Genomic DNA, 71,219 nt, shown 5'->3' with positions numbered 1-71,219 from the left:
AGAGTAAAATACACCAGGTCCCATCGGATGTGACTGCGTCTCTCCAGAATGAACTGTATTAGATATTTCAATATTTTTGAAATTATGTTTTTGATGCAGACTCTTCACAGAATCCATTTGTTGTCCAACCAGCATATGACAATTGGGCACCATGGATTGGGAGGGAGACGAGGAAAAGCAGCAAAGTACTCAACACGGAGTATGAAAAGGTCCCATTGCAGACATCGAACTAGAATAGGTCTAATTGGCTTTTCAGATTTCATCTTTTCAAGGTACGGCAAGGTTTTTGCCCACTGGACAGAGCAGTCCAAAGCTCTACTGAGAGGTGACCTGCCTTCCGTCTTCAGGCTCCCAAGACTCCGGAAACGGACATTTTCGGAAGTCGTCCAGGTCAGATTGAAATTCAATTTAACTACCGGTATAATCAGAACCATTAATAACTAATACACTCAGGTGCTTCAAACACTTTATTAACTAATGTTGAAAAGTGCATTGTTAAATCAATATACTTTTTAGTCATCATCTGTCTTGTTGCTCTCTTACATTACAGGAACATAATGAGGGCTTAGAACCAGAGGGGGGTAAGTGACATTTGACAAACTTTACAGGACAGCCACAACAAAAAATGACCATACATTGTCATTGCGTGTTGTGTTTTTATGATATTTGATGAATTACTCTGGGTTGGTTTAGAATTCACAAGTTGTCCTTTGCCACACATCCCTAGAGGTTCCTTTACATTACTTGATGACCACTACACCCACTACAGCAAAGATGGCAAAACGTGCAAGAGAAGCCCGCAGGTCGGCCAGTGAAAGATGGGTGGACTTCATCACGAAGCTGAAGGGGTCGGACAAACGGCTACTGGTATGATACCAATAATAATAATGCTTATACATAAAAACATTTCTTTTTTCTCTTTTTTTTTATAATCAGTAGTTTTTATTTTCCTTTAACACAAATACAGGCCATGACATCACACATGGATTACAGAGACGGAAGGAACAATTTAACAGGGCCTACTAGACAATATCAAGAGACAGACACATTTGGATTAAGGGTGATCATAAGACGAGTCTTATAGAAAGTAAAAAAAATAATAAAATAAAATAAAAACATAGTTGGCAGATAGAGAGTAGTCTATACATAGATGTTAAGATATAGATTAGTTGTCACAGATTACACGGGGCCTTTAATGAAGGAAATATAGTGCGTCCACTTGGCCTTGTATTTCTCCACCTGGTTGATGAGTCTAAAGGAGAGTCACTCATGTGCTGCCACAATTCCCAGATGGGAGAACCATACATTAATGTGTGAGGTAGGGTGGCCGACCTCCACTCTGTTACCATGAGCTTTCTACCCAACATCAGGGCTGTCTGGACCCACTCTGCCCGTGCTCGTGGAAGAGCTTTTAAAGGAGTAGGGTCTCCCAGAACAAAGAGGCTTGGAGAAAATGGGATGTCTGTTATGATAAGTTTGATATTCTCATATATAGCTGTCCAGAATTCTTGTGCAACACGGCAAGACCACAGCATGTGGATAAGCGTACCCGGGCCCTCCCCACACCTTCAGCAGTCAGGGCTGTCTCTTAGTCTCCCCCTGTATAACCTTGAGGGGGTCCAGTATACCCTGTTAATTATTTTGAACTGTACTAATCTTGTCCTGAGTTCCCGTGATGTTTTCTTATAATTCCTTAAAATGTTTTTCCACTCCTTACTGGTAAAGGTAAGATTAAGATCGATCTCCCAGATTAACTTTAAATTGGATCCCAAACCATCAGAGTGTTTAAGTCAACAACAAGTAATATTTTGAAGCTTCATGGCCTGTGCCAAACACCTTAACTATATCCAACAGTACATCTGAACTAGGCGGGGTTGTGGAGATAGACCCAAAAGTTTGAGACAAGAGGTGTCTTAGTTGAAGATATATCTCCAGAACTGCTGTTGGGGGAGGCCATACTGTTGCACAAGTACCGTGAATGATTTCATCGTACCACCTTCATCATATAAATCTCCTATAACCAATATTCCTTTTCATGCCCATTGTGTCCAAATAAATGGTTTTTTGTCAATCTTCAACTTGGGATTCAACCAGATACTGGCTGCTAAATTGAGGTGGGGATTGAATTCGAGTCTAATTGGGATTTGTTTCCAAATCCATTGAGTGTTGACAACTATCGGATGGGTCATAGCTTCTGTAGGCAGAGCAGCGGTTATAAGATGGAGGGGAGGGAGAGCATCACAAAGTGTACTTTCGATGCCAAGCCGGGGGGGGGGGGCGCTCGGGAGGTAAAGTCCAGTGGGCAAGATGCCTGAGACCAAATGCTTGGTAGTATAACAGTAAGTTTGGGATACCTAGCCCACCCTGGTCCACTGGCCTTTGTAGTTTTTTCAAATTAAGTCGGGGGCGTTTACCATCCCAGAGGAATCTGCTACATAGCTTGTCAAATTGTTTGAAATATTTAAGCGGGATTCTCACGGAGTGCTTGGAGAATGTAATTGAATTTCGGTGTACAGGTCATTTTCAAAACATTAGCTTTCTCCCATAGTGACAAGTAAAGAGGAGTCCATCTTTCAATGTCTGCACTAAATTGACTCAGTAGAGGTTCGATGTTGACCTTCACTAGATCATCTAATTTAGGGGGGAAAGTCACACCCAGGTATTTAATGCCATTGCTGGGCCAGGATTATTCATCTCCCTGGAACAAGGTCCTGAGGCGAGGTTAAGGGGGGGGCTTCTGATTTTTGCCAATTAACTTTGTAACCTGATAAATGAGAGAATCTGTCTATAATTGTAAACAGTGCAGGAAGGGAGCGCTCAGGGTCTGAGACTAGAACTAGGATGTCATCCGCGAAAGGAACAGCTTGTGTATTGATTGACCAATTTGTATCCCTGGGAATGCTGATTCTAATCGAATGGCCGCCGCCATTGATTCCAGAGCAAGTGCAAATAGGCCCGGAGAGATGCCGTCGCCCTGCCTGGTCCCCCTACCTAGCTCAAACCAGGGTGAGATCAGGCCATTAGTTTGCACAGCGGCTTTGGGATGTGTGTACAGGAGTTGTATCCAGGTGATGAATGTATTGCTAAAACCAAATAACTCCAGGGTGAGGAATAGCTAAAGCCACTCAACCCTGTCGAACGCCTTTTCTGCATCCAGAGATATGGCCGCTGAGGGGGAGTTCGCATCACGAGTGGCCCACATAATGTCTATCAGGCGTCTGATGTTGTCAGCATAGCTACGTTTGGGGATAAAGCCCACCTGATCAGGGTGGATCAGGGTAGTGATGACTTTGTTGAGTCTGTTGACTAGCAGTTTCGATAGCACCTTTTCATCATAGCCAAGCAATGAGATGGGCCTGTAGCTTTTACAATCTACTGGATCTTTACCACTTTTTTAAATTACAGTAGTAACTACTTCCATCAGGGAGGGGGGAAGGGAGCCATTTTGAAACGCCTCTGTGTACATATCTAATAGCATGGGGGCTAACTCCAGTGCATAGCACTTTTAGAATTCAGCTGTGAAGCCGTCAAGGCCAGGGGCTTTACCTGATGATAGGCTTCTAGTGACCTCTATCTCCTCAACAGTGATGGGCTCATCTAATAACTCACGCTGCTCATCAGACAGAGTGGGGAGTTTCATACTACCAAGGAAAGTTCGGATTTCCTCACTGTTCGCCTGCAATTCAGAAGTATACAGGCTGGTGTAAAATTGTCTAAACTCTGCATTGATATCTGAGGAGTCTGATAATAGGGTCCCCCCCTGATCTCTAATTGCTGGTATGGCGCTCATTGTCTCCTTCTGCTTTATGTATCTGGCCAGCATTCTCCCTGCTTTGTCTCCCTCTTCAAATTGTTTTTGCCTGGCTCTGAATAGGGCAAACTCTGCTTTCTCAGTGAGAATGGAGTTAAATTGATATTTAAGACGCGTAAGTGAGGTTAAATTAGTAGGCGTCATGTTTTGTATATAGGCGGTCTCAGCTGTCTCAATTTGTTTTTCTAATTCAATTTGTTTAGCCATATTCCGTTTTTTCTTAAAAGAGGCATGTTGAATGACATGTCCTCTTAGGAAGGCTTTCATGGCTTCCCATGCTGTTCCCATTGATGGGGATGTTAGTAGATTAGTTTCCTTATAGAGGTTTATTTGGGCTTTTAAGGATTCTCTGAAGCCAGCATCCAGAAGAAGGCTTGAATTCATCCTCCATCTTGGAGTCCTATTCAACTTGTTAAAGGGGAGAATGGTGACCATTACATGAGCGTGGTCTGAAATGTGAATACTACCAATACTAGAGGATATTGCAGAGGATACAATGGAGTCTGAGATAAAGAGGTAATCAACCCTAGAGAGTGTGCCAATAGCCTAATACAGCTTTAGCCTAAGTGAAGAAATTAATACTAAAGTATAGGCTAATAAAATAAACCCTGATTTAGTCAGATAAACACAGGCCAGCTCATTGTAAAGTAGAACAGACGTTTCAAATGAGCTTGGACGTTACCTGTACGTTATGTCTTTGAGAGATTGGCAATCCTGCCCAAGGCTTGATTTAGGGGGGAAAAGTTATGTTCTAACGTTATGGGCAGTGATGAACGATGCTCAGAAGTCTATGGCCCATATGGATCAGTGGTCAAGTGTGTGGGCTCAAGTTAAGTCAGTCACAGGGTCTTGATGTACTCTAGGGCTTTTCTCGGGTCCTCGAATTCATGTTGCTGTCCTCCCTGACCCTTAGGGTTGATGACCAACACTGCCGGAAAACACAGGGAAAATGCAACTCGGCGTTCATGGAGCATCTCCTTGCATTGCTTGAATTGTCTGCGTTCATCATTCACTGCCTTTGCATAGTCAGGGAAGATCATGATGCGATGCCCTCTCCATTCCAGTTTACCCTTGTTTCGGCTTGTTTGCATGATCCAGTCACAGTCATGAAAGCGCAGGAACCCTAGCCACAATGGCCGTCGGTGGTTGGTCATCTGTTCTCCGTGGGGCTAGTGCGCGATGGGCTCTGTCTAGTTCCAAACCTTTGGGAAAGTCCAGACCCAAGATATCCGGGATCACCTCGGTTAGAAATGAGAGAGCCCCTTTATCCTCACAGGACTCGGAAAAGCCTATGAACACAAGGTTGTTGCGGCGGCCTCGGGAGTCTAGATCATCCACCCGCAGCCAGAGTTGCTCGAGTTCGGCCCGGCTGGCAGGCGGGTCCTTTTTCAGGGCCTTTTTGCTATCCTCCAGGAAGCCTAGCCGACCTTCGACGTCGGACATGCGTGTGTTAATGGCAGTCAGTTTGGACTCCATGGAGGTGATGGTTCGTTGGATTTCATCAAGCTTGTTGTTGTGCCCAGTGGACATGTTTGTCAGGAGGTTGAATATATTCTTGATATCAGTGGCCACATTGCTAGCAGTAGGCTCGTTGTCTGTGATGCTAGCAGTAGCGTCAGCCAACCCACCACGCTTGTCGCTGCTAGGTCGATCAGGAGAGTCTGCTCTTTTTGACGTTGCGTTCTTTCCTTGGTGTTTTTCTTTTCCCGACATTTCTTTGGTTGTAACTTTGTTTTAGCTCAGCAAATATTAACTATGACGTCGTTCAACTATAATTTAAAACTTATTTTAAAAGCCACGCTGGTCGGAGACGGTCTTCAAGCAGCCATTCTCAAACTCCCACATAAAAACATTTCTAATAGCAAAAAATATGATCAAAGCCTGATCTTCTGCAGTGCATTTATTTGACATGGTCTTTGTTTCTATAGAAAATAATCACAGGTGAAGGCAGCTCCAAGTGGCTGGTGAATTGCAGGTCTGCGAAACCAGACAGTGTCTTCACCTACCTGGAAGAAGACGACCAAATTGATGAAGTTTTTAAGCACATCAACTTGGTCCTCAAAGGAGCCACAAAATGTGCACCTTATGTCCCAACGACAGAGTTCCAGAGAGTCAGCTTCATGTTGGATGTGAGGATGCCTGAGGTGAGGTTTAACGCAACCATCTAATCTTAGTTACATTGATTTCAATAATTGTCTGTTTATCCAGGCATCAAAGCCTGTATTATAACTGTTAAAAGGGCATTCCGCGATTTAGTGAATGGGTTATGCTCGCTCCACCACTAATTTGTATTGTGTTGTAAATATGGGACCCCTTTTAACTGGAGGTTATCTATCTCTACCAGGCCATTGTCCACGCTCTTGTGGCAGTGGACAATCTCTCTAGCTGAGGCAAAGAGAAGATTTAACGCGGGACCATTGTATGATGAAAGGTACAAATGTGTGAAATCAGTCTACCACTTTGTGCCCAACATCCCCTGTGTTAATATTCATGATATACCATGAGTTCTCATGTCCGATCGATTGTATTTCTTATCTCTCCTTTTCTCTGTCTCTTTTCTTTTCCAAATGTATTCTTTAGTGAAGTGCAAGAATTTAATGATATTATCAAGATGCAGAAGAGGCAGTAGATCGAGGCCGAGCATTAATATTTTTATTTCTATTTTATTTTATTTTTACTTTATTTTATTTATGCTTTGATGTTTTTGTTTATTATTATTATGTAAAACCTCAACCACATTCTGTAAAATGCTGAACCCCGATGATAACACTGAAAAATAATAAAATAAATTACTTTAAAAAAAGAAAAAGAAATGTGCGTCTGCCTTGGGGGCCCTCCACCCCGGGGACCCCCACCAAGCCCCTGGTCACAGATGTTTACCATGTGAAGATGTCAAATGTTGCACACAATGTCACATTAATAAAGATTATTGTTATATTTAACCATATTATCAAGATGCAGAAGAGGCAGTGGATCGAGGCCGAGCATAAAGGCAGGGGTGACTTACATGTGTAAATGTATTGTTTAGTGTGTTAATTTTATTCTTTGACATTAACTAGTTTAACAAGCCTGTTCATTGACCGTTGTTCGCATCACGTAAGCATACGTGAACGTGCTCTTTCACACAGTAGCCTTGGTTAAGTTTAGTCTCTTTACACAATACTGAGGTGCTTTGATAACAACATGTACAAATATGTGTACTGGTTTATTTACATGGATAGACAACATGAATGTAATGGTTAGAAATGTGCGTCTGCCTCGGGGGCCCTCCATCCAGCCCTCCACCCCGGGGACCCCCACCAAGGCCCTGGTCACAGATGTTAACCATGTGAAGATGTCAAATGTTGCGCACAATGTCACATTAATAAAGATTATTATTATATTTAACCCAATTTATTCTGTTTGTACATGCAAATTAACCCTTAATAGAGTGGGATATCCCACTGTTATTATGGCTAAAACAAATAGTCTCATTGTCATATGTATCTTAGACTGTGTGCACAACTGCACTGGTAATTGTAAGATTTGACTGTATGAGCGGAAATGCCAAATTTCTCAACTGAGTACACATCACATTAGGGATCGGCTTGATAGGTTTTGAAGATATTTTACTTTTAGACATTGAATACTAAAAGCCTATGTTGACTTAACTACTATTTCACCTGGGCCCTATACTGCAAAGCGAGTTTGTGTGCGTTTGTAAGTTACCGGTCGCAGATACAGTTCAAAGGTGTTGAGGGTTTCAACCCTTCCCCATAGACTTCCATTGTTTTGAAAAAGTAGAAAAAGCTTAATATGTCTAAAAGTATAAAAGATTTCAAAAAACCGAAATGAGCCTTAATGGGCTTAAAGAGATGAACGTTTTGATATCTGAATGGTTTCAGTGGCTAAAAGTATGAAGGAGTAAAAGAGGTGGAAAGGTTGCAAAAGTCCCCCATTGACTCCCATTCAAAAAATGGCTGAAAAAAGTTGAATATTTAAAAAACTTCAAAAGGTATGAAAAATCTGAAAGGGGAGCACTAATGTCCTTAATGAGTTGAACATTTTGATAGTTGAATGGTTTCAGTAGCTAAAAGTATGAAGGAGCTACAAAGTGTCAAAAAATGGGCGGAAGAAAAATAAATAAATAAAGAACTGCAAAGCAATAGTGTGAATGCCCAGCATTCACACTAAATATATTGAACCTGCCTCCACCTCCTTTTCACATACAGATCCTCTTTCACAAACAGTCCAGGTGGTACAGCAGGTTTGCCTTTCATGAAGAGAATATGATTCGGCGTAAGAGGTTCAAGATCATTCGGACCCTCAGACAGAGCAGTGATGGGCCGATCGTTCAATATGGCCTCAACCTCACAGAGAACTGTATGAAGTCCGTCATCGTCCAGTGTCTGCTGATGTAAGATAGAGCTAAGCACCTTCCTGATCATCCGAATGACACGTTCCCAAACACCACCATGATGTGATGCTGATGGTGGATTAAAACTCCACCTGACTCCATGTTGAAGCAGGGCTCCTTGCATTTTGTTATGCTCTAATCCTGCAAGAGCTTCCCTTAATTCCCTTTCTGCGCCAACAAAATTGGTCCCATTGTCGGATCGCATATGAGAAACTGGGCCTCTTCTGCTCATAAATCTCCGCAAAGCATTAATGCATGCATCGGTGTCCAATGAGTTCGCCATCTCTAAGTGAACAGCTCTGCTTGCCAAACAGGTGAAAACCACTCCATAATGTTTACAGAAGCTTCTCCCTCTCTTGACCTTGATTGGTCCAAAATAGTTGACTCCGACAATCGTAAACGGAGGGAGGTCATGCAAAACCCTTTCCACTGGCAGGTCCGCCATTTTTTGTTCACCTGCTCTTCCAGTGTAGCGTCTACATGTACAGCAGTCAGATATGATTTTCCTTATAGCTGAATTAGCATTTGTAATCCAGTACTCCCTCCTTACCTTGGATAGTGTGTGGTTTCTTCCACTGTGACCCAGTTGTTGGTGAATATGCCGAAGGATGAGTGTTGAAATATGCTGATCTTTTGAGAGAATGAGTGGGCGCTTGATTTCATCTGACAACGCTGCCCTACTCAGTCGTCTTCCAACTCTAAGCAGACCATCCTCCAGGCATGGATTCAGTTTGTAAATAAAACTTTCCTTTCTGACTGCAGACTTTCCAGATGAAAGTGCATCAATTTCCTCCTTGAACCGCTGCTGCTGAGCATAACGAATGATGCACATTTCTGCCTCAAGAAGGTCGTCTGATGAGACGCTCTGGCCCCCACATGCACTTCTGACCTTCATCTCCAACTGCATATGACTTGATGGCTTATTTGCATCAGAAGCCTGCAACTCCTTTCTCCTTTGGCTCAACATCAACAGCGTCCTCTTTACCTTGAGGAACCAGGCAGCAGCAACCTTAAGCCTCCTCCAGTCAGAGAAGTAAGCAATAAGTTGGTCAGTAGCATCAGGTGAGTCCTTGGCAATTACAGCATTCACAGTGAAGTCTTTCTTGACTTCTGGGTCATCCAATAAAATGGCGTTTTCCACAGTACTTTCTGGCCAACACTTCTCTGGCTTCCAAAGAAAGTCAGGCCCTTTAATCCATCTGCTGCCAATCAGCAGGTCGTCAACTTTCATACCTTTGGACGCGTCGTCTGCCGGATTGTCTTTGGTGTTGACATACCTCCATTGTGACACCTTTGTAGCGTCTCTGATGGTTGAAACCTGGTTTGCCACAAAAGTATGAAAGCGCCTGTCCTCATTCCTTATATTCTTCAGAACAGAGGTGCTGTCTGTCCAAAAGACTGTCCTGCAACTGCAGCCGGAGTTCTGCTCTTAACATCCTGTCCACACGAACGGCAAGGACCGCAGCTGTAAGCTCCAGGCGTGGGATGGTAACCTGCTTTAGCGGTGTAACTCTTGCTTTGCCGAGCAGGAAGGCGACATGAACATCATGCTGGTTATTCTCCAACCGTATGTAACTGACGGTGCCATATCCACCTTCACTCGCATCGGAAAAGTGATGCAGCTGAGCCAGTGTAGGCTGTCCAAGGTCCTTTGGTTTAATGCACCTCCTGATTTTGAACTCTGACATCTTGTTAATCTCTTCCAGCCACTTCGTCCAGAGTTGCTGTATATCATCGGGAAGGTTGTCATCCCAACCACAGCTTCTCCTGCAGAGCTCATGTAACAAGATTTTGCCAGGCAGAGTAATTGGTGCAATAAACCCCAAAGGGTCATACACTGAACTGAGCAGAGACAGCATGCCACGTCGAGTGTAAGGCCGTTCTTTCACCAGCATCTTAAACTGGAAAGCATCACTCTCGATGTACCACTGCAGACCAAGGGCTGTCTCTAAGGGAAGATTATCCCTATCCAGATTCAGTTCATGTAAGTCCTTGGCTCTGTGTTCCTCAGTGACCGTGCGGAGCACTCTATGGCTGTTACTGACCCACTTTGTCAGACGAAAGGCTCCTCTTTGGCAGACAGCTGTTAGATCTTTAATCATTTTAATTGCCTCTTCTTCTGAAGACATGCTCTTTAAACAATCATCCACGTAGAACTTTTGCTTCACTGTCTGAATCACCTCAGCTGGAAAGAGCGCCTGATTGTCATTGGCTGTCTTCCTGAGCGCATAGCAGGCACAACTCGGAGATGAAATGGCCCCAAATAAGTGGACGGTCATCCTGTACTCTGCAATCTCTTGACTCAGGTCACCCTCAGGCCACCACAGGAAACGAAGGAAGTCTTTGTCTGTTTCTGCCACCTTGACCTGATAGAACATCTGGTGTATGTGTCCCATCAAAGCCACAGGCTCCTGCCTGAACCTTGTGAGCATGCCAAGCAAACTGCTAGTAAGGTTGGGAACCTGCAAAAGTTGGCTGTTGACTGATGTTCCCTTAAAGGTTGCCCCACAGTCAAATACCACCCGCAAAGTATTCTTCCTCGGGTGGTAGACTCCGTGATGGGGGATATACCAGACCTTTTCTTCTTCATAGTCCAACTGGTGCTGAGGTATTTTTTCTGCGTAACCTTTGCTGATGACGTCAGTGACGAAGCTTGCATATTCCAGATGAAACTGCTCATTCTCTCAAAATCTTCTTTTTAGCCCAAGTATCCTTTGCTTGGCTACAGAGAGATTATTGGGGAGCGTGGGCTGCTCTTTCCTGAAAGGCATTTTTAGGCTGTAGTGCCCATCCAACAGCTTTGCAGAATAGTTTACAACTTCCAAGAACATCATGTCTTCTCTTGACATTTCCTTGTCCTCATATGTCCATTCATTGAAATCATGCATGTACTGGTTGTTTAGCAGTTCCTTCAGCTGGCAGACTGAGATCCTATTCACAGCAGCGACAGCCAGTCCAGCATCCGGGTTAGCGGTGTTGCTGCCTTGCACTGGACATTAATGGCCCAACCAAGCACTGTCTTTATGGCGTATGGGCCTCCTCCACAGCTGTTGACGATATCCGAGGGTTCCAGTAACTTGGGAGCGTTGCTACCAATCAACAAGTCAACACTGGCTTTGATGCAAGGAATTTGGATGGTTGACAGGTATGGCCACCGTGCCAGGTCTTCCTGTGTAATGATATTGTCAGATGTTACAGGCATTTTCCTTTGAGTGAGCACATCTGGTAGCTGGTAATAGCACTCGTTGTTAAGACCAGAGGGTCGGTAGGTCAGTAAGTGTGTATTTTGGGACGACCTTCTCCTGGCCCATGGTGCGTAGGAGAAAGTTTGCATGTCTTCCTTCAATATTCAACTCTTGCATGAGACTCTCCGAATAGAATGTGGCTGAACTGCCCGGATCCAAAAAAGCATATGTATGTATCACTTTGCCTCCTTTGGTGGTCTTAACCTTTACAGGCAATATTGACAGGACACAATCATCCTTTCCGGCCCCTGTATGCCCACAAGTTCCTTGAGAAACTGATGCACCACTGCATGATGGTCCCTTGGACTGTTTCAAGTCTGTGCTAGCTCTTTCCTTCTAAACATGAAGAACGGTGGGATATCTTTTGCCACAACTTTTGCAAGTAAGGCGCCTTTCGCAATCCTTGCTCATATGTCCAATACACAGGCAGGCAAAGCAGATTCCTTTCTCCTTTAGAAAGTTGATTTTCTCCCGATGCTTCTTTCTGTTCAGTTGTGGACACTCCTCCAATGAGTGCTCATGAGAGCAGCACATACAAACAGTGGGATTGCGCTTCTCAGTCATACCTTGTTTCCTTGGGGCATTACCATTAGCTCCCGTTTCATCCGCATTATCAGCAAGCTTTATTGTTGTGGCAAAGCTACTTCCGTTTATATCCTTCCTGTGCAGGGGCTTAGTCATATTCCTCAAGCCAGTTTTCACAAATGAAGAGTCCTGAATATCACCAAAAACAGAGTCAGATAATATCTTAACTTCACGTTCAATGAAAGCAACAAGATCTGTGAACCGTGCCCAGCGTTTGTACTTCTCCAATACGTCATGTGCAGTGGTCCTCCATCTTTCTCTCAATTTGAACGGCAGTTTTGACATTACTGTTCTCATGGTAGTTGGTGTGTCCAGCTCAGTCATGTATTCAAGTTCTTCCATCATGTTACAACAGCCTCGCAAGAACAAAGAGTAGGCCTGCAATGCCTTCACATCCTCAGATTTAACTGGAGGCCAAGCCAGAGCTTTTTCGGTATAAGCAGCAGCGATCTTAAATTCGTTTCCAAAATGTTTGTGCAGAAGCTCCTTTGCCAGTGCATAGCCGCGTTCAGGAACCATATGCTGACAGCTGCGCACGAGTTCCCTAGGCTGCCCCCTAGTGAACTGCTCCAGAAAATACAAGCTGTCAGCTTTGCTGGCTCTGTCTTCCAAACCATGCTCAAATGCTCGTATGAAAGCTCTGTATTCAAGAGGATTTCCGTCAAACACTGGGATGTCTCTAGCTGGTAGAGACATTGAGCGCTGCTGTTGAACGAGAGCTGCTGTAATCTCACTTTGTCTCTGCATTATGTTGTAGATGCCTCCAAATGCTTCCTCTTCAGGTTGCAGTTGCATAGGTTGTGTGAAATCTAGTGATGGTTGCACATGAGGAACAGAGAGCACACGTTGTGCTATTTCATGATAGCTTGTATTGACATGAGCCTCTTGAGTTGGTTTAGCTTTAAGCTGTTTACTTGTCTCCTTAGGACGTTTTGCGTTGCTGTTGACTCGTTTTTGTGCCTTAACGAGCTTCCTGAGAGAGCTTCATACTCCTTTGCTATGGGGTTGAGAGATTTGGAAGTTGAATGCTGTTGAGCGTTCCTTTCCAAATAGGAATTCATGCCATCAGATGAAGCTTTGGATACATTCTTGCTGCCTGTAGCTTGAAGGATTTCCAGTTTAGCAGCTATTTCAGCTTCTAGCTTGAGCTGCTCCCTTTTTCTCCGTAATTGCTGTTCCTGCTCCTCCAGCGCATGCTGCCCCTTCAGAGCTGCTGCACGGGCAACAAGTGCAGCTCTCTCAGCCTCTGCTTTAATGCGTGAAGAGGCTGTGGAACTACTGCTTTTCCTGCTGCCAGCGCTGTGTCTGCTCGAATGCTTACTAGCAACATTTGACACACCGTCTTCAGGGTGAATATCATCAATGACCTCATTTTCATCGTTGTCGTTGTTTTCAACTTGTGATGACCCATTTTTATCACCATTTTTGATAGTTTGTGTCAACCATTTTTGCACAACATTAATAAAGTCATTATTTATCATCAATTTTGCCTTAAACCATGTTTGTTGTCTTTCAAGTTCATCACCATTCAATAAACCCATCAATGAATTATGCAATGATTTAGCTTCATCCCACAAAGAAACAAATTTAGCAAAAATGCATTTTACCTCAGGTTCGCAATCATTTTCTGTCATCAACTCTCCCACAATTTTCTTTAGATTACTCGCTTTGTTTAATTTAGCCTTTCTTGTACTTTGTAACTTTTCAATTTTTTCACAAAGTGCCTTGCTGGTTAACTTAACAATCCGCTTTGGCTTATCTGACTTGATCTCCACATTTTCACTTTCATTTGGATCAATATCAGACATGCCATGATCATTCAAGCCTTTAGCGGCAGCCCCAATAGCCGCAGCAGCCCCAGTAGCCTCAGCAGGCCAGTCCAGCAAATTATCGCCGTTGTTTACGTCTGCCATTGCAACAGTCCCGCACGAACCCGGAAACGCAAGTCAAGCTAAGTCAAGTCAGCTTGTTTTCTTTTCAGCTACCAAGCTTGGATTTATGCTCAAAAATGTGTGCACACAGAGTCAAATGGCCATTAATTATTGTGTAGCGCTACTCATACCTCATGAGGAAGAATCGATAATTATCGGCGTCCCCACCGGTCCCGTTGAATCCACATCCGCTGCCGCACTGGACACCCGCCTGGATCCGCATTTGGCGTCCTCCGCCTCGGCGTCCCTCGTCCCGCACCGCGGCTCCAGCATGAACAGGTGGTCCGTCCTCATTCACGCTCAGGCAATGCGTGACGATCGTTTCAAAATCAATGGAAGCGAGTTTTTTGACTATTCTAAGTGGCTTTCCAATTAGTCACTGGTGCATGCCAGTGAAAGTAATTGACGCGCGCCGAGATAGCTGTTGCATCTTCATTTATTACTCACACACTTCCTTTACAGCGTTTCTTTGCATCTTTCTCACAGTTAGGTAGCCTATAGTAACTTTACACTGCTACTCTACCCTCGACGCCTCGCACGCGGTCAAAAAACTGTATGCCACCTAGCATCCACACCTGACCTCATTAACCCACTTGTATAAATGCACTTCCCACAACAAGAAACTGCCACCTACTGACCAAAAGGTGAATTGACTCAAAATAAACATAAATAAATGGTTGTTACATTGTCAATGGTGGACCATGAGAAACCAATTGTGAGGAGGCTTTCGGCGACAGGGCATCTAACGGTGGGCGGGGTTGATGCTTACGTCACCAACACCCCTTCTTTGAACCGTTGTTATTCACAGTATTACCGTATTTAACAAAACAGTATTTTGCTATTGGAATATGGCTGTATTTTTATAGTGATTTTTTTTAATAGTGTACGAGTAACAAAGTACACGTGAACTGTAAAATTTTAATGGAAACATAATAAAATTAATCCCACTACCCACAAAGTCAGTTTTGCAGTATTTATTTTTTTGTAAAAGTGGTAGTATTAGTATTGAATAAAGAAAAACAAACAAACAAACATGGAGGTGGTTGATTTTCTGTTTGCATTCGCAATCCTCTAGCTCATTCTTAGCTGTAAACTACTTCATCGACCAAGAAAGTCTTAGTATACATGTCTTAGCAATGCTTAAGCATATTCGTCTGCAGCTAAAAATGCTTTAACATACTACTGGACTTGATTCAGATTTTTAACCTGACGTCATCTAGACAGTAATATTGTTCCCTTAACATATAAAGACACAATAAATGTGTAAAGCCAGTATTTGGTAAATGGTCATTCTTTAAGTACACAGACATCATAGATGGACAGCCAGTTGCAATAGACATCCTGTATGAATGCATCCAAATGGAACAAAAAACACCAATCCAAAAAAAAAATGTTGGGCTACTGTTTAATAATGTGCAAGTGCTACAAGTGGAGCCATTATTAGTGCAAAACCATGCAAACCTTGGTGATGAAATACATTTCATCCTGCCAACAAATTTAGCGTATCATTGAGTTACAGGCAACTTCTGACAGCCCAATGAAAATTGAGTGGTGAAAGTATTTATTGTAATCCTTTTGGTCATTGAAATCTGAAAGGTATAGTATATGAGGCAAACAACACACAATAGAAAACATGGCACAGTGCATTTTCTACATTGTTGTCTTTCACATTATTGTCCAGAAACAATCTTGCATTCAATATGATTCTGTCTTCACAGTTTAACTTTCCTTCACAAATACGTACAGAGAGCTATACACTTCTGCTTTACGAGAGTAAACCCCACAAAAAAGGGCGTGCAAACTGGATATTTGGTGTACAGATTACATGTAAAAATGAGGACAACTCTCATTTCAGAGAACATAGGACGATTAATCCTTCCAAGAAAATACTCCTCTTCCCCCTGTACTCATCTTCCCAAAGTGAGTATTCTGCTTTTCAGGCCGTCACCTCCCACAGGGTGTGGGATAGTTGAATTGTCACCACAGTCAATATACTCAAAGGTATCCAGAGACACTTGCTCCATGTGGGAGAGATATGATACATTCATTGTCATTCTGCGGAGGACAGCAAAACAGAAAATGTTTGAGATGGCATGTATTTTCACGAGGGTTTTGAGTTTTATCACATGAGCAAGGTTCAACTGTTTCAGCTGTGCGGTGCAATGTGCTTTTTTTTAAGCCCTGACAACAGCTTGTTTGTAATAAAAATGAAAAGAAAATCTGAACTTTATCTCAGGGAACATGATTATATTGTGACTAGTTTACAGCACAATGCCAGATGGACAGAATGGCTGAAATGGTTTGACTACAAATGATTTGACATAAGCGCGGCCTTCAGAAACGTGGCTTTGTTTGAAGGAGCTGTTAAGACATTACACATGACATTACGATGAGCCAGTTTTACTGTGCATTAATATAAATAAACACAGCAAAAAGCAGAATTTCTTCATTCAAGCTTGATTTGGGGCAGTAGACCTCAGTTAGAGATGTAATAGACTAGTCTAAAAGGTTTGGCAGGTAAAAACTCACAAGCAGTAGACAATGGGGGATTAAAATGCTTTTGTTTATGTGGGTAGTAGCATGCTCAATAATCCAGGTAAGGAAATCACAGAAAGTTTAATCAGTTCATCTGGACACAACATTTATTGAGAGAGATACGTTTCATCACTCATCTAAGTGACCTCTTCCGTCTCCACTGACTGCAGGTATCCCCACCCTTATAAACAATACTGTGGCATAACGACCAAAACCAACAATCAGTTTCATGATCATTAACTAGAGTTACAATGGCCATGTGTACTATTCACAGAGGGTTTGGGAATAGCTGCAATCGCAGCATTGTAATGCCCCTTTTCCACTGCATGGTACCAGCTCGATTCAACTCGACTCTACTCGCTTTTTTTGGTTTTCCATTGGGCAAAATTTAGGGATGGTACCTGGTAACAGGTACTTTTTTGGTACCACCTCCGTCGAGGTTCCAAGTGAGCTGAGCCAATACTAAAAGGTGACATGAAAATACCACTATAAATAAATAAATAAAATAGAAATATAAATGAATATAAATATATGTATATTTATTTAAATATAAATAAAATCTTTTAAAAAAAACAACTAGCCAACACACCCACAAATGACCAGTGGGGCTTTGCCATGAGGGGATACTACCTACAGTGGAAAATGAAATCCCATTAAGTAAAGCCAGTAGAGTCGAATAGAGTCGAGCTGAGCCAGTACCATGCAGTGGAAAGGGGCATAAGATGGTGACAGATGGATGTGAAGAGGGAATGACCATCCCTTAAGGGGGGGGGGGGGGCTAAGAGTACCTCTGTCACCATCTTACAATGTTGTGATTGCAACTATTCCCAAATCCTCTATGAATAGTGCACTTGGCCATTGTAATTCTAGTTAATGATCACAGTAATTTGCATATGAAACTGATCGTTATTTTCGGTCGTTATGCTACTGTATTGTTTAACCCAGCCACTAAGGATGCACAAGCCAGTGCATCCTTAGTGCCGGTCCCAAGCCCGGACAAATGGGGAGGGTTGCGTCAGGAAGGGCATCCGGCGTAAAATCTTTGCCAAATCAAATATGCGGATCATAAATAAGACTTACATACCGGATCGGTCGAGGCCCGGGTTACCAACGACCGCCACCGGTACTGTTAACCAGCAGGGTGTCGGTGGAAACTATGCTACTGTTGGGCGAAGGAGAAGGAGAGGGGGAAAGCATGTCCAGAGACAGCTAGAGAGGAGGAAGGGTAGGCATGTGGAGGTGAGAGTTGGAACTTTGAATGTTGGCACTATGACTGGTAAAGGGAGAGAGCTGGCTGACATGATGGAAAGAAGAAAGGTAGGCATACTGTGTGTGCAAGAGACCAGGTGGAAGGGGAGTAAGGCCAGGATTATCGGAGGTGGGTTCAAACTCTTCTACCATGGTGTGAATGGGAGGAGTAATGGGGTAGGGGTAATTCTGAAGGAAGAGTATGTCAAGAGCGTGCTGGAGGTGAAGAGAGTGTCAGACAGAGTGATGAGTATGAAGCTGGAAATTGAAGGTTTATTGCTGAATGTTATCAGCGCATATGCCCCGCAAGTTGGGTGTGAGATGGATGAAAAAGAAGAATTCTGGAGTGAGTTGGACGACATGGTGGAGAGGGTACCCAAGGAGGAGAGAGTGGTGATTGGAGCGGACTTCAATGGACATGTTGGTGAAGGGAACAGAGGTGATGAGGAGGTGATGGGAAGGTATGGAGTCAAGAAGAGAAATGTGGAAGGACAGATGGTGGTCGATTTTGCGAAAAGGATGGAAATGGCTGTGGTGAATACATATTTCAAGAAGAGGGAGGAACACAGGGTGACGTACAAGAGTGGAGGAAAGTGCACACAGGTGGACTATATCTTATGTAGAAGGCGCCATCTAAAAGGGATTGGAGACTGCAAGGTGGTGACAGGGGAGAGCGTAGCTAGGCAGCATCGGATGGTGGTCTGTAGGATGACTTTGGAGACCAAGAAGAGGAAGCGAGTGAAGACACAGCCGAAGATCAAGTGGTGGAAGTTGAAGAAGGAAGACTGTTGTGTGGAGTTCAGGCAGGAGTTAAGACAGGCACTGGGTGGTAGTGAAGAGTTGCCAGATGGCTGGAAAACCACTGCAGAAATAGTGAGGGAGACAGCTAGGAAGGTACTTGGTGTGTCATCAGGACAGAGGAAGGAAGACAAGGAGACTTGGTGGTGGAATGAGGAAGTACAGCAAATTATACAGAGGAAAAGGTTGGCAAAGAAGAAGTGGGATAGTAAGAGAGATGAAGAAAGTAGATAGGAGTACAAGGAGATGCAGCGTAAAGCAAAGAGAGAGGTGGCAAAGGCAAAGGAAAAGGCGTATGGTGAGTTGTATGGCAGATTAGACACTAAGGAAGGAGAAAAGGACTTGTACCGATTGGCTAGACAGAGGGACCAAGCTGCAAAGGATGTGCAGCAAGTTAGGGCGATCAAGGATAGAGATGGAAACGTGCTGACAAGCGAGGAGAGTGTGCTAAGAAGGTGGAAGGAATACTTTGAGGGGCTGATGAATGAAGAAAATGAGAGAGAGAGAGAAGGTTGGATGATGTAGGGATAGTGAATCAGGAAGTTCAGCGGATTAGCAAGGAGGAAGTGAGGGCAGCTATGAAGAGGATGAAGAGTGGAAAGGCAGTTGGTCCTGATGACATACCTGTGGGGCATGGAAATGTTTAGGAGAGATGGCAGTGGAGTTTTTTAACTAGATTGTTTAACACAATCCTGGAAAGTGAGAGGATGCCTGAGGAGTGGAGAAGAAGCATACTGGTACCGATTTTCAAGAACAAGGGCGATGTGCAGAACTGTAACAACTACAGAGGTATAAAGTTGATCAGCCACAGCATGAAGATTTGGGAAAGAGTAATAGAAGCTAGGTTAAGAGGAGAGGTGACGATCAGCCACGAAAGAGCACCACAGATGCGATGTTTGCTTTGAGAATGTTGATTGAGAAGTATAGAGAAGGCCAGAAAGAGTTGCATTGTGTCTTTGTAGATTTAGAGAAAGCTTATGACAGAGTGCCGAGAGAGGAGGTGTGGTATTGTATGAGGAAGTCAGGAGTTGCAGAGAAGTATGTAGGAGTGGTGCAGGATACGTATGAGGGAAGTGTGACAATGGTGAGGTGTGCAGTTGGAATGACAGATGGGTTCAAGGTGGAGGTGGGATTACATCAAGGATCGGCTCTTAGCCCTTTCTTGTTTGCAATGGTGATGGACAGGTTGACGGACAAGATCAGGCAGGAGTCTCCATGGACGATGATGTTCGCGGATGACATAGTGATCTGTAGCGAGAGTAGGGTGCAGGTTGAGGAGAGCCTGGAGAGGTGGAGGTATGCACTGGGGAGAAGAGGAATGAAAGTCAGTAGGAGCAAGACTGAATACCTATGCGTGAATGAGAGAGAGGACAGTGGAATGGTCAGGATGCAAGGAGTGGAGGTGACAAAGGCATTTGAGTTTAAATACTTGGGGTCAACTGTCCAAAGTAACGGGGAGTGCAGTAGAGAGGTGAAAAAGAGAGTGCAGGCAGGGTGGAGTGGGTGGAGAAGTGTGTCAGGAGTGATTTGCGACAGAAGGGTATCAGCAAGAGTTAAAGGGAAAGTTTACAAGATGGTTGTGAGACCAGCTATGTTATATGGTTTGGAGACAGTGGCACTGACGAAAAGACGGGAGGCGGAGCTGGAGGTGGCAGAGTTGAAGATGCTAAGATTTTCACTGGGAGTAACGAAGAAGGACAGGATTAGGAACGATTATATCAGAGGGACCGCTCAGGTTGGACGGTTTGGAGACAAAAAAAGAGAGGCAAGATTGAGATGGCTTGGACATGTGTGGAGGAGAGATGCTGAGTATATTGGGAGAAGGATGCTGAATATGGAGCTGCCAGGGAAGAGGAGAAGAGGAAGGCCAAAGAGGAGGTTTATGGATGTGGTGAGGGAAGACATGCAGGTGGCTGGTGTGACAGAGGAAGACGCAAAAGACAGGAAGAAATGGAAACGGATGATCCGCTGTGGCGACCCCTAACGGGAGCAGCCGAAAGTAGTAGTAGTAGATGCTACTGTATTGCTTATAAGGGTGGGGATACCTGCAGTCAGTTGAGACTGAAGAGGTCACGCTCTCAATAAACGTTGTGTCAAGATGAACTGATTCAACTTTCTGTGATGGTACAAGACTATAGTTGTAGTGGGCAACTCCCAGGTCTAAGACAGTAAAACACACAATCTTAATGCACACATGCACATATCGATCTTTGCTGCAGGTGCAATATCATTGTTGTAAACTGTCATCTTAAAGGGGTAGTAAAACTTTTTTTTTCCATTTTCTGAGCGGAAAATATGTTGGTATGAGCCTAGGATGGTAGAGTTTATTGCCCTCATGATAAATTCAACAAAAGAGCCATACATGGTCGCTTTGAGGAAGAAAATCTGTTTCTTCTTACATTCAGGAGAAAACTCATATTAAAATCAACTCCCCCTCTACACTGCCTACATCATATGGAGGTGTCAAAAACACCCCATATGACCCCATGTGACATAGGCGACACACATGGGGTTCGGCGCATTAGACCAATAAGATATGAGCTGAGTAGAAAGGCGACATGCCCTCGCCCTCACCATTATCATCGCCCTCTTCATCTATACCCCTTATTTGGTCTTTTTTATTAATGTGAGTGTGCAGAGACAGGCTAAAAAAACAAGTGCTCATTTTATCTTTAATAACCACTAAATGGACCGCCACAGTAAAAACACAATATAGTGTCTCTTTTGTGGTAGCCCACTGTGTGAAATCATCAAACACCAGATGCCTTCAACTCTCATGTGGCCACCTTATCTGATGGAGCTGAAGATTCAGAGACACTTACTGCAGTGAGAGAAGCAAAGTGTGAATCTTAAAGGAAGTGGTCTTGCAGTAGGAGCTGAAACACATAAAACAAATCGAGGCGTTGATATGCAGACTTAACCTGAGTGCACACATGAATGGGGGGTATTGTGTCAGCATTTATTAGGAAGCCCGGGCCAATGGGTTTCATCGGCCAGGGCAGAAATATTTCCTTTGTAACTACAATGCGACACCATATTTCAAGAACTCCAGACTTACTTTAAGCCTGGGTCCACAATTGACAGGTCAATTCGAACAGAACTCTGTAAAATGTAAAAGTTTAGTGAAGACGAGTAGAAATTGTTTGGCTGACACAATAAATCAATGGCAGCAACATATTTGAATTCTGGCATAAGAAACTCACTGATTTCTGTGAACGTGACTTGATGATGGTCATGTTAGATATCTTGGCCTTACCCACGACTGTGCGAGAGACCAAACCTTGGATGTCAAACCCAGCAATTTGTATAGGGACAAAGTTCTCATTGCTGATGTTGACGAGATTCTGCAAGATGCAATATTCAGTCAGTCGGAGCCAATACACTACTTTATTATTAGTGGCGCTACAATATTATGTTATGTACAATTTACCAGGTGTGATTGTATTTAAACAGGCAGTGCTAAACATCTAAAGACGCACGGGGGTTGGTTGCACAGCATGCTGGGGGCCTACCTTATGTACGCCCAACTTCTTGGCGTCAAATCAAACTCATAAAACTTTGTCATATGTTAACCCCTCTCTGTGTTGTGCCGTTTTGTTTTGTTTACGCTTCTTATATATTTTAACGGTAACTGCACTTTAACATGGATGTACGTGAAACCCACAGGAAAACTCCTCCTCCCCTGTAACTACTTGATGCTGATTGATTATGCATAGATATTCAATGCTAAATGTGTATATTTAGTCCATCCTCCAGAGCATCCAGCATGTCATACAATGTCCTTTGCTCAACAAGTGAGGTCCTTTTACCCTTGTGTCCTTTGTCAGTGTGCACTCTGAAACACTGCAATTTGTTGTCTCTGCGATTTGTTGATATGATCCTTTATTTAGCCCAAATTGATTCCGAGTCGGAAAAGACGTGCTACAGCCTATCCCATTCAATGGTTACAGTATAAGTATTAGCTAATACTTACCGTGACCTCCATTTCAACTGTATCTGGGGTGAAGTACACCATTACAGACAGCACAGACACGGGCGTCAGGATAACGCTCCGGGGGAAGAGGAAGAACAGGATCAGACAGCAGACTAAGAGGCACGTAGCCATGGAGACACACACAGAGAGTTTCCTGGAAAAACACATTTGCAAACACACACACACACACACACACATCTCAAGCTTTGAGGAATGAGTTAGGTTGAAAATGCTGCACATGCATTTGTCATAAATGACACCACAAACACTATCTCCAGTAAAATAAAGTAATATAACATCACAATATTTCATGTCACTATTGTGCAAACCAATTCATAAACAAGATAAGTCATGCGTGCACAAATTATGTCTTTATATACTTATATACACACTCAAATACACACTGACACAAAGAGGCAGACAGAGTGATGCAAATGCAAGCATGCACATGCATTCATGCATACCTGCATATACACACGTCCGCACGCATGCACACACACACACACACACACACACACACACACACACACACACACACACACACACACACACAAATCCCTTACGTGCGCCTGGGTTTCAGTCTTTTATCATTACATGGTATTACAGCAACCAGCTGGTCTTCATGCTCTGCCAAGACAAATATCAAGAGCAATCTACGCCACCTCCGTTTTTACCATTCAGCATTTGTTCACAATATATAAATAAATAAATAAATAAATAAACACTCCTTCAAATAAAATGCGACATAGTCAACATTATTTGTGAGTAATAAATGTGTCGAAATGGGGTTGTAAATGTTAGACGGTTGGGGAAGGTTGGAGGGTTGCTGTGTTAAGTCCCCAAAAATGACAGGGCCAAAAAAAAAAACAAGGCAGAGAAAATGAAAAAGAAATAGTCTCCCTTGCTTCAATAACTAACAGCATGGCTCAAGTGCTTTTCAGAAAGTACCTACAAGTATCACAGCACTGGACTTTATCCGTGGCCAACAGTGAACAGCTGTATTACTACCAGTTGACGGGCCAAGTGTGAATTAGGGAAGGGTAGCAAGTATCGTTTCTTTTAAGGTACTGGCACCAAAGTGGGGAATAATAACCAGACCAATAAGTAGATCACATAAACATACATGAGTAATTTTGTGTGTGGCCACCGTGGCCGATACAATTAACCAGGAGAGGTTGTATGTTCTACCAGGATATGGATACGGAGATTTTTGTACAGAAAAATTGTGAAAAGCCTGTGTCAGTCAATTACTGCAGTGTTTCAAAGCTGGTAGTTACTGTGCATGCTCCAGTACATTACTCAGCATGCTGCTGTTATGCAGCAATGCATGCAAGCACCGATATCGATAAGAGGTACCGGTGTCAAAACCGATATCAATCCATTCCTAATGAAACCCAACCCTTGTGTCAATGTAACCCTTGCCAATGTTATAAATAAGTTTCTGACTGAAACGGAGGTAAAAAAAAAAAAAAGTCAAGTAAAATATGGGGACTTAAGACCAGGATTGCCCAGATGACATAACAACAGACTGTAAATCGCAGAAACCAACCTCTGGGAATTCGTCCTGTTCCTCGACAAGTGGGACAGGTGTCCCCCAGGTTGTTGTTGTTGATGGCACCGTACTGGACGGGAGAGGGGCTCAGTAGTTTTCCCTTCCTCATCTCTTCTTCTGGTTCTGGACTCTCGGTGGTTTTGCTCGTGCTGCCCTGCCCTAGTGAAACCATGATACCATGCCAAGCACAGGCTAAGGTTTCGAGAAAACAAAAAGGAAAAAGAGCAACAACAACAAAAAAAGAAAAAGAAAGAAAAGACAAGTTAAACAGACCAGGACAGATGAGAACAATGCGCATGAAACACATCTGTTGCAACCTGTCTGTGCAAACATGAAGGTAATGGAGGAAAAAGGAGGCTCGCCCACCTTGCCGATATAAGATCGGCTACTGAGTGATGAAGGTCTGCTGTAGCATTTGTACTGAGGATCCTTCGAGATGCCCTCCCCTTGGGCCTTTTACTGTGAGCTGAGAGGACTCACCTGTGTCTCAAACGTCTCGTAAAGTCACTAACCCTGCTCTGAGAGACTGAGCAGAGTCCACGCCGTGGGGGGGGGGGCACAAAAGGCGTGCAATAACCCATATTCTATGATGAACTACTGCTACTGGGGACGTTCCCGTGATATGCCTCACTGCTTGCTGGGGAGTTCAGGACAGTTTATTTAACCTATCAGTACAGCTGCACTGAATGGGACTTAGGTTTAGAGTACCACGTTAAATTGTGTGCCACACCTACCCTGATCTTGAAATACACAGGCTTATGACACAGAAATAAAATAACAAGGCATTAGTTTGGTGGACAGTAGAAATAATAACCCTTGACAGGCGCGCACGCGCGCACACACTGATATGTTTTGTCCATCTGCGCACTTACCCTATAATCAAGAGAAAAATCACACGTCTGTCCCGTGTTTTAGTCGCCCGATGTGATGAAATGTGTCATGGTCGCGGCTGCAAACAGCTGCCGATAAAAACTTAAGACAGGAAAAGGTGTTCGCACCCAGACAGCGCCTGCGTGTTTCTTAAGAAACGACAATAACGAAAGCGAAGCTTTCCACTTCCTCCTTTCTACAATATGTTGGTCAGGTTGCTTACTCATGCGTAACGCCCCCTGAGCAGGCCCTTCAACGTGGGGCATCACATTTCTCTCACTCCGCGTTCCATCTCGTTTCTGCGTTGCACTTCGGAGGAAAAATCCAAACTAAAATAGTCCCCCCCCCTTCCCCTCCCCCCTGTCTTTGTTACGGAACGTAATACGCCGCGGTTTCCGTTGTTCCACATTAACTCGTAGTGTCTTTTTATTGCATCGTTTCCTGTCATGTCTAGTCCAGCTGCTTCTCTCTGATGCAAACCACGTCTGAGTCGTGTTTAATGTATGCAACCAACGTGCAAGATAAATATAGTTGGGGTAAAAAAAATATATATATTGCACCAAACCCACATTACAGACTGTCTTATCTGTTGAAGTTCCCCAAATGTACTTTCGGTCCAAAAAGTTAGAGGGAAAACAGAAAATGAACTGAATGCTGAATTTGAAGTGCAGAGGCCAGAGATCATAACGGGGGGGGGGGAGACACTGACAAAGATTTGTGTTGTGCAAATCATTTATTGGGAGATTGACAGTAGCTGGGTATTAATGTGTACACTATGATAGATCTATTTCACAAGCACAGCATATATATTCAGCATTAATCTCTAGAGCACAACGCCTTATGGATTAAGTAAAAATATGGTTCCAATTGTCTCAATGACTGTTCCTCGTCAAGCAAACAATGGTACACACCAACACACAAAAGGCAGAGGCGACTGTTAATTTCAACCTGTGCACTCACACCACAACATAATGTGAAACATCAACAGTTGAACATTGGTCAGTAGATCTGTGATCCTCATTCATAAAAACAACACACACACACACACAAAAAAAAAGCAAACTTGGTTCCTTTACAAGATTCAGGAATGTGTCTTTGCAGAGGTCTTGGGTTAGGTTAGCGCTGTAAAAGTTGCAAAACACGACAGGTTGCTAGTTGTTAAATGGTGGGTGTGTGAGAGTGGATGAAAATGGGGACATGTTGTGAACGGTCAATGCAAAGTGGGTATTTTCCATTGTGACTCTGCTAAGACCACAAGAACAATACTCATCTCTAAGCTTCTACCTGTCATGCAGGCATCTTCTAGAAAGCAGTAGAAAACATCTGTGTCTAAACAGTGATCCGTTTGGACAGATTTGTATACATTCCACATGTCAACGTCTAAAATAACAGTACTCCGATACAGAAAAGATTGCATTGTTTAGGCAGATTCACTACTATAATCAAGAGAAATCAATATAATCAAAGGAATCTGAAATCTATGTTGGTCTTTCCTACATAATGACCCATAACACTCAGGAGATCCATAAAAAGTAGTCCAAGTAACACCCTTAAAATAGATTGGCTTTTCGAAAGTTTTTTTTTTTTGACAACATTCAACAATATTCATCTCCCCTGTTCTATACAAGAAGAGAAGCTAGCTTCACCCTGTCAAACAGGATGGACAATGAAAGCTTATTTGCCGGAGACAGAGTTAGAAGCCATGATACCCACACTAAGATGAGGAAGGGAGTACACACATTTGTTGTCCAGTCAAAAATGACAACCCCTCGTCTTTTTGACCGAGACATAAAGCTCTGTGGTCTCAGAAGGGAAGATACGGCAAAAGGCTGAGCTAACACCTTGATCGGCCCAATCAGGTTTATTTCAAATAAAGTGTGCACATGGTTAATTCCATCAAACTCCTGTAAGATCTTTGAAGCCACATTAAATGCGTGGAGAAGAGAAGGGGTTGTTAAAAAGCACTCTTTCCACTTCAAGTCATCAACAGTGTTTTGGAAAATATCACCCCTGAAACATTTCTGACTCGTGAAGCAATGTTTTCCTCCATCAAGCAAGCTACATTGGTTTCACTCCAAAAGAACCTATTCAAAATGTATTGCAAGGCATTGTGAAAAAAAAATCATAGAATTGATATATTTGGGCTGCTTTGTTTTCTTCTTCCAATTGTCAATATTCTCCTCTGTGAATATTATGCTTAGAGGGGGTCGAAGGTTACACACATCACACCATGGCTGTCCAATTAACAACCTTTGCACAGGCTTCAAGGTCCTCATCCCATTGCAATTCCTTTCCTTAGCGTTGAGTGTCGACAGGCTCGTTGTGGCTGTCCTCGGCCATCTGTACCAGCTCATTGACGGTGTGTAGCAGGCTGTAACCGTGCTTCCTCAGCAGGCGCTGGTTGAGACGCTGGTCTCTGAAGCCCATCTCCAGCAGCATCGCCATCAAGGAAGGGTCCTGTTTGGCGGCAGGGTCAATGCCTCGCTGGAGATGGGAAGTAAAGTTAAGGGAGAGTTAGAGTGAGAACAGTGAGGTGAGGAGGACAGATACAGAGAAGGTAGAGAACGAAAGACAACAGGGTAAAGGACCGAAAGGAGAAGGAATAAAGAGGAAAGGATAGAGGAAGAGATCGGAGAGGTGAAGTGAGGAGAGAAGAGAAAGGAAAAGCAGGGGAAACGGGTGAGAATGTAAGGAAAAAAAGAAGGGAATTTCGAATTGAAGTATTTGGCTAAAGAGTAAAACTGCTTTTTATCACAGACTTGGGAGCGGCATCTCCACATACCAGCTCCAAATTTAACCATTAACAGGATATTGGTAAACCCAACATTTCAGGATCTAGAGCAAATTTAGCACTGTAAATTTTCCATGCATTTGCTTAGTAGTAGGCTGCCAGCAATCACAATACTGATCATACACATACACAATATTGTAGATGTCATTATTGCAATTCAGGCGCCAGTTAAATATGTAAATTGTAAATTAAGAGGTGCCAGTATGGGGTACCTGTATCGAGCAGTTTGGTCCAGTGAAGAGAGCCTTATATGCGGATGCCGCTACAGAGAGGGCCCCCTTGACTAGACCTTCAGTGATGCCTCCTTGGCCCCTGGTGTGAGGAGAGGGATATGGTTAGTCAGCAGTGACATAACAATATCTATATAATGTTCCTCTTTTCCTGTCTTTTACATGCAGAGATTTTCAGAGTAAACAAACTTGCATGTCAAGAGGCACACCGCATTGCTGTTTCGACATCAGTTACCCAAACTGATTCTACTGGTTAGTAATAATAAATAATAATACATTTTATTTGTGGGCGCCTTTCAGAGCACTCAAGGACACCTTACACAACACAGTTAAAAAAACAAGCAGCACTGTATCAGACAGCATAAAACCAAAACAAAGCAGGGTAGACAATAAAAAGCTAATACAACAGACAAGTATAAAATCATCATTTACACAAAACTCAATGAAGCGTGGATCAGATTGAATACGTCAGTTTGAAAAGGTACATTTTGAGATGGGATTTGAAGGCTGAAAGAGAGTCAATGTTGTGAATGTCTTGTGGGAGAGAGTTCCATAGGCGGGGGGCAGAACGACTGAAGGCTCTAGTCCCCATGGTAGTCAAGCGGGCTGATTGTGTAGTGAGTTGGAGAGCAGAAGAGGATCTGAGAGTGTGGGAGGGCGTGTGGATATGAAGGAGTTCAGAAAGATATGAAGGAGCTAGGTTATTAAGGGCCTTAAAGGTGAGAAGCAGGATCTTGAAGTCAATACGGTATATAACAGGAAGCCAATGGCATTGCTGAAGAACAGGAGTGATATGATCTATGGAAGGAGTTCTGGTAATGATACGGGCAGTTGAATTCTGGACCAACGGAAGTTTATGAAGACACGTGAGAGGAAGACCAAAGAGGATAGAATTGACTCAATACGGGATGTAACCAGGGTGTGACTGAGTATGGCGGTGCTGTTAGGTGTAAGTAACAGGCGAAGATGATTAATATTGCGTAGGTGGAAGTATGCAGACCGAGTAACATTGCTGATGTGAGCTTCAAAAGACAATGTGCTGTCCAAGATGACACCCAGACTCTTAACCTGAGGCGATGGAGGAACTATAGAATTGTCAATAGTTCAGGTTAGTGATGTAATAGCTCTTCGGATGTTGTTGAATGCTGAGTAAAATAAGCACTTTTTTGCATGTTTTAAAAATCTAAAATAAATGTGTCATGCGTTCATCAAAGGGTCAAGTAAGTGTTGGCTTAGCAGATGTGATCTCATGCCATATCCTATGTTTTATCCCACCTTGGCTGCAGTGCATTGCTGGGTCTGGGGTTGTACGTCTCAAAGGCACTGGATGCTGAGCCTGCTGATCTGGACAGACCAGATGATACTGCAGAGTCCATTGAGAAAGAAGGAAAATGAAAAACATGCTTAAACGTAGAGAGAGCAACAGAGGAGGAACAGCTCTTTCTGCTGAGGCAACAAATCCTGTATTGTTTGTGGGCTAGCCTATTTCCTGTCTTTCTAAAGATGGACCAATATGTGTTTCCCTTTTGGTGAAAACAGAACCAACAGAGCCTCAAGAAAGACACAGTTTCTAATGTCAGTGAGGTGCAGCGACTGCATGAGCTGAACATCACACGAGACCAACATTGAAAATCTGTTTCTGAATTCAGTGGCATGTTCTGTAGGCCTATATATTATTTTGTATGTGACCACAGGCATCATATTTACCACATTTCGAGGAATACTAGTATACACATAAAAACACTAATAAATAATGGTGATGTGGGCTCAAAGTGTTAGTATATGTTGAAAGTGTAAAGGAGGTTGATGCATTTAGTGTATACACATAATGTACATACGCCTGCCGCCCAATGACTGCTGGGTTAGGCTCCAGCATCCCACAACCCTCAGTAGGATAAGTGGTTTGGATAATGGATGGATAATGTACATAGTAATGGATTATTATGTACACCATCCATCCATAATGGATGGACAGTATACATAGTGTGAAAAAGGAAAAAAAACGCTATAGAGTGTGTGTGTGTATATACAGTGCATCCGGAAAGTATTCACGCCCCTTCACTTTCCCCACATTTTGTTATGTTACAGCCTTATTCCAAAATTGATTAAATTCATTTTTTTCTCATCAATCTACATACAATACCCCATAATGACAAAGAGAAAAAGGTTTTGTAGAATTTTTTGCAAATTCATTAAAAATAAAAAACTGAAATATTGCATGTACATAAGTATTCACACCCTTTACTCAGTACTTGGTTGAGGCACCCTTGGCAGCGATTACAGCCTCAAGTCTTCTTGGGTATGAAGCTACAAGCTTGGCACACCTATATTTGGGGTATTTCTCCCATTCTTCTCTGCAGATCCTCTTGAGCTCTGTAAGGTTAGATGGGGAGTGTCGCTGCACAGCTATTTTCAGGTCTTTCCAGAGATGTTCAATGGGGTTCAAGTCTGGGCTCTGGCTAGGCCACTCAAGGACATTCACAGACTTGTCCCGAAGCCACTCCTTCGTTGTCTTGGCTGTGTGCTTAGGGTCGTTGTCGTGTTGAAAGGTAAACCTTCACCCCAGTCTGAGGTCCTGAGCGCTCTGGAGCAGGTTTTCATCAAGGATCTCTCTGTACTTGGCTCCATTCATCTTTCCCTTGATCCTGACTAGTCTCCCAGTTCCTGACGCTGAAGAACATCCCCACAGCATGATGCTGCCACCACCATGCTTCACTGTAGGGATGGTATTAGCAAGGTGATGAGAGGTGCCTGGTTTCCTCCAGACGTGACGTTTGGCATTCAGGCCAAAGAGTTCAATCTTGGTTTCATCAGACCAGAGAATCTTGTTTCTCATGGTCTGAGAGTCCTTTAGGTGCTTTCTGGCAAACTCCAAGCGGGCTGTCATGTGCCTTTTACTGAGCAGAGGCTTCCGTCTGGCCACTCTACCATAAAGGCCTGAATGGTGGAGTGCTGCAGAGATGGTTGTCCTTCTGGAAGGTTCTCCCATCTCCACAGAGGAATGCTGGAGCTCTGTCAGAGTGACCATTGGGTTCTTGGTCAGCTCCCTGAACAAGGCCCTTCCCCCCCGATTGCTCAGTTTGGCTGGGCGGCCAGCTCTAGGAAGAGTCCTGGTGGATCCAAACTTTTTCTATTTACGAATGATGGCGACCACTGTGCTCTTTGAGATCTTCAAAGTTGTAGAAATTTTTTTTGTACCCTTCCCCAGATCTGTGCCTCGATACAATCCTGTCTCCGAGGTCCACAGACAATTCCTTTGACCTCATGGCTTGGCTTCTGGTCTGACATGCACTGTCAACAGTGGGACCTTATATAGACAGGTGTGTGCCTTTCCAAATCATGTCCGATCAATTGAATTTACTACAGGTGAACTCCAATCAAGATGTAGAAACATCTCAAGGATGATCAGTGGAAACAGGATGAACCTGAGCTCAATTTTGAGTGTCATAGCAAAGGGTGTGAATACTTATGTACATGCAATATTTCAGTTTTTTTATTTTTAATAAATTTGCAAACATTTCTACAAAACCTTTTTCACTTTGTCGTTATGGGGTATTGTGTGTAGATTGATGCGAAAAAAAAAAGGAATTTAATCCATTTTGGAATAAAGCTGTAACATAACAAAATGTGGGGAAAGTGAAGGGGTGTGAATACTTTCCGGATGCACTGTATATACACACACACACACACACACACACACACACACACACACACACACACACACACACACACACACACTTACGTTTTTTTTTTTCTTCTGAAACCGTCAATAGTGTTGATAAGAGTGCTCAACTAATGAGCGGAATATACATATACATATAAACTTTGTTAAAAGAAACACTCAATGGTAGGGAAAGTGCTCAACAAATAAGGAGCAAAATAATCCAGAGTCAAGTAAATTCTTTATGAGACAGTACAAGCCTGTTTCATGCCACAAGCAATCATCAGCTGTCTCATAAAGAATTTACTTGACTCACTGGATTTTATATATATATATATATATATAAAATACATAAACATGAGCTATGTATCTTTTCATAACTCCTCTTCATGTTAGGTGCTTGGCTTGGTAAATATAGTAACTGAAATTCTGACCATGAAACTCACTATTTAGGCAGACTGCTGGTTGTTGTTGCTCATATGGTTTACAGGCTGGAGGACTGGGTTCCTCAGCCAGGTAGAGCGCCTCAGATCTGGAACATAACCATCCAACAATTACGCCATGCAATACGATTGCAAGCAGCAGTATAATTTCAAAAATCCAGTTATTTAAACACGATAGATGACTTTACAATAAGAAATATCCCTTTTGACCCGAGTATGTGTTCTTTCTTTTTTTATATACAAACAAAATATATCGTGTTTGATACACATAAGAATGACACTGCATCTGCCCCTTGCCAACCTGGGTGAGTGGAGGGCAGGCAGGGGCAGCAGGGCATCAGGCAGTGGCTGCAGTGGCACCACTTCAGGGGTGAGAGTCATGGCGTCCAGAGTCTGGGAGGCACATAGCATCTGGTTCACACTGCTGTGGATGGGGTGGACAGCTGGAGGCAGTGCAGTCGCCCAGGACCCCACAGTGTTCACTGGTTCTGACCTCTCCCACTTCTCTCTCACCAGCGCAGCTCTGCCCAGCTCCTCTGACTCAGAGTCAGACTCTTCATCCTTATCAACTTGAGATTCCTGATTGGCTGAGCCAACAGCAGTACCGTCCTGTGACAGGGCAGAGCTGTACATAGACTCTCCCAGTGGCCGGCTGGTGTCAAAGCAGTCAGGGAGGATAATGATGTAATCCTCGCAAGAGGAAACTGAAGAGGCCTGGCTGCTGACCTAAGACATAGAGGAGAAAAGACTGGTGACTGCTTCACCACACAAGTTTATGAAGCCACTTTGAAGTAAAATGAATGCTAATTTAACCCCTGATACTCAAAACCTTCCATTTTACTAAAAGGCCCAATTTACCAGTGATTATGACTTAGAGTTACCTTCAACCAAATACTGCAATACAGCCAAAGGGGCAATTGCTTACAATAGGCCACTATGGTTTTATTTATAATTGTAAAAATTAACCAAAAATACACATTTATTCCTATTGCACAACATGTAATGCATGACACTCCTGTCTGGCTGTAATAATTTGGCCTCCTAAGCATCTTACTCCAAACAGATAGAAGTGGAGGAAACCAAGCTCTAAATAACATAAGACCGCTCTGTAACATCCATTTGATTAAGAGGTAAAAACCTTTTTTCTGTGCTTTCAAACTTGTTACGTCCCGAAAAATTCGGCACCGCCCCTAATTATGAGTGGTTGTCCCAAATCCCAAATCCTGTACTGTTTGTCCCGAAAATTTGAATAAACTGGAGTTTTGATTAGTTATAGCCTATAATAAAACATTAAATACTGATCATTGTGAAACATTATTTTGAAGCGCTATAGCCACAAAGTAACACACGTGCATGCTCTTTTCCTCTTTTTGTTTTCTAGTGTAGAGGAAGATAGCAGAAGTTGCAGTCGCGAGGACAGGGAAAGTGTAGCTGCAGGCAGCGTTGTGCTGACGGATGTGATAGGTACCACACCGATAAAAATGAATAAAAATAAACTTGCAAGCAGCAATGGGCGGGGTCCAAGCGCTTAGGGCGATGCACTTTAACACATAAGCTTAGTGAAAACTCCTGAACACATGTCTCAAATTTCAGGTTGACACCTCAAAGGGTTCATGAGTTATTGCAAATTTTGGAAAATTATCTATTTTGATAAAAACTGATGGTTTGTATAATCGAAACAGTATGGAATATCAAAATCTGAAAATGTAACCTTTTCAGCTTGGTCCAAAGATGCTAGTAGTGAAAAAACAGATTTGGACAAAATTCAAAAATGGTAGAAAATCTAAAATCTACCACAAGGCAGTCTTTGACTTAATTTGACCTTCAGACGAATTTGAAAACATGCCCCATGCATTAATTGCCACAAGGTTGGCAAGTTTGAATTGGACACCTTGGGACTTGAACCAGCGACCTTTATATGCCCAGAGAAGGTGACTTATTGACTGGGGTAAAACCACACCTTCTTACAACATGAGGCAATGACATCACAATCGCTAGACTGGGATATTTTTGTCTGTTTAAGCTGGGGGGAAAAAAAAAAATCACAAAAATCAAAGTGTTGGAGTTAAAATTCTGAAAAAAAAAAAATCGCACACCATTCTGCTGGTTTCGGTTGTATTGTCCAATACTCTCGTGAAGGTTGATCAAACATTTGGCAAAATAGAAAATGTGCATACGGTACTAATTACAGTATGACACCGAACGTCACTGTAGAACCGTCATTTAACATATCTGAACACTGAAATGTGATATCGAGCATTTGCACAACCTGTGTCAATTCTGGTAGCATTGGAAGTGAATGAAGAGTGCTTGGACCCCTAATAAAATTAATTTTATGTAACAGATAATGATTTACACACTGTTACATACAACACGGTCACTGTGTTTCTTTTTCCTGATGACAGTTGACTTCATGATCATAAACAAAAATAATAACTTTTAGTGTTGAGTTTTGACTTTCACGTTTTACTTATACTGTTCATTGACAATGAATGTAGTGTACTGGAGGCCACACCCACCGTGGCCATGTGACCACCCCCGACTCCCCTGACCTAACTTTCACCCATTCTCATCTGGTCATGCTACTTGTTAGGTCAAAACATAACTGGTCATGTCATGACTAGCCACACAAAGCTAACAGTTTCTCTTCTCACCTCATCCCAGTCCTCTTCTTCTTTGGCCCCATCCTCCCCTCTCACTTCCTCTCTAGTCTCCTTTATCTCTTGTGTAGTCTTGGTCAAGCCTGCTGCCTCTTTGTCCTCCTCCTTTATTGTGTTTGGGTTGATATGCTGGTCTTCATTGTGTGGGGCCACATCAGAAACGTCTATTGTACCAAGAACAAAATAAACAACAACACACATTGCGTACTACAGCTGAAGCTCCAGTGAACCTTAAGCTATAATCTAGAAATTACTTATTGGTATACACTATACCAATCATTTCCCATAAGTTTAAGAATAGTTTGCAAAATATTAAACTAGGGTTTGTTCAAGTCTTGAAGCTTAATTTGTCTGTCAAACATTATTCAAAAAGCTTTTTCACAGTAGCAAAATAGACTGTGAAAGGATAACAAATAAGGAAATGAAGAGGGAGAGGATAAGAAAAAGGAGACATCCTTTTGGAAATGAATGGGATAAATGTGTTTGCTGAATAAAAATCATGAAAACGAGAAAAAGTAGGAGTTATTCTCTAACCTGGGCCAGTCTCCTCCTCCTGCATGGTGATCAGGTGGAGGGCTGGGTATGGAGGTGGGGCTGAACTTTCTAATTTAACAGCAGTCAGCTCCACATTGACTCCTGGAATCTTGTCCATCTTCTCAGCCTCCACACTTCTCTCAAAGTAAAAGCCACCGCCCCGGGAAACAGTACAGAAAACTTTAGGGAACAACATGAAACACCTTAATAGAAAAATCTGCATTGGTAAGAATATCATAGTAGAATATAATAGCGTATAGAAGCATAAAATAGAAGAGATCATAGATCAGACCAGTCTAATAGAGGCATAATATAGTTTGATTTCTCCAGGGGGGTGTCCAGAACAGTTTCTGTATTCAAGAGTCAAATGTTGAATTAGGCTACAATCACATTGGACGTGTTTTGGGCAGTGAGGGGTTCCTTTTTCATTGTTTTCAATGGGCTAGAAGTGTTTTGCTCCCTGTTAATATGTCCTAGGCACCCTGCTTTTTATCCACCAGGCACACCTCTGGTGTTTGGAGAAACACCTTGAATGCCTGAAGATGACAAATGTTAAACTCTGTGGAGAAAAAAGCCTGACGTCACTATGACTTTTTCTCTGCTGTTCAATTTTAGGAGCAAAGGGGATGGTAGGTCTTCTCAACTGAACTGCTTAAAACAAAGATGGAGAAGCGCTAAAGCAAGTGCTCTCCGCTTCTCTATGTTTTAGAAAAATAAGTATAGGTGGTATAGTAGTACAGGTAATAAAAATATGATACGTTTTTTTAACAATAATAAGTAATGATAAGCCAGATGTGCAGGGTTGTGTAGCTAATTCACTTAATACTAATGCTGGCACACAAGCGGTTGACAGACCACTCTGGCTGCACTAGCAACAGCAAATGACTCTCAACGCCAAAAACATGCCCAATTTGATCAGGATCAGGGCTGTTGGAGAAAAAAGCAGCATGTCACTCCTCCCATGAAAATGCATCCAACGTGATTGCACCTTTAATTTTCCACAATCAACAGCTGCATAAATTCAGGAGGATACATTGACCCCTTACCCTGTGGCTTGCGGCTGTTGTGCTGGACTCTTCTTGGTGGTTTGTGGTCAGGGGCCTCTTCCAGGGTGAGGGAGCGGATGACTGTCTCACAGAGGAACTGGGCCCCACTGATTTCCTCATCCCTCTCCTCCTCATGGGTTGGAGGTTCCAACAACCTCTTTTGGGGTTTCAGCTTCATTCCTGATCGAAACACAGCAAACATGAAGGGTAGGGGTGTAGATGGTCAGGGTCAACAGATCAATGTGAGTCTGAGGTGAGATTGAATAGCAAAAATGGTGTCAAAGCTGCATGAAGCGATATTTTCGAAACTATTGAAGAGATTCCATTTACTGCGAAAGGGTTGTATCTCAACCACACTGAGAATCAACACTGCACTGTCGACAGTTTTCCTTAACCAGAGACAGGTTTTGCCTTCACTTTCAGTACATTGTTTACATTATTCAGCCTGAAGATGGCACCTCTTCCCAAGCTATAAAACTGGATAGATAAACAGCTCGTGCAACTCAGAAGTAAAAAACTCTTCCTTTACCTCCAGCTTGGTCGGGCGTCCCTACAGACACAATTTGCCATGTCTGCGGGTAGGAAGCCAGATGAGGGTATGTGTCCTGGTCACTGCACTATTGCCTCCTCTGGTCGGCTGGGGCACCTGTTCAGGGGGGAGGGGGAACTGGGGGGAATAGCTTGATCCTCCCACGCATTACGTCCCCCTGCCAAAACTCCTCAGTCAGGTGAAAAGAAGCAGCTGGAGACTCCACATGTATCGGAAGAGGCATGTAGTAGTCTGCGGCCCTCCCCGGATCTGCGCAGGGGGTGGAGCAGTGACCAGGACAGCTCGGAAGAGTGAGGTAGTTGGCCAAGTACAATTGGGGAGAAAAAGGAGGGGGGGAATCCAGAAAAAAAAGCTCTTCATCTTCTCTCTGTGAGCTTCATCCTAGACTGCCTTCTCAATTTCAGAGTTGTGCGGTTTATCCAGTTTCGTAGCATGGGGGGAGGTTTCATCTTCGGCCTGGATAATGTAAATAATGGGCTGAAAGTGAAGGCAACGCCTGTCTCTGGTTAAGGAAAACGTTTGACTGCAGTGTTGATTCTCAGTGCAATCAGCAGCACAAGTGATCCTTTCACATTACAAGGAGTCATGTGATTCACTGTTAATGTCAAAAATACTGCTTCAGGAAGCTTTAAGTGTCTGTGCTATTTGTAAATTTCATTTTTATGTAGAGCACATAATTAATTTCTTCTAGGGAGGTATTTTTGATTGTTCCTACTTCACAATCACTAAGTTTCACATATTCCTGATGGCTGTTTCACACAAACCAAGTTTTCTATTTGCCAAGTTTCTACATGCCAGGAATTGGACTAACCTTCCAGTTTCACTTACCAAAAAGGTTTCTGACCCCCTTGACCTCTGTATCTTCTTTTATCTGTGAGGGGTCGACCTTCCCCAGTGCTGGTGCATCATGGGGCAGAGGGGACATGCAGGGTGTCAAATCTACCAGTGAGGTACAACAAACAGAGATGCTGAGCTTAATGTTCATGTCAAAACTAGATGAGGATATGTTTGAATGCCTAACTACTGACAAACTCTAAATCAGCGCTGGAAAAAAAGGAACGGAGGCCATTCAGAGTGAGCCTGCAGTGGAACGTGTTTCTCTAGAGACCCAAGTTTATAAAGAACAATTACTTGCCTGTGTATCATTTGGAGTATTTTGCATAATCTATTGTAATTCCTTTTTGGTTTTATGGGACAGGACCCCCACAATTTTTTTATGTAAGGCAAGACAAATTTATTTATTTATACAGCAAAGTTATTATATAAATTCAAAGTGCTTTACATAAAACATAATAGGCATTAAGCGAAGCAACAAAGGCAATAAAAAGACATGTACACATGTTTCCCTTAATAACTTTTCATTTTAAAGAGAAACTCTGGTATTTTTTACCCTAAGCTCTATTTTCCTATCGTCATGAAATAGGGCTTAGGTTAACAAATACCGGACTTTCCCTTTAAGTTGATTGTCCAGTTTCCCTTTGCCAAGGAAGGTTGGGGCGAATTTCTCACCAGCTGGAGTGTTGTTTGGCACTTTCTCCAACTCCTGTACAATGTTTATATCCAACAGTTCAAATGACAGCAGATCCTGGCAAACAGAACAGATATGGGTTTACAGTGCATTAATGATTACCCACTAGGCTCATGAATGCAAGTGCGTAAATGACACATGCTCTCTTGCAAGTCATGTTTCCTGCTTGGTGTTACATAAGTGTCTGGCGTGTCAAAGAACATGTGGTTAAAGAGGCGAAACGTTCCAAACCATTTTTAAATATACCATATTTGCTTTCTCATTCAGCCAATATACAACTAGATTTTCCTAAAAATCAATGTAAAGGCTCAGACAAAAATAATCCTCTCAATCATCACTTATGACCCACTAGACATGTGTGGCGGTATCTGTATCTGCAGAGACCCTGTCCTCTGCCTGTATTTTCTTAGTTTGCTGTGTACGGGACGTTTCTTCTGGTTCTGGTGTGGGAAGATGGCAGCGCAAATTCACGTTTGCGGTGGCCTCACCCAGTACCGTCCATGCAGTATCTTTGTCCATGTCTGCATCTAAGTTTGTCTTCGCTTGATGGCTGGGTGAGCTGGTGCTGGATCGGCTAGGAGAGTTGCGTCCTGTGGGCCCAGGGACCACAGCCCTGCCTGGAGCTGTGCCTGAAGAGGTAAAACCGAGGGCAGTCTGACAGGACGCGGAAGTAGGACAGGCTAAGCTAACTGCTAGCCCATGCAGACCGGCAGTTCCGATTAACACTGAGGGCGGTCTGGCGGCGTCCTTGCCTAGCCTTGACTGTGTTTTTAGTGTTATCGTGTCGAGTGCAGGGAGGTGTGTCGAAGGTGTCTAACTGGGTGAGCTGGATGGGCTGAGGGAGCTTGGTTTGCTGCATCCTGTGGGCCCAAGGACCACGGCCCTGACTGGAGCTGTGCCCGAAGAGGAAACACCGAGGGCGGTCTGACAGGACGTGGGGCAGGCTAAGCTAACTGCTAGCCCATGCAGACTGGCAGTTCCGACAGTCATCCTGGCTGCTGTTCGTTCTCCTGGACAGAGATTTTTTTTCTTTTGTTTAGTTATATATATATGTGTGTGTGTGTGTGTGTGTATATATATATATATATATATATATATATATATATGTTTGTGTGTGTTAGTTTGGATATATGTGTTCTTGTAGTTCTTGTAGTTTCTAGATATGTGTTTTTGTCTTTTTGTTACACTGGTGTGGGCTGGGGGAAACCATGTTTCATTTCATTTCATGTGTGCAAGTGCATGAAATGAAATGACAAATAAAGTGTTTCTGATTTCTGGACATTAACCTTTGGGCAGCAGGACGCATAAAAATGTAGTGACCAGGTGCAGATCGAGATCATAAGCATGCATCCAAAAGGAAGCTACAACAATGGTGGACACAGCGCCTAAAAGACGCAAATATAGCGAGGCGACATGCCAAGCGGACAAAGCTCATTCCAAATCGAGTGAATCTGGGTTTGGCTCTCAACCATTGGTTAGCACTGAAGGAGAGGATGGGAATGAAGAGCAATGCGGAGTTGGCCTGTACACTGGGATGTGTTCTGGTAACTGCAGTCAAGGGGCGTGTCCTTCTGATGTAATTGAGCTGGGGAGGAGGGGCCAACTTTGAATGTTGTGTTTACAAACTGCAACCCGACAAATCCTACTCATTCTGCCTTTAAAGTTGATGCATGATGTGTTTAGGAGAAATTAAACCCTAATTGTAAATTTCATCCCAAAAATATAAATTAAAAATAGAAGCAAACCAAGAAGCTCAAATATTTTAAACCAGTTCCAAACCTGTTTCTATCCAAGTTTTGGTGGCTCTTTGCCAGTACTTCTTGAATGTGTACCTGTGCAGTAAGCAGGTCGACCGAGGGGAAGTAGTAGTCTCTGTGGCTGAAGTCTGCAGACACGTCAGAGCCGTCATCCCTTGACCTCTCCTCCTTCTCTAATGGCCTCACCTCTTCCCTCTGGAGCAGGCAGAGTATTGGTAACCTTAATATCATTACAGAATTCATTCAAAGATGGCTATTTGAGAGTACATTCTTGTCAACGAAATAAAAACTCTAGAAACTCTTATCACGAGAAATTAAAATCACGAGAGGGAGTTTATTTATATTCTGTGACTTATAACAAAGAATTATAAGTGTATTCTAGTGGTGTCCCAGCAGATTTAATGAGGCCATTTATATTCAAAATAGGATTGTGGTTACCAGGTCATATCTAAATTAAGGTCTTTCTAAACTGCTTAAAAACGAAGATATTTTTATGCATCATCAAATCCTAATCCCATATTCCCTTTACATATTAAAATATTCTGAGTATTACCATGGAAATATAATGCGCACGGATAAATAAAGTGTTTACGTGTCAGTGTCCAAATGAATGGCAATATACCCCTGACATATTCAAGTTTCTAATGACTGGGATATGAGTTCATCCCAGTCTTGGTGTTAACAAATACGAACTACAACGAATGAACGAACGGACGGAATACTCTTTCATCCTGAATAATCTCATATTAAAGATAAGCATGTAAACAGTTGATATTCCTGCCAAAAACTGTAAAAAATGGTTGACAGGAGACTTGCCAGTCTTTTGCTCTGATGACTGAGAGCGTTGCAGCCGTTGCCTGGGTCGACCACGATGCTGCACCATATACGCGGACCAAACTGACTCCCACAGTGTGCCAGGCGCCAGTGGGAGGTATATGTCCCTTCCATCACCGGGGCCACAAATGCCACACTGACCACGCCTACTTGTCCAGGCTGAAGCAGGGGAACTGGCACCTCTCTCTTCTCCTCACATGCGAGGCCCAAGTTGCCCCACATGAACTTCAGCTGGGGGCACAAACACAAACACATGCACGCACATGCGCGTGTGTGCGTGCACACACACACACACACACACACACACACAATAGGTATACACAAACAGAAAGGACACAGATACACATTTTCAAGCACAGACACACCACAAAATACACGTTCAAGGGTGACATGCACACATACACACAGGCACACGAATTGACACAGACACAAACCAAGATTCAACTGAATTCAAAACAATAAACAGCTCACACAAAAAAGGTATTAGATGTTATTTGGCTGGGTATAATATCTCAACTGGTGTTAGTGGACGCATTTGGGATTATTAAGGAAGTACGCAATGCGCTGACTAGGGACTCTGGGTGAAGGTGAAGCAAAAGGGAAGAGAAAGAGAGGAGCCTTTCTTCTCAGGGAGGTACCTTAGTCTCCGAGGTCCAGCTGATATTGCCCGAGTTCCTCATCTTCCAGTATTTGATGAACTTGGTACCAGGCTCCAGACGGGTGCCATCGGGCAGATTTTCATCCAGAAACAAGGCAGCCATAGTGGGCACCAAGGAGGTGTGCAAGACCCCGGGACCCCTAGTTTCAAGTGTACAGAGCATTGTTGAAAATAGCCCTGGTTTCTTAGAAGACCCATCTCTTTTGTTCTCTACGAATCAAAAAAGCAGGATCCCAGATTTTTTTTTGTTTTGTTTTGTTTTTTTGCAGCTGAAAAGCATTTTTTTTCTTAGAAAATCTATGAAGCAGCAGCAGCAGTTTTCACACTGTGAGGTAGTTCCAGCATTTTCCACCACCAGAGCAGCCAGCGATACACTCATACAGACTAGATTACAAAGATGGCATATTTTGATTTTTTTTCTTGGAAAAAAAAACTTTTTTTTCTTTTCTTTCTTTTTTTTTTTTTTTTTTTTTTTTTTGCATCCATGCTGGGCCCAGAGGCACCCAGCACTGTTGGACGCTCTTCCGAGGTGGCTCTTACTCTGGACTGGAGGCCTGGGGGTCGGGGCCCGGGGCAGGGATGGGACCTTGAGCTGGGGCTGGACCTGAGGCTGTTTCTGAGGCAGCTGCGGGGGGCAGGGCTGGGGCCTGGGTGGAGGCAGAGGCCATGTTTGTCAGGTTGGTTCTGCCAGAGGTAGAGGGCCCGCTCCACTGAAGCCCTCTCTTTTCTAGTCTCAGTTTCTTCTTGATTTCCTTAACTTCTGCTCTCAACTGCCTCCTTTCAGCTTTGAGGCGTTGTCGCTCGGCCTTGCGCACTGTTCTGTCTCCTCTCCTTGGGAACCTGGTGTCGCAGACAATCAGGAAGGCCCACTGAATGATTGTTTTTAAAGGTGACCTATGTAAGATTTTCACATTCATCTATCCTTAAAACCTCTCAAAGTATATGGTAGAAGGATTGCCATTCCCTCTATTCCACACTGTGATTTACAGCAAGATGCTCCCTCTGTCTAGATTCATTATTCAGTTTTAATGATCTACAAGTTACCTTTTTACATAGCAGAGCTTGAAAGTTTACTATCCAAGAACAACACATAAGCATATAAGTGATCCTTTAAGGTTAACTAGTGACAAAAACAAAGACTTTTTCAAATTTTGGACTTAGAAAAATTTCCCCACCCATAGATGTAAATAAGCCAAGGTTAGCAAAATAAGCTTGTGTCCCTGTGTTCACCTGCCTGGCATTGTTAGGAAGCCCATTGAAACAATATGTGACAATGTTGTTTGCTAATGATTAAAGAAAAACAATAATTTGTTCCTTTGATCAGGTGGATTTACCTTAATTCTCCAGACATTCCATGCTCAGGGATAGAGAGAGGTGTCTTGGTTCTCACTAGGTTGTGACTGGGGTCATGGCTATGTCTACAGATCTCACACAAAATGCAGGATGGACATACACTGGCAGGGAAAAAGAACAACATGCAGAGTTAAACGGTTGTGGGAAAAAAATCAGGATGCTAAAAACATGACTATGGATTATCATAAAAATAATCTTGACAGAACATGTAAAAGTTTAAGACAGACAATGAGAATCAAAGAAAAATATAATGGAGGCACAAATGTCAAAAAAGATCAATACATGTGTCACATTGTCTGTCACGCTAGCCTTGGGGAGAGTTGTGCTGTATTTGCTTTAGATATTATACTTTTGAATGGTTGAAATATTTTGTGATCTTTGGGGTGTGTGTGTGTGTGGGTGTGTGTGTGTGTGTGTGTTTGTGTGTGTGTGTGTGTTGCTGTAAAATTTGCTCTTGAGAAAATACAAGGAAACTTCCAATAAGCAACTCTTTCTGTTTCACATTTTTTTGCAGATTAAAATACATCAGACATTTCAGAATGACAACTTTTGTTGAAAAAACTTCCTTTATTGGAAAACGCATCCTTGTTTCCATACAATATGGGGAAAATGCTGGTTGGATCTACCTGCACTTGTAGGCCCCTTCAGAGGTGAGCTTGTTGCAGCTGCTGCAGTTGGGGGTGTAACCAAGGGATGCATTAGAGGTGGAGGGTGCATCCTTGGGCCCCACGGCATCAACACTAGCTCCTGGGGCCTCAGCGGGCTCACTCGTAGTTTTATGGGTGCAACACTGGCCAGAAAAGTCATTGCACATCCTTTCCACCACCTCTTTTACCACCTCATCCTTAAACTAAGAGAAAGAAATATGATTGACAAAAGACAAGATGCAGATTGAAAATAACAACTCTCTATCATCCTCTATACAATGTTGTGTTCAATGACACATGAATGAATCCTAAATATGACAACTATTTTGTCGTTTTGTGTCGTAATTTGAGTGTTTATGTTCCAATATAGTCCTACCTTCTCCATGTATGATCTGAACCAAACAGGAGGGGGCTCATCTTCCGGTTTGCTAGCCTTAGTATCTTTCATAATCACCTATATAGAATCAAGAAAATAGGTTATACCAACAAACCTCACAGCACTAAAATACTGACTATACATGAGGTCCTCTTTCAAATATTTCAAGTGAGCTTAATTTCAGTGGGCCAAGGAAGTCAAAATAAAATCATTATCTGGGCTGACTGCTCACCCCAAAAGAACTCAACAAGGGAAAATAAAGGGGCATTACTTTTTTTCTGTTATAATGAACAGCTAATAAACAGCAACAAATATGTCCTTATGCATGCTCAATAATCCAGGTAAGTAAATCAGAGAAAGGTGAATCAGTTCATCTGGACAACGTTTATTGATTGAGAGAAACGTTTAATCCCATCACTTAGATGAGTGATGAATTCTCTCAATAAATGTTGTGTCCAGATGAACTGATTCACCTTTCTCTGAACAACAAATATAGAAAATGCAAATAGGTCAGTCTTGGTTCCATCTCTGAAATTTACCTTTATTAAAATAAAGCCCAGGGAAAACACTGTATGCGTAAAAAAAAAAAGAGAAAAGAATGTGTTTCTTACAGCTTCTTTTTCGGGGGTGACCTGTGTGCCTATATCCACGGTCTTGACCCTTGAAGGGTATGGAGGGGCAGGTCGAAGATCCCCCTTCAGCTCCTTCACCTCGGTCTTCAGTGGGCCGCCACAGGCCTGGCCCTTCATCTTGTAAACATTCATGTGTAACTGGTTCCCCTGCTTGTCTGCACTCTGAATGTGGACAAACACCTTCCATTGGAGTAAACGAGCTATGTATACATCGTTATGTATTCCAGTGTCCCATGAAGTCATGGACACGGATACACACCATTCAGGCTGTTTACAAACTTTGTTTTATTCTTCAAATGTGCAGTGTATGGATCTATAACAACTCAGTTGCACTTTAATCATCTGTGACTATGCTGTTACTAATTATACCAACGAGAAAACAAGACAATTCCTTGACTTTGAATGTATATTTGCAGTGCTTATATTTAGTCACCTGTCACCCAGTATGTCCTATTTACACCTTGTACCTCATGCATCAAACCTCAATTGTGTAAATATCTTGTGCTGTGTCAGTACTAATCACCACCAGTCAAATTTGCTCTCCTCATGTTTTAGTTGCAAAATTATAGTAATTCTGACTGAGACTCCTGGAAAATCTTTCTTGGGTCTTTTATTCCCCTCTTTTTTTAATCTTTTTACCTATATTTTTAACATATACTTTATTTACATTTAATTTCCAAGGACTGTCTAAGAAGGCAAGCTCTTTCTCTGCACCATACTGCATCATACTCATTTGCTTCTACTGACTTGCATTAATGCCTTGAATACAGATAGATTTTGAGGGTATGTTTTGCACAATTTGTCAGCTCGTCTCTTCATTCTTTTTGTGGCCAAAAGAAACATCTGGTAATTTTCGACAATAAAATAAGTCTATGACAATCTCATTGTCTGCAAGAAATCGTACAGTGCCTGAGTACCTTGATGGCTTCTTCGTATTCCTCTGTGGAAAAATAAAACAACACTCAGTTGGTCTTGATAATGAACTGGAAATCACAACAGTAACAACATGCAGTCACACGTTTGACTTCCACTTTTAAAACAGAATGTTATCTTCAAGCAGTAATGAGAACCCAACTCAAATAGGAACATATATATGTTGCATACCTTGGCTGTTTATGCAAACCTGAAAAGAAGAAAGAAAAAAAATTCGTCCGTGAATCCAAAATTATACCTGGACAGTCATCGGCAAAAACAATATGCCAATGGTTGCACTGAGCCCACGCCATTAACTCCAGGTAACCTAAATAAGAGCGACAAAGGAATACTGTAACGATACACCCACATGGGAAATTTGGCCTTACCTCTTCATTGTCCTCATCAAAATATTTTACTTGAAAATGGCTGATTCCGAACGACGCTCTGATCTGTAAAAAAAAAAACATTAACGTACCAAAAATGAGCTCGTCGTATTTCAAATTTACTTTATGATACCAAACTGACAGTGGCGCCACGTTGGGAAATCCTTCAATGTTTACAAATGCAAGATGGCAAATATCAATTTTCCTTACTCTACGTATTTAGCGGGGAATAATGACTGGCTTGTAAACGATCAATCACGTCTACACCGCAAGGGTGGCGATTGTCCTTCAAGTGATCCATTGTTTATGTTGCTAGGCCATAGCAGGGCCCTCTTTCTACCTAACTGCGCCAGCATTTATCCAACTGTAGCTCTGTAGCTGCTTACCCAAGCTTCCACCGACTCCCATTCCGATTTGTCCAAATCTGGAGCCAAGAATCGTTTCACATTCCCTCTGAAATTGACCTTAATTGTTACAGGGAGCCCCATTTTAGCGTTTTATGCAAAGTCGGTATTTATCATTTGCAATGACAATGGACAATTTGATCCCTGGCCCTCTCTTGTTTACATCGTCAGCTGCGTCTAGAAAAATACGATGACGCGAATATGGGTTTTTTCTTTTTCTTTTTTTTACTTTGGGCATGCGCAATCGGTCCTCATTTTGTCGCACATTAAAATCGTCATCTTTAAGCTCACAAGTGTGGCTGACAAGTGAGAAAGCCACACGTTTAGAAGTGAATTTAATGCTGTCGGGACAATCGTTCTTTCTGTATTTGATAACATAAGATGTCTTCACTCCTCAAGGTGGACAATGAAATCAAAACCAAGGTAAAATATGTCCAGCGGATCTCTGCCTGTAATGCTGTACGACAGGTTGTTGCCATTCGCTTGCTAGCATAAATTAGCCCATTTTTTCCAACATGATGTGATGGCTCAGATAAGGCCAAACTGACACCGGCTAACTGTAGCTAACCGGCTTGTTTCCCGCCTGTTACGAATAACTAAAGCTATGCTTAACAATAACGCACTTTTCAATAGAAGTTCGCTAAGTAGAAGGATATCAAAGGATATCAAACGGCTAAGCACGTGTCATTTGAGAGCTCTTTTGCCGGCAGAACACAAGGCCTTTACAAGTCGACCTAAATGAGATTGCTTTGCCCGTTTAGCGTTACCCTATGTTTGAACGCCTCTATTTGGCAAGCCAGCACTATTCATAATGTCTAGGGGTAGCAGTCCACATCGGGTAACTACAATAGATTACACTTGCGTCCAAACCTGCATTATTCCCAGCAAGCTGAACAAAAACAACGTAGTGACTACGCAGTTGCCGAGAGTTTAAGCAATCATATTTATGTCAAATATTTATGATTATGTTTTTTTCAGGTTGATGCTTTCAGAGAACGGATCACTGGAGAAGTGAGTGTTGTTTACATAAATATACTGATAACGAGCGTTTTCTCACAAAAATATTTTAAACCCATATATTTGAAACCAAAAGAATAAAAAGATTGTATGTCTTGCAGGCAGAGGACCTAGTCGCTAATTTTTTTCCAAAGAAGTTATTGGAACTTGACCATTTTCTCAAGGTATGTTACAAAAATTCCTTGAATGCACAACTTAGTGCTGTGTGTGCCTCACAACATTACCATTTTGTCGAGAATCATGTTTGTAACAGTTCAACATGTCTAGACCAAGACAACGTGAACCACAAGTATCCCCATTGTATTTCAGGACCCTATCATAAACATCTGTGAACTGAAGGAAATACACTCAGAAATAAACCTGACAGTGCCCGACCCAATCTTGCTCTCAAACTTGCACGACGGACTAGAAGCGGTGAGGCTTCATCTGGAGATTTAAATTAACGTTTAACACTTAATGCATAAAATCACAACTCTTTGAAGGAACACAAGGTCAGTTGTCTAATCACATTTTTTTTCTGGGTCATAGCAAAATGCCAAAAAAAGAAAGCTTGAGGACAGTACTGCAGAGGAAAAGGGTGAGTATGGGACAACTGTGTGTAACTTGAATCCATTTAAAGTCTCTATAATTTGACTGAATAACATTGGCACATGCAGGTGATACCCATATGATTATCATAGATGGGTGAAATGGTTAAAAAGAACATTGTAACAATGTTAAACAGCATTACAGCTCTGGTAGGGTAGTCCAGTGCTTCTGACTCTACCATCCAAGTCTTCCAACACCGATTTGATCCAGGAATGTCAGTGCTATTAGTTTTGTTGGTCTTTTATCTTGATCAGATAGTTACCTTGGCACTTATCTCGTTCCCCCTTAATACACAATTTCATTTGGATGGATTTGGCCTATTTTAAGAAATATATATTTAATCATTTGTATTGCCTTGTTTAGAGTCTTCGCAAAAAGCTTACTTGTCTTTAAATTTGACCCATCCATTATTGGATAATTGTCTCTGCCCTTTTAAAACTTAAACTTATTTTGGTGTTCTTCTCTTTGTTCCTCCCCTTGTATCCAGTGACTGGCACCAAGGTATTTGTCATGCCTGGAGGGATGATGAAAAGCAATGCTAAGCTTGTTGATCTGATTGAAAAGGTCAAACCAGAGATCAGGACACTCATAGAGAAATGCAACACTGTAAGTAATGCCTTGCTCATTTGTAGTACACTTTCTGTTCATGGGCCTACTCAAAATGGTTAAGTTCAAAAGTTGAAGTTTATAGGCTTTTGTTTTAGAATTAGTGAATCCATACCAATGCTCTTAAGTGGGGGGCATCTTATGGACCCAACGTTGCATTGTAATTTGAAAGCAGTAAGTACTAACTTCACTTCCATGAGTTAGTTGTTGAAAGCAGTAGATTTAAGAATAGAGGAGCAAAGCTGTGACTAGAAGGTCCATAATTCAGGTAGATTGTGCTGTTGGAAAAATCATGGCAGGAAAAATTAGACCCTCTCCAACCATAACAAATGTTGAGATGTGCCTTTGTGCAAGGTGCCTCACCAGCTAATTGCTCCTACAGCTGTTTGTGCGGAGTAGCTTCTCAGTGTGACTGTGTTCCTGCATGTCAGTGTTATGGTTATTCTCTTTTGATTCCTGAATGACCTAGTCTCCCTCAACAGCCTGAATACTATTTTTCCTATGTCCCTACTTTTGACTATGTCATATCTGTACATGTCATTACAGGTCTAGCAATTGTTTTCTTTTATTCATTGCATCCATCTTTCTCTGCAGGTCAAAATGTGGGTCCAGCTGCTCATCCCCAGGATAGAAGATGGCAACAATTTTGGTGTTTCAATCCAGGAGGAGACAGTTGCTGAACTCAGAACAGTGGAAGGGGAAGCAGCATCTTACCTCGACCAGATATCAAGGTATTTAGTGGTGCTAATACCTTGATCTTGCAAAGCATGAAACCAAAGGATATTTTTGTCAACTGATTTACAGATGTAAGAATATTTTCCCAAACCTCTCCTTTTTAGAACATAAGATTGATCCAACACAGTCATTTAGATTATTTCTATTATTGTTTTGAATTCATAGCTGCTTCTCTTATTTACCTGCTAGATATTACATCACAAGGGCAAAGCTGGTGTCAAAAATAGCAAAATATCCTCATGTGGTAAGTTGGCACCAACTAAAACTCTGACATAACTTGAAAAACAGCAAAAACTGTATGTTTGTATCTTTCAAATGAAGCTGTAGAAGAGAAATGACTGAATCATACTCTCAACATCTTAAATTTTAGGAGGACTATCGACGCACAGTGACTGAGATCGATGAGAAGGAATATATCAGTCTGAAGATCATAGTTTCAGAGCTTAGAAATCAATACGTATGTTATTATCTTTATCTAATCTGGTGAAACTTGGTTCACAGTAACTCATCATTTTTGAGTCTGTTCTGGACACAAATGAAGATTAAGCTCTAGCAAGTTCATGCTTAAGTTTTGTAATGTTTGCTGTTTGCAGGTTGAACACCAACTTATCATTTCTAACATGATGAATGGTTTCTGTGCAGGTCACGTTACATGACATGATCCTGAAGAACATTGAGAAGATCAAGAGGCCTCGAAGCAGTAATACTGATGCATTATACTGATATCCATCCGGCCATCTAAATCCCCATTTTCCATCCCTCTACATTACCATGCCATGCTGGAGTTAGCCTAGCCCTGGTCTGAAGGAGAAATGGTAGACGTTCAACCACTCAAACACAATCGAGTATAAAACAGTACAAATTCATAGCCTCTGTAGATGGAGACCATGCACATATTGTTTTTGTTGTAAAATATTGTCCTCGTTTTAAATCATTTGAAGACCTTGAAATCTCTCTGTAAACTGAGGGATTGGTCCTAGGGAGAAGAAAAAGCGCTATGTATTTTTTAAATTTAATTAAACATTTTATCCATGAATATTTTTTGTGAAACTGTTTCATTTATGGCTCTGTTTTGGCAAAGACCAAGACAGTGTGTTATGTTTGGTGGGATTTTTCCTGTCTGCTTTAGAGACTGTTCTGCTTTGTTGTTTTTTGTGGCCTCAAGACCTGCGTTGTATCAGATAATTGGTCATTCTTAGACTATGACAAAAGCTTTTAAGAGTAATGATGTTAGATGCATTTTACGGTAGTTTTACATTTTTCGGTTAAGTGTTGAACATTACACATTTGAAAAATACCAGTCAAAATAATCATTCAGTGTGACATATTTCAAATATGAAGTGTTTGTTTAGGGTCATAGGATTATAAACTCAAGGAAAATCCCATTCACCGAAGCATCTCTTGGGTTTTAAGAGATATATTCATGGATTTTACTGAATAAAATACTTTTTGATAAGTTTCATGGGTTTTACATTTCTTTTTTGTTTGTTTGGTGTTAGGCCAATATTAGGCCAACTATCAAATCGGCTGTGGCCACCCCTGTGAAACAAATGTTGAGATGTTTAGAGCATAAGAACAAGCCGAAAGAAGAAGAGGTGTTAGGCCAAATGTCAGGTGAAAAATTTTCTGACAGTGTTTATGGCATGCTTTCATGTGTTTCGACATGATGCGGACATTATGGTGCAGTGCGCACGTTACCTGTAGATGTCACTGGCGTGCAGCCAGCCATTTGTTACGCCGCAAAACGCTTTCTTCACTTGTGGTCGATTAAATTGCTAAAAAGTTATGAGGAAAAGCTCCGCGGCGTGGCCACAAACTGGTCCAAAATGAGCAAACTAAAGCGATTTGATAAAGAGGATTGATCCTATGAAATTAATTTAATGAAAAGGGTTGATTTTTTTTGCTGTTGTAATATTTTGCCCCCCCCTTTTTTTATCTTTCAATGTGAAAACGGCAAAATAAAAAAAATAAAAAATGGGAGCGACCCTCGGGTGATTTCGGATGGGGTATGTTGTGATCTGTGATTTACGCCAATATTCCCGCAACGACAACTCAACTTTGACCATATAATAATAATAATAATAATAATAATAATAACTTTGGCAAACAAATAATGGCGACAAAACGTTGAGTGACGGATCACCTATTTCAAGCAACTTTCAAGTCCCTGCAACAAGTTGATTTTCGTACCGTATCGAAATGAATGGAAACCAATGGCTGCCTGGAAGGTAGGAAAAACTCATAAAAAAGAACAATACTACAGTTTGTTTTGGAGAATGGTTGGCAGAAATGTAACGTACAACGCTCCGTGACTTGGGCTAAAACATGCAGAAACATCTGTATGGTCCTTTAAACACAAATTGTAGAGTGGACATCTGCTCTGGAAGGGGCGGTGCAGCTTACACGCCTGCTCGTCATTCACTGTTCATGCACAGGCCATGCACTGTATAGACTCAGGTTGGTGGATGTTAGCCTCTTCTCACAAGTTTTCTGCCCCCTATTAATAGCTGCACCCCAGTCATCCCCTTTTTACCCCATCTTCTTTCTATCTATCTATCTATCTATCTATCTATCTATCTATCTATCTATCTATCTATCTATCTATCTATCTATCTATCTATCTATCTATCTATCTATGTCTATCTACATACACACCCACATACAGCAAGCAGTACCGTTTAGATTACAGCCTTCATGAGATAACCCAGGAAAAGAGCTTTTAGAATCTTTACAGATAAGACGTTTAAAAGAAGACGGGTTTCGCTTGTGGGAAATATCACAAGGCCATGGGCATTGTGTCATTAAGGGAGTATTTTGCATAAACCTCATAATCTACACAGTTGGTACTACAGGTTCATTTATGTTGGAAACCAGGGACATGGGTGGAAGGGTACAATTTCATATCTGTCTAGCAGCAAGTCGGTGACTTAGAAATGAGATTCATTTGGATTTTTCCCTTCCCTGAAGACTATCTGCTGCTTAAAGGGCATGTGCTGTCTACGTAATGTTCTGCCCCTTGACCTGCCATGTCTCGTTTGAGAGCTCAGGCTATGGTGTAAGACAGTGTCGCTATGCGGGACTGCCGAGTGGATGGAGCGTGGTCTAGTTAATATTTAATGGTTGTCCCTGCCAGGGAATTAATCAGTATTATTCTGTTTCATTCTGAGAAAACCAGCACGATTTATAAGAATCATGGCTAAAAGATAAGCATCAATTAAAAAAGTTTTATTCAAACAAAAAAGTGCTTTCCCCCATCATGTTACCATTGTCTAGTAGGAAACATTGAGGGTTTTTGCCTCCTGAGCTCTCAACAATATTTTTTTTCCCCTAAAGATTATTAATCTATCATTTGGCCTCGTTATTTGCCACATCAGGAGCTCATTTTAACTTCAAATCAGTTTGCAAAAGGATAGGATTTTAAGACCAGAGAGCATTCATCATGAACATTTACTGTAACACAAAATTGGTAAGTGCACCATCATACTGGTCTATATATATATAACTTTGTTAAAAGAAACACTCAACAGTAGGGAAAGTGCTCAACAAATAAGGAGCAAAATAATCCAGTTAGTCAAGTAAATTTTCTATGAGACAGTACAAGCCTGTTTCATGCCTCCTTATTTGTTGAGCACTTTCCCTACCGTTGACCGTTGAGTGTTTCTTTTAACAAAGTTACATTCTTTTAACAAAGTTATATATCTATCCCTTCTACTTCTGAACAAACAAAAACGACAAGCTACCGTGTTCATGGGTTCACGGGCAGTTTTGTCAACCACTATTGATAACAGGAAGTTTTTTGGGGTTTTTTTGCCACGAGGGAAGTGCAGTCTGTTAAAACCAAAAGAAAAATTCAGCATGGCAAGCCCTTACACAACAATCATGGACAAAGGCTGGAACAACTGTAATTTGAGACTCACGGGGCATGTAATGGTATTGGCTTTCTATAATAGGTTATAACAATAAACAGACCTTGGCCAGTATGATCATTTAAATTCATCTACTGGTAAAGAACATTACTTATATTATTTCAAAAGTGCATGTCCACCCCGGTCCAAAAAAAGCAGTAGCTCCAACTAAACATACTGACTTAAATTACTTATTGAACTTGGAAGTCTGTCCCTTAAACACAAGTTCTTATCGCTTGGCTTTCCCTGACAGAGCCAGCAGAAAGCCCATGGCACCAGAGCGGTTGGGATAAAAAGTGCAACTGCACTCTTACTGAAGGACAGGCAATAGAAAAGTGCCTGGCTGTTCAACGAAACTGTCATCCCATCCAATAGCTGCAGTAGCAATAAGGAGACAACAATAAAAGACATCTTGAAAAAGATGCTTCTGCTCTTTCTAGTTTGGGTGTAGAGAGGCAAGTGCAGGTCCATGCCCAGGCCAAAGAGTGTGCCCATGTTATGCAGGAGGCTGGCAAATGGGGTGGTGTCCAGGTGGACCCACTCCCCCTTCACACACCACCGCTGGGCTTTCTCCAGGGTCCACAGCAGGTCCACACCCACAGCCCTCAGCAGCAGGTAAAAGCCAACAGCAAAGGAGGTCAGGAAGAGGGTGGTGTAGAAGTACTTTTTCATGCTAGCACTATAGATACACTGTGTGTTGGAAACAACCTCAGCTACGATCATTCCTGATGAGAAAACAGACAAGAGTATCCATGAAACGGGGACGATGAAACCAGCAACCACAGAAATAACTCCACCTGATCCTGTTTCACAAACTAAATTAATCTGAGGCTTTCCAATTGGAAATCAACAAATGTCTTCTTTAAAAGATTTGAAAGTATAAAATCTAGAATTACCACATGCGCCATTTTCCATTAGTTGTGTTTTGTTTTATTGTACTTAACACTTGCTGACTAGAAGCCCACTTGCCTAATGCTTGTGCTTCACAGGATATTGCAACATTGGCCTACCCAAACTGAGCTAGAATGGCATTTTGTGGAAGAAGTGTAAAAATAGTAGCCAAACTCCCGTAGATACTCACATTATTTCCATGATTATATCAAAAGGATTAACATATCACCCTCTACTTAACAAGTAAACTAACCTGTGATGACTCCAGTGATGTGGGAAGTGGGCAGCCATGTAGACCCTGGACATGCAGACCAGTAGCACTACCAGGCCCATCAGGATCCATAGAGCTGTCTGCAAGAACATGAGAGAGAAGACTTTAAGGACAGACAAGTGATTTGACTAAATGGACATGAGTGCATGGGTAAGTACGGTCTAGTCTCATAATGCCCAATGCTAGTCTCACAATGCCCAATGCTCTAAGTACTGAAGAGCAGAGTGGCAGTATGATGGTACTAGAGTGGCAGTAGGATGCAAATATTACACAGGATTAAAGATGAACAGCCAAGACCAAAGGCTGCGAATCGGTCTGTCAACCTAACAGTGTAATCAGAATCAGAATACTTTATTCCTTCTGATTCTGATTACACTGTTAGGCTGACAAACCGATTCGCAGCCTTTGGTCTTGACTGTCCGCAATGCTTAAACCGTAAAGATTTTGTGGGACAGGTTTACTTGTGAAAAAAGAGAAAACGCTCATTTAAGAAAACCTAGTTAAAGTTGACAGCAAGACCCAAGAAAATGGTGCAATAATTGTTTTTTTCTTCTTTTATAAAAAACAGGCAGAAATAAATAATAAATATAAATAATAAAATAATAATACAATAATAATAATTTAATAAATAATAAAATTGAAACAATAAATAGAAAACATGCACTTCTAGAATTAAGTTTAAGAAACTCGGGGGCCAATGAAAAATAGAATTACTTGTCTATTTCCTTATATTTACACAAACCCACCTGTACAAGAGAGGAATACATCGTTTCTGCATTGCAATGGATAGTAGAGCCGTGACCATCACATACCACACGCCAGCAGCACCCATTGCATGACCTGAAGGGCTTCCTACAAAGACCAGTATTCTGCAGCTTTAGGAGCTATGCACATTCGTCTCATCTTGATATTTCAGTTTCAAATGTATGTAATTCTTTGCAGCACATTGGCTGTTCACATCAAATTTCTACCTCAGGGTACTAAGAAAAGCTTATTTTAAATCACTGATGAAAATTTTATGCTTGTTTCTTGATATTTAAAGAACCTATTTTTGATTATCTAGAAAATGTAGGACATTCATTTTTCACTATTGTGGAAGCAACACTTATTATGTAATACACACCACATAGTCCACTTCTGCAACTCACTATGAACTTACTGTCTATGATGTCAGAAATTCGAGGCAAGGATCATGTTTATTGGTAGTCTTCTTTAAACAAATCATTGCCCCAGTCTTTAAATGAAAGCAAAAATGCACCTAAGCATGAACTCACATTCACATGCACAAACACAGATGCACTATCACTATCACTCACACACATGCACACACACACATGCATGCATGCACGCACACACCATGGAGCAGATTCAATCACACCGCTGACAAACTACTATCCCAACTGATAATTTGGACGTAGATAAGATGAAATCAATGAAAGGGCCAAAGGTATAATTGTTTATAACCCAATATTCATAACACATATATCACTTTTAATCAAATAACGCTGTGTGTACTTGCCAAACACGATATACATTATCCTGGATAGTAATCTGTAGACTTGGGCATACTAAAGCAGACTGTGTTAGTAGCTCACTGTACCACAGCTTGCTTAATCATCACTTGAAATCCTTTTGATTGCCTTTGAGCCTTTGATTATGTCTCCTCTCATGTACAAATGTGAGGGTTGTTTGTGACAGTGATACAATCATTTGCTTTTGGAGGAAATCCCATTGTTCGCTTGTTACAAAGCTGATGAATTCTTAGAGAAAGGACGATGAACCTTCTAAAGTAAAAGAACCAAAATGGGTCTGAAATAAACACTACCTGGTCCGGTCTCACATGTGATGGGGAACTACCGTAGAGAAGGGGCTGATCCTGGTCTGTAGAACTGAGTCTCATGAACCCACCAATATGGTCGCTCCCCAAATAGAACTCTGTTTTGGAAAGACAGTGTTCAGTTGACACCCAAACACTTCCCCAACCCCTTTTCTTCCAATAGTTCTTGGCCAATTACTTCACTCTTCCGTGCTGTCCCAGTCGCTGCTCCATCATACCTTCTCCGATACATGTGGGGTCGCCAGCCGCTTCTTTTCACCTGATAGTGAGGAGTTGCCCCAGGGGGATGTAGTGCGTGGGAGGATCACGCTATTCCCCCCAGTTCCCCCTCCCCTCTGAACAAGCACCCCTACTGACCAGAGGAGGTACTAGTGCAGCGACCAGGACACATACCCACATCCGGCTTCCCACCTGCAGACACGTCCAATTGTGTCTGTAGGGACGCCCAACCAAGCCGGAGGTAACACGGGGATTCGAACCAGTGATCCCCGTGTTGGTAGGCAACGTAATAGAGTGCTACGCCACCTGGATGCCCTACACTTTTTTTATTCTGTGTGTAAAAATAAAAGAGCAAAATGTGTTGATGAACTTTAAGCTTTCATCAACTGAACTTCCATCCATCCATCCATTATCCAAACCGCTTATCCAATTAGGGTCACGGGATGCTGGAGCCTATCCCAGCAGTCATTGGGTGGCAGGCAGGGGGACACCCTGGACAGGTCGCCAGGCCATCACAGGGCAATTGAACTTACTAATAAATAATAATAATAATAATAATAATAATAATACTTTTACAGCACTTTTCAAAACAATGTTACAAAGGGCTTTACATGGTTGAACCAGGATTAAAACATTTGAAGACCGAGCCATGTAAAATCATGCAACTCTTGGCACTCTGCAAACCTACAAAGAGATGCATTTGACTATAAAACTGATAATTAAGATTACCATTTCAGGACCAAGTTCAGCCAGTCTCCGATCACAGCCACCCAAATGAGCCTGATTGCTATGTCCCTCCGCAAGTGGAGCCAGATGGGAGAAGAAGCAGAAGTATGTGGTGTGCAGGTCGGCCACTGTGGATGCCAAGCTAAACTAGTCCTCATACCTGCTGTACTTGGTCTGCAGGTGGACTGCAAGCTCAACTCCCCAGCTGTGGAGAATATCCATATCACCGCTGCAAATAGAGACCTCGCACCAAACACGAGGCAGTGAAACTGGGGTGGAAATCTGGGCAGAGCAAGGGATTTGTTATCTTTCCTGGAGTAGAGGGCAGTCAATCAACTTGCCGTTAGGCTCTTTTAGCAGGATTCTCGGGTTTGTATGTATGAGCTCTGCTGGACTTTACTCAGGATAAATGAATTTGTTTGTCTTTTGGCAGTACAGACAGGTCCCTTAACCTTTACATCTATGAGGCCTCTTCTGCTGAAATATATAATTTCAGAGATTAACTACTGCCTCGCCTACATATAAAAGGCTTCGTTTCTTTTTTTTTTTTAATTTAGTCAGAGAACAATCAGTGACAGATACTGTGGACTCACATGGCTGCTATTGAAATGCAGTTTTTTCTTGGTTCACATTTTACTGCCTGGACAGTTCCTTGCAAGGAAAACGGCTATTTTCCGTTTTCTAGCCTGGCCTTGTGACCCGGTGTAAGAATTGCGAAAGATTTTTTTTTTTTTATCAGAGATGGCCAGTTTCCTCAAAACAAGAAAAATTATACATCATCTTTGGGGACTGCCCCACAAGACCTATTTGCTAAACAGATAGTGCCTCATGATCGACCTACAACCATCAAGTCCACTACATTTTATTACCATCTATCTCTCAAGCTCCCGAAGTTCAACCTTAATCATTCAATCATTGACCTCCTTATGTAACCTACAAATGGATTACTCCATATTTTTGCCTGGTGAGACGTCTTCAGCAAATCATGAAAAATTGATTACATAACTGACAGAATATTACCTGATAATTTAGTGTTTCCTTTCAGAATTTCATCAAACCCTTAATAACGTAGGCGATGTTAAAAAAAATTCAACATTTATGATTTCTTTGTGAAGGACATGTATATTATCATTTTCATGGACTTACAGGACAAACCTGACAACATTGTCCTGAAATAGTGCAATGCTAAACCACTGCACTCTGCTGTAGGATGAAGACACACGAGTGCATCCGATCCACTTGAGTCATTGATATACTGCAAACTGTACACCTGTGTGTAATTGCTTTGCATGGCAGGGGTCAAACAGTGGGAGAAAGGCTCCGACTGACCTTTTGTTTTCCCACTATCTTCCATAATTGTTTGCATGATGCCTCTCAGTAACAGTACAAACCTCCCAAACTACCCTGACTCCTAGTGTTTTATTACACATGTGCAAGGTCCAAAGATCAACTTGAGCATGCGTCTGGGTGGTGGGTCCCTCCGGTATAAATACGACCTGCGGTAACACAAATAGCAACAGCGCTGTTCTGTATTTCCCTGATATCACCCTGACACTTCCCTCAGGGAGCAGAGCTAAGATGCTTAATGCTATAATGGATGCCATGCAAGGTTTTGGGGTGAGCACAACCCACTACCTACAGACCAACTACAAGGATGCCCAGGGCTTGTTTCTCTGGGTCTCCTGGGCAGCAGACCTAAGGAACACCTTCTTCATTTTCTTTCCCCTTTGGTTTCACCTACGGGCTTCGGTGGGCATCAAACTCATCTGGGTGGCTGTGATTGGAGACTGGCTCAACCTAGTATTCAAGTGGTAAGTCAGAATATATCCTCATCATGAACAGAATCTTGAGCCAGTATTTTGCAACAAAAAATATCTTGTTTCATTTGCAAGATCTATAATTGTGGAAAATTTGGGGTACATTTTAAGTTAAAGAGAGCAACAGCAGAAGGAAAGAAATTGAGCCTCCTCAACTGCTTGTACTGTAAATGAGACTATAACTCAATACATGTCTGTAATGTCCTCATAAGGATTCTGTTTGGCGAGAGACCTTACTGGTGGGTCCATGAGGCAGCTTACTACGCAAACACTGTCGCTCCTCACATTGAGCAGTACCCCATGACCTGCGAGACTGGGCCAGGTAAACGCCATCACTTCACATGCACGCATTTCATTTCAACTTATCCCACCATACTTGAGCTCTCATGATATATAAGGCACTGATTAATTCTGCCTAGAGCGGTGTTCTGTATTATGAACTATTGAAAATAACAATATTATCTAAACAACAATGCACTTCTTTATGTATGGTGAGTATTTTTTTTTTTTAGAGATGAAGTGAAGGAAAAAAAGCAGACACTGATATCAAGCCCATCTGTTTGTGTTCTGCAGGCAGCCCGTCTGGCCACGCTATGGGAGCTGCCGGAGTCTATTACACCCTGGTAACCTCCATCCTGGCTATCATGACCAGCAAGAGGAAAAACAGCAACAAAAAATCCACCAACAACAGATGGTAAGTCTTAAATTTCATGTTAGTCCTAGAGAACCCACATTTTCAGAAGTGAAGCATTTCCATTCGATTTCTTCTCCTGTCTTCCCTCGATGTTGGTGTTGTTTACCATTTTCCTCTGTCTACTGCTTATCAATTTAGACACCCTATCTGTTCACAGCTCTGGTTGATTATTTACCTCTGAAAACCCACATAAATGCCTGGAAAGGGGGGATGGTTAAAGATTGCACAGGTTGTTTGACACATAAACAGCTAGTCGTGCTACTCGTGATTAGAAAAAATGTGGAAATTGTTCTATTGCTTTAAAACCTTGTTTGTTTGTTCTAGGGAACCAATACCAAAGGCTAGACAGGTTCAAATCAAGCACTCGCAGCGCTTGCAGCCAGTCCTTATCTGAAGCCCTGTTTCACAACCATGTTTTGTCCCCTGTAAACATTATTGTCAGTGAAGTTTCCTGAATTTGTATTTTGAATTTGTATTTTGACAGGTATTTGAAGGCGATTCTATGGACTGTATTCTGGGCAGTCCAGGTTTGTGTCTGTCTGTCTAGGGTCTTCATTGCTGCCCACTTCCCCCACCAGGTCATTGCTGGAGTCATCACAGGTCAGCACCAAAACCTCTAAACATTTTCTTTGATCGGGTATTTCCAAAGGGCCCAATTAGCACAATGATTCAGTCCATATTCATTATCTGTGTACACAGTGAGGTTGGACAATTTTGTAGCCTTGTTTTTCTCTTCTATTCTATTGTGAGATGCGTGTCACTTAACACTGACCTCCCTTTTTTGATGTGATTCTATTGATCCAAGGCATGATCGTGGGTGAGGCCTTCAACAGGACTCAGTGGATCTACAATGCCAGCATGAACAAGTACTTCTACACCACCCTCTTCCTGACCTCCTTTGCTGTTGGCTTTTACCTGCTGCTGAAGGCTGTGGGTGTGGACCTGCTGTGGACCCTGGAGAAAGCCCAAAAATGGTGTGTTAGGGCAGAGTGGGTTCACCTGGACACCACCCCCTTTGCCAGCCTCCTGCGTAACATGGGCACGCTCTTCGGCCTGGGCCTGGGCCTACACTCGCCCCTCTACACCGAGTCCAAGAAGAGCAGCAGCACCCTAGTTAAGGCAGGGTGCATTGTCAGCTCTCTGCTTCTGCTGCACCTGTTTGACTCCTTCAAGCCCCCCACGCACACTGCAGCCCTTTTCTACCTGCTGTCCTTCTGCAAAAGTGCCACCGTTCCCCTGGTCACCATCAGCATCATCCCATACTGTGTCAATGGAGCTCTGAGCCTACAGAACAAGAAAAGCCTGTGAGCCACCCACTCAGATTGATTTAAAGACTGATGAAGCAGGAACTTAATAGATTTCAGAACTTTTGCATGGGTAGGTGCTTTCTTACTTACATATGACCATCAACTGATCATCAGAAAATAGCATGGAAATTGTCACTGGTATCATTTGGCCACCTTGTGCAGATGTTGGGGAATCTTGATAGTTCTGAACACTATGGGACAATAAGTAAAAGCACCGTCTAGCGTACCCAGTGGCACTTATCTGTTAAAACGTATTGAAACAATGATACATTAGAACTGGTTTAAAATCCAGAATCAGGACTGGATCAAGGCAGGAGCCTATCAAGAGAATGTGTCTTTGGAGTTGCAATGTCAAACCTCAATGTAAAGAGAACAGTTTCACTCAGGACTTCCATGTATTATTTCAGCTGTATTATTGGTGTATTTTTTTAATGTTATTTTTTCTTTACAAAGTATTTTTGAAGTTCTGTCGTTTTTTTAATAAAAATATTAAAAAAGTTTTAAATGGTGGTTCATGTTTAACTCCATTACATGTTACTTTATAGTGTATGCTTTGCCCTGCAATCATCATATAACTGCAGAAGAAAGCTACACTTTCACAATTAATTGAAATTCAATAAGGACTTATTTTACACAAAGTTATTTGCATATGTGACCCATAAAATGTGGGTTCCACATACACACATTCACCCAACACTTGCTTCAAAAATGCTCTCATGTGCGAGTGGTACGAGTTCATGAGATAAAGATACTACTCAGATCGAATCATGGTGAAGCAATGTGGTGGCTGAATCTAATGATTTACTAAGGACCAAAGCCCTGTTCTTTAGCCCTACACACATTGGTGACATAAATACAAACGTCATAGGACTGTCATGTGCGTAAAGCCAAACGTTTTGGCTGAACATTCAATATTTGTCTGGCTGTATTTTTCGCACTTTTGTACACAATAGATGTAACTACGTCTAAGTAGGCAGAAACTGTTGTGTTTGACTGTTGTGGATTTTAAATGTGTTTTTCAGAAACTGGGTCGAAACTAAATGTCATGTCCGGAGCAGATTGTAACAGGTACTCATTAAACATAGACAACCCACTGATGGTTTTCAACTGTAAAACTATGATTTGACATGAAACTGCTTCCCATTTTATGTCAGCACAATATTTCCAGATGCAGTAAGGCGATGATGCACAGGGCAACTTGTGTAGCACTGATGTGCAACATCCTGCAAGGATCTTATAATTGTTTTATCATCCAAAACTATACAGTTTGTGACTGAGTATATGCAAAGCGAGAATGATCTTTTAAATAATTATTTCAAAGTAACTACAACATCTTCATGAGTGTTTGCTAATGGAAGGATAAAAAAAAAATCTGTATTCATTACCAAAGAGTTGCTATGCCACTAAGAAAATTGGGTCAAGCATTTTTAGGCGGGAATTGGGTGATCTGCAAAGGCCTGTCAAGTGTAGTTTGTCCTCAATGTGGAAAAAGAGGCTAATGACATGCAGGGTATTGATATCAACGTGTTGCAGACCTCACATGTCTCAGTCCCTACAGGAGTATACTCTGAACTGTACACAGATACTCTCATCAGAAACACACAGACTGTAAACAATGATTGTTAAATTTTTTTTTAAAAAGTCTTGCTGCATGCTGTCATCTGCTCCATCATACCTTCTCCGATACATGTGGGGTCGCCAGCCGCTTCTTTTCACCTGACAGTGAGAAGTTTCACCAGCGGGAAGTAGCGCATGGGAGGATCACGCTATTTCCCCCAGTCCCCCCCCCCCCAACAGGCGCCCGACCAACCAGAGGAGGAACTAGTGCATTGACCAGGACACATACCCACATCCGGCTTCCCACCCGTAGACATGGCCAATTGTGTCTGTAGGGATGCCCGACCAAGCCGGAGGTAACATGGGGATTCGAACTGGTGATCTCCCCGTGTTAGTAGGCAATGGAATAGACCGCTACGCTACCTGGAAGTCCCAGAGAAATTATTCTGCATTGGCAGAGGCTAGGTTAAAGTTAGCTTCCATTCATCCATCCATTATCCAAACCGCTTATCCAGCTCTCAGGGTCGTGGGGATGCTGGAGCCTATCCCAGCAGTCATTGGGCGGCAGTCGGGGAGACAGCTTGGACAGGCCGCCAGGCCATCACAGGGCCCACACACACACACACACACACACTTAGGGACAATTTAGTACAGCCGATTCACCTGACCTGCATGTCTTTGGACTGTGGGAGGAAACCGGAGCACTCGGAGGAAACCCACGCAGACACGGGGAGAACATGCAAACTCCACACAGGACAACCCAGGGCAACCCCCAAGGTTGGACTACCCTGGGGCTCAAACCCAGGACTTTCTTGCTGTGAGATGACCGCACTAACCACTGCGCCACCATACCCAAAACATTATATAGTAACTCTAATTGTTCTATTAAACTCAGAAATGGTACTTCTCCAAGGTTTGACCTCAAGATAGGTCTTAAGCAAGGTTGTCCAATCTTATTTGTTTCTTTTAGCTACTCAAATCCTTGCTGATCACATCACTAGGAATAATTTAAATGGAATCTCTGCTGCAGGAAGAGAGATCGTAATTAGCCAGCTAGCAGATGACGCTACTATTTTACTGAAAGACAGCAGTAAAATATCTTATACCCTTGACCTAATTCTAAACCTATGACCTGTTAATTCAAGAGAGAGGATAAACATATCCACGTTGGCACTCCTACTGATTATTGCAGCTTGGTAGCCAACTAAGCCATTTGGAGCCAGGTTTATGGAGATTTACGACGGCGCTGCCCGATAGTCTCTCTTTGAATGCAGGGACAAGTGTGTAAAGTTGGTTGAATTAGGTTTTCGGTCTTGGTTTACTGAAATGGGTTTTTATGTGTAGCCCCCTATATATCAGTACAAGGGATTTAACATCAGATCATGCCTATTATTGGATGAAATCATCTTTCTACCACTGTAAATAAACACAGCTGTAATTATTACTTCTTTTACGTGTTTTTCTCCATCTGCAAATCTGAAGATGTGAATAGCCAGATATGCAGATATTTACATCCATCCATCCATCCATCCATCCATCATCTGAACCGCTTATCCTGCTCTCAGGGTCCCGGGGATGCTGGAGCCTATCCCAGCAGTCATTGGGCAGTTGGGCGGCAGGCGGGGAGACACCTTGGACAGGCCACCAGGCCATTACACAGGCCCCCTCCCCACACACACACACAAATTCCTACCTAGGGGCAATTTAGTATGGCCGATTCACATGACCTACATGTCTTTGGACTGTGGAAGGAAACCAGAGCACCTGGTGGAAACCCATGCAGACACAGGGAGAACATGTAAACTCCACACAGAGGACGACCTGGAATGACCCCCCCCTTCCTTCCAAGGTTGGAGTACCCGGGGCTCGAACCCAGAACCTTCTTGTTGTGAGGCAATCACGCTAAACCACTGCGCCACTGTGCCGATATTTACATATATTCTGAAAATCTGTTAAAATTTTAAAAAGATAAAAAATATCAGTAAGTCTATCAATTACCAACAAAGAGTTTTTTCAAGCAATTGGAATCTTTTTATGAGAATGCATTGCATCTTAACTCTTTGGTATGATAATCTGCCAAATTAATTTGTGCAATTTGTGCAATACATCTACTACTACTACTTTTGGCTGCTCCCATCAGGGGTCGCCACAGTGGATCATCTGTTTCCATCTCTTCCTGTCCTCTGCATCTTCCTCTGTCACACCAGCTACCTGCATGTCCTCTCTCACCACATCCATAAACCTCCTCTCTGGCCTTCCTCTTTTCCTCTTCCCTGGCAACTCCATTTTCCGCATACTTCTCCCAATATACCCAGCATCTCTCCTCCACACATGTCCAAGCCATCTCAATCTTGCCTCTCTTGTTTTGTCTCCAAACAGTCAAACCTGAGCTGTCCCTCTAATATACTTGTTCCTAATCCTGTCCTTTTTTGCCACTCCCAATAGAAATATTAGCATCTTCAACTCTGCCACTTCCAGCTCAGCCTCCTGTCTTTTCATCAGTGCCACTGTCTCCAAACCATATAACATAGCTGGTCTCACAATCATCTTGTAAACCTTCCCTTTAACTCTTGCAATACCTTACTTCATGTGCTGCTGCATAACCCAATTTTCCAGTAGTGAACCGTGGGGTCTGGCAGTGGGCCTTCGACGACGCAATGATATTGTAATCAGCCCAATTTTTGGGGTATTTTTTTAATATGTGAACAGCTCTGACACACAGCTCTAACACACACACACACACACACACACACACACACACACACACACACACACACACACACACAAAGTGCACCCATCGCAGCACCACAGGTGAAAACCTGCGACACACACAGCTCACCTACACACACACACACACCACCAGTAACTCAGCGCCTCAAGATCCACCAAAATCAAATCCATTGGCCATCAAATAGCCTGTCTCTCTCCATACTTGGAAAACAATGAAAATGCACATGACATGGACAGCGCTAGCATGCAGCATCGTAAAACCTCTTCTTTACAAACTGACCAGACCAAGTCAAAGCAATTCATGAGCAAAGAATAGAAATAACGATAAAATCAACCTTCACATGCAGAATACGCCATGAGCAAAGTCGCAATACAATCATATGCAAAATATGCCAAACCTTATGCCATAATATTGAGTATAGTAGGCCTAACGTTACATGAGCAAAGTGTGGTATTTACCAGCTATGAAGTGCCATCACAATATGTAAAACGAATACGCCAGCTTTTATTTGGAGTAAAATAAAATTAGGTTACCTTCTTAGGCTACTTGAATATAAAGTCCCTCTGTCGGTCCTTCTTTGTGAAGTGGGCAATGGCAGCATCATGCAGTTTGTCCTTGGATGTAAGTTCCATCAGAGGGCCTTTTTCTGTGGACATCAGTGCCAAAGCTCCCAGTCGATCCTGTCCCGTTGTGTTTCTGGTGTGCGTCTTGATGCGCTTCAGGGCCGAGAAAGACCGCTCAACTGAAGAGGTGGATACGGGGATGGTCAACACCAGACAGGTGAGGTGATGAAGAATAGGTGAGACAAGAACGGGAGTTGGCCTTCCATTTCCAATCACTTGTTGCTTTTCCCCGAAAGCAAGTCTTGAGAAGGGTAACGCTAACAAGCTAGCAACAACGTCGCTCTCGGTGAAACGTTGCCGCTCTGACGTTCGCGTTGCTCCTGTCAAAGCACGTGATTCCTTCGTTGCCCTGACAATATTTGGCTAGTCAGCTAAGTTAGCTAGCATAAGTTATCAATCAATTTATTTTAATTTTTAATAAAAAAATCAATCAATCAACTTGCATTTTTATAACCGATCTTCGCCCATTACATCAATACACTATACATATTTATCAAAACAACTACTTGTTCTTTCTGAATGAATGAATGAATGAATGAATGAATGAATGAATGAATGAATGAATTATTTCGGTCATACATTTGTGTTCATATGCGACAGACAGAAAAACAAAACATCATCGTATATATTTACATCAGTCCATTATACACAACAAAACTCAATCAATCAATGACCGAAAAAGGAATAGGCTGAAGCCCGAGGCTTATTGTTGCCTACTCTATACAGCCTTAAGTTAACCTAGAATATCAAAGTTACAAAAGGAAGAAGTAAAAAAAGAAAATCTTTTACTAAGTTGTAATCCTTAATTATTTTACTTTTTTTATGATCAGTAGTTTTTATTTTTCTTTAACACAAATACAGGCCATGACATCACACATGGATTACAGAGATGGAAGGAACAATTTAACAGGGCCTACTAGACAATATCAAGAGAGAGACACATTTGGATTAAGGGTGATCATAGGACGAGTCTTAACAGTATACAAGACAATAGGAACAGCAGATAGAAAGTAAAAAAAAAATTAAAATAAAAACATAGTTGGCAGATAGAGAGTAGTCTATACATAGATGTTAAGATATAGATTAGTTGTCACAGATTACACAGGGCCTTTAATGAAGGAAATATAGTGCGTCCACTTGGCCTCATATTTCTCCACCTGGTTGATGAGTCTAAAGGAGAGTCGCTCGTGTGCTGCCACAATTCCCAGATGGGAAAACCATACATTAGTGTTAGGTAGGGTGGCCGACCTCCACTCTGTTACCATGAGCTTTCTACCCAACATCAGGGCTGTCTGGACCCACTCTGCCCGTGTTCGTGGAAGAGCTTTTAAAGGAGTAGGGTCTCCCAGAACAAAGAGGCTTGGAGAAAATGGGATGTCTGTTGTTATTATAAGTTTGATATTATCATATATAGCTGTCCAGAATTCTTGTGCAACACGGCAAGACCACAGCATGTGGATAAGCGTACCCGGGCCCTCCCCACACCTCCAGCAGTCAGGGCTGTCTCTTAGTTTCACCCTGTATAACCTTGAGGGGGTCCAGTATACCCTGTTAATTATTTTGAACTGTACTAATCTTGTCCTGAGTTCCCGTGATGTTTTCTTATAATTCCTTAAAATGTTTTCCCACTCCTTACTGGTAAAGGTAAGATTAAGATCGATCTCCCAGATTAACTTTAAATTGGATCCCAAACCATCAGAGTGTTTAGTCAACAACAAGTAATATTGTGAAGCTTCATGGCCTGTGCCAAACACCTTAACTATATCCGACAGTACATCTGAACTAGGCGGGGTTGGAGAGATAGACCCAAAAGTTTAATTATATTACATTTTAAAGTTTTTCTGAAACTCAACAGCGAGCTACACAATTTCAACTCATCATTAAGACCATTCCATCTCTATATATTAATGTAATCCTATCACCACCACAGATATACTCAAAATATATATCTTCATTATTTTCACCATTATTATCAGGCGCAATAATGTACACCAAACTAGTATTGGTTAGAAAGATTATGCATCAGTTTCAGTAACGTTGTGAATTCTGGAGGGAGAGAGGGGAAGTAAGGGCATTTTGAGGATCTGACCCTTAAGGGGTTTCAACCGAAAATAATTGTGAAATATGTGTAACACAAACATTAAAATACATTCCCTTACAAAAAAAAGCCTTCTTCTAAACACTTGTGGCAAACCTCTAGCAAACTTTCACACTGGCCAAACAGACCCGCTAACATCCGCCTTTTTACATTGACCAAAGGTGGACATTAGCGGGTTTTTGGCCAGTGTGGTTTAAAGTCAGCGCGAGCAGCAACGTTTCACCGGCCAATCAGGTAGCAGTTCATTTACAAATATTAATGAACTTCCCCTGCCACTCACCGGCCAATCAGGCAGCACTTCTTTTATTAATATTAATGAGCCTTCCCCTTTTTTTCTTCTTTTTTCCCTTTTCTAATTGACACACTCAAAAAAACATACAATAACTCGCAGAGGAAACATAAGCCATATAACACATCACAATATTTCCACTATCAAATCAAATGTTGACAGAATACACAAACAAAACAAAACAAAACAAAATAGGGGGGATCTACAAAGGTACATATACAAGTTTATAAACCAAATTAACTTCCAAATCACTGGGCAAAGAATCAAAAGGCTTAATCCATGGGGACACAAATCAAAACAATAATAAATGAGATATATCTCCATAAATCTTTCTTGCCATTTTGTTAGAATACATTTTTTTAAGAGATGAGAAAAATAATTTGAAATCATTTATGAACCAAACAAAAGAGGGCTTAATATTTCTCCATTTACTATAATGAATATGATATTTACCCATAAGCATAACAATATTAATCATATCAGAAATGGATGTTTAGGTTATCCATGTAAAACAAAATATGAGAAATGTCAAAGAAAGGAATGTCGTTTACCTTAAGCGATATCCATTTTTTAAATCAACCCAAAATCTTTTAGACACGGGGCAATAGAAGAACATATGCTCTAAAGTTTCAGCGGTTGCATTACAAAATGTACAGGGATCCACTTCAAATTTGAACCTTTTCTCAAGAAAATCTGCAACTGGGTAGACCTTATGAATTATTTTAAAGTGAGTTTCCTTTACGTTTGGGGAAATGGGCCATTTAATAAATTTAGAATGTACATTCACCATAATAGACAAGGTCTCTACATTAGGACCATGTACATACGGCTCTCTATTATAATCATGAAACACTTTGGATTTCAGAATAGCACTGATCAACTTATTATTACATTTTTCATCACATAATGTACAATCATTAATCACTAAATTTGGCAATATCGATTTAAAATTTGAGTATATTAAGGTGTTTTGGATTAACTGAATCAGTGGTAAAGGGATTGCTTTGCAAATCCTACTGTACTCCCTGTGTGTACAATTTAAACTATATTTATTTAAAAAGGCCATGTAGTCCAAAAGGTTACCGTTGCGATCCAATAGATCAGTTACGAACAAAATCCCTTCATCATACCAATTACTCTTAAATATTGATTTCCTATTTATTGTAATCACTCTATTGTTCCATAAAGTTGAACCATGAGGAGAGAAATTATGGTTAAATATCATTTTCCAAAACTGAAGAATTTGTCTATGGAAATCTGACAACTTGATAGGAATCTTCCTACCTCCAAATCATATTTTAAAACGAAATCAAGCCCACCAATTTGTTTGAACAAGGACCTTGGTATGTGAAACCACATAGAAGTTGGCTGTGTCAAGTATGCTTTTAGCCATTTAATCTTAAGAGTTCCAACCACTGATTCAAATTCTAAAGCTGTAATACCACCCTTATCATACCCTTTAACTATATATATAGCTGTGATCTTTTTATATAATGGGTTTTATTTTTCCATATGAATTGGAATATAACTGAGTATGCTTTTATAATATTATCGGGAGAAACATATAGGGAGTGACACGGATAAATTAATTTGGAGATACCTTCTGCTTTAGATAAGATGACTCTACCAAAAATAGTAAGATCTCTGGTTAGCCAGTGACTGAGAGATTTCTTCATATCAGTTATGCGATTAGAAATATTAATATCTTCTCTTCTAATGACATTTTTAGAAGTTGTTATTACTAGATATTTAACTTCAGACTCAACTCTAATTGAAGCAATTTGAGAATCCGTGCATGAATGAATGGGAAGTAATTCACATTTTTTAATATTAAGGGATAATCCTGATGCCTTAGAGAATAATGAAATTGTGTTAAGGGCTTTCTTTACAATAGAATAATTTCTTAAGAAAATTAATGTCATCTGCGAATTGACTAATTCTAAATTCCTTGTCAAAAATAGTAATACCTTGAATTTCGGGATTGTTATTAATAAGAATTGTTAGTAATTGAGTGGTCAAAATAAATAATTTTGGCGATATTGGGCACCCTTAACGAATACCACGTTGTACCTTGAATCTAGGGGTCACTCCAGGGTTCAACGATACAGAACTATATATGTCAGTGTAAAACATCTCAATTACACTGCAAAAGTCTTCTCCAAAACCCAAAGAGTGTAGCGCTTCCAAAGGAATGTTCGATGGTATCAAATGCCTTATAAAAATCAAGAAATAACACAAAACTATCTGTATCAATTAAGTCTCAATAATCAAGCATATCAAGTAAGAGCCTAGTATGGTTATGTATACTTCTACCTTTTATAAAGGCTGATTGACTTCATCGACTATTTGTGTTAAGCCCTCATTTAATCGATTAACATAAACATGTGCCAACAGTTTGTAATCGTTACCCAATAAGGTTATCGTCTCCAATTGTCTAATGAAAGTTGATCTTTGTTGGGTTTCGGGATTAGGGTGATAATACCTTGCTTCATAGTGGGAGAAAGTTTTTTTTGCTGAAATACATTCTAAAAAGGCATTATAGAGCAGTTTTCTTATACCCCCCACCCCCAATAAAAGTGTAGAACTCCACGGTTAAACCTTCAAGTCCTGGTGACTTCCCACTAGACATCCGCAGAATTGCTCTATCCAACTCTTCAATCTTAACCTTATCCTCTATATGTTGTTTGAATTCATCATCCATCATTTTATTAAATTCTCTAATTTTTACAAAAAGCAACAGAAAATTTCCTTGGAAAAGTTGAATTTGTGCAGATTACTATAAAAAGCTCTTATTTCCTCATTTACTTGGTCTTGATTTTCAATAGTAACACCATTTATAAGCAACTTCTGAATGTTCTTTTTGGTTTGTCTTTGTTTTTCCAGACTAAAGAAATATGACGACCCCCCCCTTCTACAATCCATCAAGCTCTTGAACGAATAAATGCCCCCTTTGCTTTTTCCA

The 71,219-nt window shown here is 41.9% G+C and overlaps 4 protein-coding genes and 1 pseudogene across 5 annotated transcripts; 2 read left to right on the top strand and 3 right to left on the bottom strand.

Moving 5' to 3' along the window:
* Positions 1–14,939: 14,939 nt before the first annotated feature.
* Positions 14,940–25,234, bottom strand: tmem106a (transmembrane protein 106A). Its single transcript, XM_056297451.1, has 8 exons — positions 24,947–25,234; positions 24,072–24,266; positions 23,086–23,149; positions 22,523–22,676; positions 21,753–21,893; positions 21,608–21,651; positions 21,372–21,425; positions 14,940–16,023 (listed from the first exon to the last, which is right to left on the bottom strand). Exons 2-8 carry the CDS (start codon positions 24,244–24,246, stop codon positions 15,876–15,878), a joined length of 780 nt encoding a protein of 259 aa, XP_056153426.1. The 5' UTR covers positions 24,247–24,266; positions 24,947–25,234; the 3' UTR covers positions 14,940–15,875.
* Positions 25,235–25,658: 424 nt separating this feature from the next.
* On the bottom strand, positions 25,659–46,541 carry nbr1a (NBR1 autophagy cargo receptor a). The gene is made up of 22 exons (XM_056297245.1): positions 46,329–46,541; positions 45,946–46,008; positions 45,749–45,767; positions 45,562–45,584; positions 44,624–44,806; positions 44,013–44,090; positions 43,616–43,839; positions 42,971–43,090; positions 42,177–42,476; positions 41,617–41,776; positions 40,961–41,209; positions 40,220–40,339; positions 38,369–38,444; positions 37,688–37,798; positions 36,310–36,489; positions 35,264–35,443; positions 34,724–34,893; positions 32,371–32,795; positions 32,073–32,158; positions 29,241–29,328; positions 27,948–28,047; positions 25,659–27,428 (listed from the first exon to the last, which is right to left on the bottom strand). Exons 1-22 carry the CDS (start codon positions 46,428–46,430, stop codon positions 27,240–27,242), a joined length of 3,246 nt encoding a protein of 1,081 aa, XP_056153220.1. The 5' UTR covers positions 46,431–46,541; the 3' UTR covers positions 25,659–27,239.
* Positions 46,542–46,630: 89 nt separating this feature from the next.
* On the top strand, positions 46,631–50,745 carry psme3 (proteasome activator subunit 3). Of its 2 annotated transcripts, XM_056297281.1 has the most exons (10): positions 46,631–46,769; positions 47,325–47,357; positions 47,465–47,527; positions 47,673–47,777; positions 47,892–47,940; positions 48,439–48,557; positions 49,152–49,288; positions 49,482–49,536; positions 49,663–49,749; positions 49,935–50,745. In XM_056297281.1, exons 1-10 carry the CDS (start codon positions 46,728–46,730, stop codon positions 50,013–50,015), a joined length of 771 nt encoding a protein of 256 aa, XP_056153256.1. In that variant the 5' UTR covers positions 46,631–46,727; the 3' UTR covers positions 50,016–50,745. The 2 variants fall into 2 exon arrangements, with proteins under 2 accessions (XP_056153256.1, XP_056153257.1); XM_056297282.1 differs by lacking the exon at positions 49,663–49,749.
* Positions 50,746–50,787: 42 nt separating this feature from the next.
* On the bottom strand, positions 50,788–57,363 carry LOC130127147 (glucose-6-phosphatase catalytic subunit 1-like; annotated as a pseudogene).
* A 1,319-nt stretch (positions 57,364–58,682) lies between these two features.
* g6pc1a.2 (glucose-6-phosphatase catalytic subunit 1a, tandem duplicate 2) lies at positions 58,683–61,441 on the top strand. The gene is made up of 5 exons (XM_056296601.1): positions 58,683–58,952; positions 59,171–59,280; positions 59,532–59,652; positions 60,137–60,252; positions 60,458–61,441. Exons 1-5 carry the CDS (start codon positions 58,720–58,722, stop codon positions 60,958–60,960), a joined length of 1,083 nt encoding a protein of 360 aa, XP_056152576.1. The 5' UTR covers positions 58,683–58,719; the 3' UTR covers positions 60,961–61,441.
* The last annotated feature ends 9,778 nt before the right edge of the window (positions 61,442–71,219 follow it).

The sequence above is a fragment of the Lampris incognitus genome, chromosome 17 (genome assembly GCF_029633865.1).
Source record: "Lampris incognitus isolate fLamInc1 chromosome 17, fLamInc1.hap2, whole genome shotgun sequence".
Classification (NCBI taxonomy): Eukaryota; Metazoa; Chordata; class Actinopteri; order Lampriformes; family Lampridae; genus Lampris; species Lampris incognitus.
This window is presented reverse-complemented; position numbering and strand designations above follow the sequence as displayed.

Coding starts and splice junctions, on each gene's coding strand:
- tmem106a (XM_056297451.1), bottom strand. CDS start 24,246: ATGGTTTCACTAGGGCAGGGCAGCACGAGCAAAACCACCGAGAGTCCA. Junction 21,894..22,522: donor CAGTTGAAATGGAGGTCACG/GTAAGTATTAGC, acceptor TGCATCTTGCAG/AATCTCGTCAACATCAGCAA. Junction 21,652..21,752: donor AGTCACGTTCACAGAAATCA/GTGAGTTTCTTA, acceptor TACATTTTACAG/AGTTCTGTTCGAATTGACCT.
- nbr1a (XM_056297245.1), bottom strand. CDS start 46,430: ATGGGGCTCCCTGTAACAATTAAGGTCAATTTCAGAGGGAATGTGAAA. Junction 44,807..45,561: donor AATACGAAGAAGCCATCAAG/GTACTCAGGCAC, acceptor GTCCACATTCAG/AGTGCAGACAAGCAGGGGAA. Junction 35,444..36,309: donor CAACAGCCGCAAGCCACAGG/GTAAGGGGTCAA, acceptor TGTTCCCTAAAG/TTTTCTGTACTGTTTCCCGG.
- g6pc1a.2 (XM_056296601.1), top strand. CDS start 58,720: ATGCTTAATGCTATAATGGATGCCATGCAAGGTTTTGGGGTGAGCACA. Junction 58,953..59,170: donor CTCAACCTAGTATTCAAGTG/GTAAGTCAGAAT, acceptor TGTCCTCATAAG/GATTCTGTTTGGCGAGAGAC. Junction 59,281..59,531: donor GACCTGCGAGACTGGGCCAG/GTAAACGCCATC, acceptor TGTGTTCTGCAG/GCAGCCCGTCTGGCCACGCT.
- psme3 (XM_056297281.1), top strand. CDS start 46,728: ATGTCTTCACTCCTCAAGGTGGACAATGAAATCAAAACCAAG. Junction 48,558..49,151: donor TCATAGAGAAATGCAACACT/GTAAGTAATGCC, acceptor CTTTCTCTGCAG/GTCAAAATGTGGGTCCAGCT. Junction 49,289..49,481: donor TACCTCGACCAGATATCAAG/GTATTTAGTGGT, acceptor TTTACCTGCTAG/ATATTACATCACAAGGGCAA.